The sequence below is a fragment of the Pieris brassicae genome, chromosome 7 (assembly GCF_905147105.1).
Source record: "Pieris brassicae chromosome 7, ilPieBrab1.1, whole genome shotgun sequence".
Taxonomy (NCBI): domain Eukaryota; kingdom Metazoa; phylum Arthropoda; class Insecta; order Lepidoptera; family Pieridae; genus Pieris; species Pieris brassicae.
The window spans coordinates 1,160,533-1,232,621 of NC_059671.1; the positions used below are offsets into that span (position 1 = coordinate 1,160,533).

The window sequence follows — 72,089 nt, forward strand, 5'->3', positions numbered from 1 at the left end:
ATGATTAAAGCTTATTATTATCATATGCCTTGTCTGAATGTGATTGGTAGTCTTTTTAAATTACTTAATAATAAAATGTCTTTGGATATTCCTAAGCACACAAATCTTTACACTTCAAGTCGCGGCCCAGTATCGTTTCTTTCATAAATGCAATGAGTATTCGTTCTGTAAAGGAATTACTTTCGAAATACGGATCTGTATCTTGTTTAAATATTTTATACAAGTATTTACAATACATAGTATTGTCTTTTATTAACATAACTTTTACACATTTAAAGAAAACACTTTTTTCCGAAATTTAAAATTATGTTAAATAATAAAATAATTATAAGTTTATAATACATAGCTTCAATGTGGTATAAAAGTGTTTTCTTTAAAATTACAATACATTTTAATTTGAAACATATTATGTCCATTAAAGGTATAAAATTAATGAAACCCTGCATCAAACGCCACGCTTAATGTGACCACAGCTTGAAATGTGTTAGCGACTCAAGATGGCCCGTGAATTATTGAACGAACTGGACTACAAATAGAGTTTGAGCACAGTTCAATGCGGACTGCATTGAATTTGTACCGAGTCTAAATTTGTACCAAGCTTGATTGATTGTTGCATAGACTGGAAATTATTTAAGAGGCTGCTCCGTTGGAGTTTCCTATACTATCAAAGTTATATAGATGTTTCGTATTTCAATCGACCTTGGGCTATTAAATAGCTTAATTTGTTAACGTGGTAATTAGTTTCAGACACCTTAAGCGGACCGTATAAGGCGTGCGTTAATTAATGATATATGAAATGAAATTGTGGCTAATAAACCGATCACACTACGTCTAGTAGTTTAAGACCCAATAACTATACATAAAATCGTTCGAACATAAGTAGGTCGTCAAAAACAGGTACAAAATCGGAATTAATATAATTATAATGTGTTAGAAGAAAATTTTTTATCCTTATCATTATGAAATAAACAATTATAAGAGAAAAACTATTTATTATTGCGTATAAGTTGGTAAAACCCTAACTGTGGTTAGCGTGAAATACGGACTAACAAAATACATTAAAAGTTTGTATCAGCATTAATTCGGAGCCATTAGCCGACCTTGCTATTAATTCCTATTCAAATAATACGAACGGCTCGACAACTATTCGGTTAATTATAAATTTTATTGATATTGATGGTAAACCATCGCTTATATCCACTCTAACCTCAAATGGTCACATGTATACCTAATAAACCTATTTATAAATACCAAAATGTGGTACGGTGTAGTTCATAAATGCTTGATAATGGTACATTTTGATTTTATACTATTTATTATTTCGTCTGGAATATATGATATACATTTGAATCCGGTTCTGAATTAAGACTTTTGATATATACCTGATACTATATGTTAGTTCAGAAACGAATACATATTAAATTACTTCAAGTATAGTATATGTCATTGTACTGAAATAAAGGTGATGGCCACATGAGTTTCGTATTATGATTGTTGGAATTCTAATGTATCCAACTGCATTCAATAGATAAGATTAAATTATATTGTTGATCTATTTTTATAAAGATAACCAACAATAATAATTATAAGTAACTTCTTTAACTGATGCGAGCGCCGATGAAGTGAGCGTGACCACATCGCACGCCGTGCTGAACTCCAGTTATCCCTCACATAACTTCAGATTTACTATATTAATAATCCCGTTAAATGATTCCATTGAATTATTCTTAATAAAGCGCGACCTTCAACAATGACTATACAATATTATTGCATAAGTACGCAAGTAGGTCTTTCGGGTTTACAGGTCAGGTCACTGTGCTCTAACCACTAAACCCCTATACGCCTAACACAACAACATACCATTTTCTGATTTTGAACTAATAATCATACAAATAAGTTTGCTATAAATGTTAAAAATGTCCTCGTTAATCTGAAAAATCATAAAAAGAAAATTGAATCTTCACTATTTTAGATCATCAGTCCCTGCGTTGTGATCCTAAGCCGTTATAATGTGCCTCCGATGTTTCAGGAATTAGTTGGAAAATATGGGCATATGTGATAAATCTTATATCTAGAAATTGTTAGATATTTCTATTCGTATACTTTTTTACTCTTTATTAAAAAAAATTTTTTAAAGAGGTTACAACTCGTTATTTTTATGTGGCGATAATTTTTTTCGTGATATTTTAAGCTAAACGAAATTTATTTGAAAAATCTCCGAAACACCTCTTTGGAAAGCGTGTCAAACAGATTAGAGAAAACACTCACACAGTGTTGAAACACCTTTTACTTTATTTGTGTACGAGTATTCTCTTATCACTCACATTTTTGGATTTATACAACCAAGTTTCTACTAGTACAAATTTAACTTAATTTAGACTAAAACTATTAAGTCTATTACAAGCGTGAACATAGCCTGATTTATGTCTGACAATAAAATCTACCTCTGTTTGTTATTTGTTAAAAAAGCATACTTCTATTTATCATTAATTTTCTATTTCTGTGATGTATTACTGTAAATAACAGTGTTAACTAATTAATGATGTATAAATGTTTCTGTGAATGATGACATCAAAAAAATCTCGGGTCCTCAATGGATGCAAATAGCTCGAGTAATTTTTTTTTATGTAATAGCAGGCAAACGGGCAAGAGGCTCACCTGATGTGAAGCGATAACGCCGCCCATGGACTCACATTGCCAGAAGGCTCGCAAGTGCGTTGCCGGCCTTTCAAGAATTGGTACGCTCTTTTCTTGAAGGACCCTAAGTCGAATTGGTTCGGAAATACTTCAGTGGGCAGCTGGTTCCACATAGTGGTGGTGCGCGGCAAAAACTGCCTTAGAAAACGCTCAGTTGTGGAACGACGGACGTCGAGGTGATACGGATGGTATTTTGTATTTTGCCTCGACGTCCGATAATGAAACTCAGCTGCGGGTATTAGACCGAACAACTCTTCTGAACACTCCCCATGGTAAATGCGGTAGAAGATGTTAGGGACCCAACATCTCTACGCAACGCCAAGGGATCAAGCCGCACGGAAAGTGATTGGTCGTTGACGATTCGAACCGCTCTTCGTTGAATAGAGAAAGATAGCAAGCCTTGGAGGAGGCCTTTACCGGAGAGGGATACATAATAACTGTTACAAATAATTAATAACACATAGGATAACCGGATATTAGTGGATCGGGAAATAATTTAAGGCTTAAAATAAATAAATAAATAAAATGTTTCTGTGCAAAATATTGTATATAATAACAGAAATAAATATTCTACAACCATAAAAAATACACACCTAAACTTGTAAAATAAGTTTATTGTGTATTTTTTATACACAGTTTAAATTAAAAAATACACACTGTATTTTTTTTATCTATTCAAAAAACACTTATACATTGTTGAATAAATCAAACGAAATCGTTATATTCAATATTCGCATGAGCAATCAGAGCTTCAAAACACTACGCCGTGTTGTTAAAATGTAAAAATTTATTTTTACAAATGTTTCGGGCGGTGACGGCTGTCCATTCTATCATTGATTTGATTACTTTGCTACGAAAATTCCTCAATATGCGGTTTTCAAAATTGAACTGCGCCTATCACAGAGAGTAGCAGGTGTAGTCCAGTTTTCCAATTCGCACGAGTGTATTGAGGATTGGATTGGGATAGGAAAAAATAGCAGTCATTGTGACTGAGCTACTATGGCAGCCAATACGAAGAATTTGACGTTTTCAATGGATAACAAAAATTGAATGAAGATGTGATTTGTGATAGTTTCTATGCAGATTCCTTTATTTTTGATAGCGGATTATATATAGACGAGTAAGAAATTTAAACTAAGACATTGTGTAATGTGGTTGTATTTTACAAAAAGTAATATTTAAGTTACACATTTTTTATACATTGAGACAATTCAATACTTGATACATTTAGTATTACATATAGGCACTAAAAAACAACATAATATAAAGAAGATTAAAATTATTACGAAAATACTAACTATTTATTACAGTATAGGACATGAAGCAGACCTTTTGTCAAGTTCAATAATTATTTCCATACATTTATCATGCTTTTTTTTAAATGTTACTTTTCGTTGAGGGTACGTTAAATAACGGTGGTCGATATCCGTCGTGAACGTTACTATCAGGTCTTATTTTTTTTAGTTAATTTTGACGCTACAGTATGTAGGAAATTATCACCAGCTTGCATATATATGGTCGTCATTTTAAAAATTATCCAACTTGACAACATGACCTCAGCATTGCGTGGAAATCGCGACGTCAGTGCGCAATGCAATCGCTTTTAGTGAAGCTACTGTTTCTAACTCATTACAGTCGTGTTTTGTTTCGCTTTGCAATCTTTTGTTCCATTTGTGTTCTAGTTAAGCAACAATACTTTGTATGTCAACTTTTGATTTCGGCTTGTCCCATATTGGGTGCAACGTTTTTGTGTGAACATGAATGATCTTTCTGACCTAGATACTATGAATAGGAGGCTTTTATTTCGATTTTCTAAAAAAAATCATATGAATATTATTTGTATTACACATTGCGCCACTGGTTTGTAAACAAAAAAGCAAAAGTACTCAATTATTATTATTTTTATCTTGACATGAATTTTACGTAACGATAAACTAATATTAACAAATAACAATTTTTAAAGAAACGTCTGGAACGTAATGTTTAACGAGCTTTATATAATAATGCCTTATTATAATTTATATTTGTATACTTCCGCTTTGTTTACAGATTATTTTATGTTTATCAAAAGCACAAGAACGCGCGTACACAATTAAACAGTGAAGTTATTAGAAACTCCTTAAAAACTTAATAATTAAACACGCCTTGTTTAAACTTTCCAAGCTGAATCAACAAATGTTTAAAGATTCCGTTTATTTACTAGGCGCCCATTAACTGGGGACACAAATTAATACTTAGCTAAATATGTCTGAGCTTTTGTTAAGTCCTGGGCTCTACACAAATGGATAAGTTAATGAAACCTTCGTGATCAAATCGCTATGTCTCTGCCAACTCGAACTTGGCATGTTAAATCATGCATAGCAAAGCATTTCAGCAGCTTCCACTTAATAGTTTAATATTTTCATTGTCCGTATTGCTTACTATAATTTCACCTCCTGTCACCTGAATCTAGGTAAGTCAGATATTGTAAAAGTGGAATCTTAGAAGCTAAGACAAAAGCTCGCTTACACTTGTTGCACTCAATACATAAGAATCTGAAATCATTCTTTGATAAAAGTTGCATCTTTGATTTTGTTCTTAGATAGTACCAGTGACCCCACATCTGGGCTCGTTCTTAATGTATATGCAACCCAACGAGGAAATGCTGCCAACATTAAAAGCATACTGCCAAAAACACAAACTTTCTTTTAATCTTTGTTTTCTATAATATAAGCAGTGTTGCCCTAGTGGCTTTAGCGTGCGACTCTCATTTCTGAGGTCGTAGGTTCGCTCGAACGGTGAAGGAAAACATAGTGAGGAAACCGGCTTGCCTTAGACCCAAAAAGTCATGGGCGTGCGTCAATCACAGAAGGTTGATCACCTACATGCCTAATAACTTATCAAATGATTATGAAAGTGATACAAAAATCTGAGGCCCAGACCTAAAAAGCTTGTGGTGCCATTAACGTATTTTTTATTTTATTTTATAATATTATTATAATTACTGTGTAACATTTCTTGTATTTTGTAGTGGTTTTGAAGCTATTTGTGGCTTGTAGAGGAAGGATGCGGCGTTTATCGCCTAGCTCCTATTAGTTAGAATTAATTCCGCCTCCGAGCCCGCTTTTTATTGACGTATCAGTTAGAAGTGGAAAACAAATTATTGTTTTATATATAAGTAATAACGAAAGTTTTGTGAGATTTTTTATTCCAATACTTCGTCTTTTATAACATAATGGGAACAAAAAAAAACACATATATTTAGAATAAATTTATTTTCGACTAGAAGAAAATGTCTTTGGAAATTATCTTTGAATATAAATATAGATATAAGCCTCATGGCACTATTGTTTTGTCCTTATCATTCTCGCGTTACTTTGAATATAAAAGACAAGACACTCTAGAACCATTATAGGCGTATTGTGTAAATAACATGGATAATGTTACAAAGATAGATTTTACGGTTTTTAAATAAACGTTTATATTTTATTCATTGGAAAATATAATATTGGTAGTAACAGAGTTATGTTAACTTAAATTTAAGAATACTATTTTACCGTAAAGTATTCTTTACATACTTTGTATAGATGATTTGACTTAAGTCAAAAGACAAAAATGTAGATATACCTGCGTGTTTACAATTCATTTTAACATTCACAAAGCATATTTTCGTAAACACTTATTTACAAATAAACCTAGACTACTCTGACACAGTTACAATAGATTCTAATAGATTGAGAGTGCGTGAAATCTTGTAATTCATGGACTAAAAGATATAAGAGTGAGTAGTTTTGGCCTAGTGGCTTCAACGTGCGACTCTCGTCTCGGAGGTCGTAGGTTCGATCCCTGGCTGTGCACCAATGGAATTTATTTCGATGTGCGCATTTAACATTCGCTCGAATGGTGAAGGAAAATGTCGTGAAACTGGCTTGCCTTAGACCCAAAAAGTCGACGGCGTGCGTCAGGCACAGAAGGCTGATCACCCACTTTCCTATTAGTTTAACAAAAGATCATGAAACAGATACAGAAATCTGAGGCCCAGACCTAAAACAGGTTGAAGCGCCATTGATTTACTTTTAAAACGATAACAGATGTAGATATTTGCTCAGAAATCATAAAGTCTATAAATAAGAACTTTTGTGCAAATATCTGGACAAAACGTCTCTAGAAATGTTCGTTTTTAGTCATTAATAAAATAATGATACTCATAGTGTGTGTTTCTGGAACAGTTTAGCCACTAAACCGTTATGTGCCAGAAATATCACTATCGCCAACTAATCCTTATACAGTGAGTCCATATAATTTATACATAAGAATTTCGCCTTAATAAAAGTTTAACATTTTTTCGTAAGTTTCGCGTTAAAACGTTTTATCAGAAAGCCGTAAAATCCCTACCATTTCCTCTCACAATTTAAAATTTACATAATTAAACGAACTTGGAAGAAAACTGCCGCGAACAAAGTTTATAAGAATTTAAATTAACTTTATAATATTGTAATGAAAGCATAATAGCTATGCGAGTTGAAACACGTTTTTCACTTAACGGGATTCCATTGTAAAGGATTGTTAGAAAATTAAAATTTACTTGGAAAATTTTCATTGATAACGTAACGAAAAGAAATAGGCCAGTCTATCTCAAGCCAAAATATCATGGGCTTGTATCGAACTTCGAACTTCGTTAAATTATTCGTGTAATCACACGTAATGTGAAAATTTCTCTAAACGTATACTGTAAAACTGTAAATTTTTGTTACAGTTCCCATTCGCAAATGAACACATAATCATATTTTAATATAAAAGTATTAAAAATATTAAATTCGTTCTGAGCGGATCTTATCACATGTCATTTACTTTTAACGTCAACTTTCTAAATTATTTACATTAGTATATACAGAAATAATTTAAAAAATACGTCAAGAGTACCATAAACTAAAGTACATAAATAGCATTACAATAATTAAGGTCAATCTGCACTGCGTTGAGTGTCCTGTAAATAAAAAAAATGTAATTATAATTTCCTATTTATTAAAGTAAAAAACAACGACTTTTAAATGTTGTTGGCAGTCCATAAGCTGACAATATTTCTAAGTAACTAAAGATTATAGACATTAAAATCAACGCGATTGATCACACAGATGTTGACAGTTAAGCAAAATGCTGCATGTTCTTGCAACAATGCAGCTGAAGAGGCGGTTTTATAGGAATAAACATAACTTCAAAGAAATAATGTTGAACCAAACTTAAGAGACACCTTTCTAAAATTTGCTGTAAGTATAATACAAAAAGTAGTTTACAGAAATACAGTAGGAGAAAACTAGGGATTTATTTTTATCGACCAGTTATAATTGAACGGAATGTACGATTTGACTTCTTTGTAATTTGGTTCACCGGTTTTTAAATACAGAAAAGATTTCATTGTTTTTACTATAATACAAATGTTAACAAAACTGCCTGACAGGAAAATAATATTCTTCATATCTTACCGTGATCTTTTGCAAACTGGGAGTTGGCTAAACCAGGAGGGTCTAGAGTAGTGGGTGGTGGATCTGAAAATAATAAAAATAGAAATAAGTTATAATAAAAAAGTAGAATAATTTAATTAAAATTTTATATAATTAAAAAAAATAGAATAATTTAATTAAAATTTTATCAGCAACAAATGGTATATAACATTCTAAAAAAACTTGATCTCCTGCGAAACCAAGAAGTCTTTATTGGTTACTGCCGGCTCACCGGTATTTTTTCCGATATTAATAATAATTTATTGCAAGAATATGGTAAAAAAAGGTGGTACAATAGTTCGCATACTATGCCACACAATGGCGCGAAAATATGTATTTGAAGAAGTTTTACATTTTATTATTAGTCATATGAATTGGTCAATTCTTATATTATTTGTATCGTACATATCATATCAAATGTTATTAAATTTATATCAACTACAGTGTCCCACGCTAATTATCATTTTTTTAATAATACTTTTTTTTTCAAAAGTTATACACTAAGTCGATTTTTAAAGACTAGTCGGAAGATCTTTTAATTCTTCCTTTTGGTAAATGTACTTACCAAAAGGTATTGAGGTATTGACACAAATATATTTGAAACTATCAAATAAAAACTGACAAATACACGTGACTATATATCGATGTACACATATATCAATGAGTATGTCATAAATACGATAATTATTATGAAAGACTTACCTCTATAAAATATATCCCGTTTTCTACTGAAATAGTTAGCGAGTGGTACTTGCATGTCGCAAAGTATCTCCACTGTGGGCGGCAAATAATCGATTTTGACTACTGCACTTGTTAAAGCTGTATACCTTCCATCTATCATATTTAAAGATGATTTCGCATTCAACGGTCTGGAAAAGAATATATTTTATTATTTGACTGAAATAACGACACTATACTCCTGGTGCCAATTTGAACCAGGTACAAAGGTTTTTATTGTTTTTGACATAAAACGATATTTGGCATAATAAAAAAATAATATATATATATATATATATCTTTTATATATATATATAAAAGAATATATATGGTTTCTTTTATATATATATATATATATATATATATATATATATATATAAAAGAAACCATAATAAATGCAACTATAAGATGTTGGAAAAAAACAACGTTAGTTAACTAGAAAGAACTGTGGACTATTGATGACAAGTCTTTTGAGATTCTACATTATCCAACAAAACGTATTTCCAATATAAATCCACGGACAATATTCAATGTTACCAGGCGCACATGTATCCAAAGATATTAAGCCAATCGCTCCAAGCTTACAGTGCAAGGCTTAGGAGAATACCTGGTGCCTGCTGGGCAAACTGATTCCGTGTCGAGTGCGCCGTACAAGATGTCGGAGTTAGACAACTTTCATGGAGCATCCGAATTATTTAGTCTTAAACTCTAGGGTATTGGCAATGTACGGGTTAGAAACATGTACGAGAACGTTGCGATTCGTATTGTTGGACTATTTCTATAGTTACTTCTTCAATCATTAAAAAATTTAAATCTTAAATACATTTATTCTAATATTAATATAACGCTTTCATTGCTCTCGTAGTCTTTCGTCACCAAGCACAAGTGTTTTGGTGAGAACACTGGGACTACTGTGCACGGGAACTTAAGATTTTTTATTATGTTTAGAGAAGGCGTTTATCAACGAATGATTTTCCCGTATATATCCGGATTAAGGAACGTACAAGTGTTCGTATTTGGAGCGATTTGGACTACTCGGCAAGTTCCCGAGATGTCGGCTGCACTACGGATTGTTAGAATCAATGAATATCTTCCGTGATTAGGAGCGGATATACTCAACTTTGAATAGTGGATTCGAGCATTCTTAACATCAGTCAAGTCCGAATAGTTTGAATGCTGTTATGGAAAATTGACTAACTATGGCATGGAATAATATGGCGTAAATCTAGATAATAGTAATTTTAAGTCTGTAAGGCAACTTTTTAAATATTTTGAAGGTCCGTCCGGTATGTTATATGTTTTTATTATTCAATACAGTTGACGTTTTGCTATTATTCTATCGTTATTAGAGGTGCTTTTGAAATAAAAATTGTTTTTAATGTACTATGTTATATATGTTATCCTATTAGTATACTTTATCTTCATATAACATGAATTTTAATGGGTTTAGTACGATTCAGTTTCTGTCCCCTTTTAATTAGAATGTTTGTCGCATTTTAATTGAATATTAATAAAATTATGCGTCAGTTGAAAGTTGAAGCGTGATATGTTTTAACATAATTAATTTTAGTGAAAATAATATCAATTCATTAATAAACGTTGATTACTTGATGTTAAATTATTAAACAAAATTAATATAACGCATCAATATGTCAATGTGAAACTTGAACTTATTTTAACAATTTTCATAGAATAATTGGCGAATATTATTTGATACGAAATTTGAAAAACCTGCAATTATGAAGATACAAAATGTTATTACAATGTAATTAATGGTTTTTTAACAAATAACAATTTTCCATTGTTTAAAATAAACTCTTAGATGTTTTAAAGATGCTTGTGATAACATTAAATAAGTTTTATTTACCTTGAATCTTAAAATATATATTTACGCACTCTATTGATTAAGAAAAATAAATGTTGTATAAAAAAATTAACATTAATTGATGGTCCTTCGTAATTCATGGGTCATTACTTCATAAAACAATTGAACTATAAAGTATTTTCTCAATTAGAGAATTAACTTCTTAAGAAGGGGAAATAGGCCCAGCGCCTAGAGGTTTTACAGCAAGTGTGATTAAAGATTACCTGTTTCCAGCTAAAATGACGAGTTCTGGCTGTGGGAAGACACCTTCAACGGAGCATATTATGTTCAGATAACCATCGCTGAGTCTATCCATGATCATGTCGAATCGTTTTTCAGGCACTGAGGAAATACATTTGATTTGTTCAATTTTCTGTTTAAGTTTACGGTTATATGTTTGGGGGGGATAGGTCGATCCTGACCCTACCCCGCATACACAATCACTTGTCTACCACATGCCGACAGCGAATTGTAGAAACTGAGCGTAGTTGATAACACAGAAGGCAAAAATAATTTATCTAACACATCCCTTGTTACATTACAGCGTCGCTGATTTTTATACAAAATGGAAACATTAACATATCGTTTGTTAAAAAGCTATTATATTATTGTAAGTTGTTTTATTTGTATTAATACATTTATAAAACGTATGCAGATTCTTTTAGTCTATTTTAAGCTGTTGCCAGAAATCAATCTGTTATATTTCTCTAACGGAATTCAATTGACTTTAATCTAATTAGAATCAATTAGATAATTACTATTACTACGCATCTAGTAACATGACTTTTGAGAAATTGCGGTGACGATGGTTTAAATTTTGTAGCCAAAGGGTTACGCCGCCAAAGCGACAAGGTTTGTAAAGGCTTGTAATGTGGACGTCCTCGAAACGATGTTTTCGAAACAACATCGAATGGACTGGGATCACGCAAACTGTAATGAATACCGGCAAGTAGCCTATGATGTTAGTAGGCTAGATAATTTGACTATTAAATTGTTGCGATGTTTAAAATTCTGTATACCTTGAAACTCATAGAAATCCCAGGACCAATTACATCAAAATTAAATACCGTCGAAGTGAAACCTCTTTATCGGCGTTGGAAAAAAATTAAAGGCCACATTTTTCGGTTACGCGTCACATTTTTCCGTTACGCGCCATCTTTTTCTTGTCCCTACCACGATTGATTCGAAGAGGTTCGAAGCCATTAATAGTAAATATATATAATAACGATAGCAATGATAGTAATAATTATATTACAATTCATGAAATTCTGTAATAATCTTAGTAGTTATAGGGTAAAATGAAATAATTGTATTATTTGCATTCATGTATGATAATAAAAGCCTTTTGTTCAACTTTATCGAATTTAACCTATTTCTGTAAAGTTGCATATAGTAGATGTACACGCACACATTTTTATTTTTATTTATAAAAAAAAATCTGTTTTTGCAATATGTTTCAGAGATACACCTTTCGTGGTTAGCCTGGAAATATAAATTATGCGACTCAAAAATATATTTTTAAGTAAAACGAGTAGTTTTCAATCTCATTGTATTCATTAAGGACGAATTACAATCACTAAAATGATTAATTATTGATATTAAACTAATGAATAATCACAAATAATATCTTTAGCTAACGGTAGTACTAAAAAGATTTTATCGTAAAAAGTTTCTTAACATAATAAACGCAATTTATTGCAATTTACCACTCCACCTTTCTCCACCATCTAGTTGACAGAAACTGACATTATGATTAAAGGCTGAATTGTTGCCATATCAATGCTAACCTTTGCCACGAATTCCAAAAAAACAATCCAAAGGTAGTTTTCAGTAGTATTGAATATCTGTTACCAAAGTTTACTTGTGGGCTCACTTGAAACCATTGTGGTTATAACGTTTGGTCATACTTATTAAATTAATGTATATTTTAAAATACCTAGGATTATCCAGACATTACATATCAACGTTCTACGTCTTGTAGCTTCAAATATTGATGGATTTTATGGCATAAACAAAACGGTCATTTGTATTCCATTAGCCGTTTCCTCATACAGCAGTTTCGCCTGATGGGTAGATTTAGCTGTTTTTATTGCTCGGTGTACCTGTCATTGCATCGTCAATTTCAGCGACAGGATACAAATTGGAAAATAGAGTATTGAGAAATTTATTTTCTTGTCTTTGGAAATTGGTTTTTTAGTATACATAATTATAGCTTCCTTCATGTGGAAAACAAATCGTAGGTAAAGAATGATATCTATATAGCATAGGCAATTCGCGTGAATCGTTTGTTAATATATTTAAGAACATCAACACTATACATAGTATGTCAAATTATTGGTCTTGTTTCCTGATTATTGATTTATTGATTTACTGTAAAAATGTAATGTATCCACCACATGGAGTTTCTGAAATCTCCCCCTAACATAAGTACTTTATTTATTAGTACTGTATGTGGATAAAAAATAAGTTAATAAAAAATACATGCTACTACGGGCGCCCGTAATGTCCGTCTCTGCTGTTAATTTAGATAAAAAAACCTTGGAAAAGCACATGAACTAATTTTCTAGTATCTTACCAAATATAGTCATAGGCCGGGTGCTTTCATCTTCAGCTAAGAAGGTGGAAACGACACATGTATAGTTCCCAGTCAACTCAGTACTCGGCTGAACTATCCTTAGAGCTCGGTGTTGCGTATATGGATTGTGCGAAATCTTGTAGTTTAAGTCCAACTGGAATGTTATAATAAGCTTTATAATTAATCGGAAATTAACAATCCCTTACTTGGGATAGCCCACTGAGTGAAAAAGAGAGGACGCTCAGGGGGAGGAATAAAAGGCAGCGGGGTAGGATTAATTTAGAATCAACCGTGGATAAAATTCCACCAAAACTAATGCTGGTAACAACGGATTGCTGAGGAGCTTGTATTGCAACATAGGTTATTGCCTAATAACAATTGTATTATATCATAAGTCCAGCAACGTATTTATCATGCGTGTCGGTATCAATTTAATCATATGGACCTGCCACGATTCTATACAAAAAATATTTATTTATATATTTATAGCCACACACAAATTATAATAAGCAATGTGAGAAATAATCTATTGTAAGCTCTATGTACCTTATTCTTCAATATACCAAGAGCTTGAGGCTTCTGTGGTGGTATCCACTGGTAGACGGGCTGCGAGCGGTCAGAAAAAAACCATTTTACGACCAGCCCTGTGACGTTTTTTGTGATGTAATCGCAGTCCAGCGTTATCACATCTCGAGTTCCATATTGCAGAACTTCAGGAACTCGCATGTTGATTATACGGACTGATGATACACCTGAAATTAAATTAACAGCAATTCAATTACACATTGTCTATGGTGCTAAAATAAGTGGAGTTTTCTAAGAGATTTTTCACAGTTTTCTCATAAATTTACATAATATCGCGGGATAAATAATGTAACAATGTTTAGTAGTATAGAATTACAGCGATTTTTAAGACATTATCAATAAACTGAATTTTTATCACTTTTATCATTATGAAATATGACAAATAATCATAGGTATAGATATAACCTTGTGTGAATTTAAATAAAAGGACAATGGTCTTAAAACATTGACAAGTTCGATTCAAATCAAGGGCGAAAGACGGACAAGAAGAGGTGTCAATAAAATCTCTATCACTCTATTGACGCCAAGTTTCACAAAATAAATGTGGAAAAGAGCTGCACCAAGCTCCAAATCACATTTTGTAGTAATTAATTATAATAATACACAAATATGTCTGATATCTTTTTAAGTTTCTAAATGGAATGTCGTTTTTGTCCTTTGATTATTCAAGCATCGAGTCATTAGTCTGAAACTACGGGCCTAAGTTATCGTTGTTTGAGAGTTGATAGTAGTACGAAGTTAGCAGTTAAGAATAACTGCATAAATTATTGTTATATTAAATCAAAAATTTTAAATTTTGTTAAACTTGTCTTCAATTATGTACGATTTTTTTTTCATTACAGAAGAGATAAAGGTTACACAGAGAAGAGAAAATACACACAAAAATGGTGTTAATACCAAAAAAAATTAAGAAGCGTTAATTTCTAGTTCCACAATAAGTAACATTGAATTTAAGAAAATATTCTGTATATAATATTGTGTATGTGTATCTATGTTGTATAATCTGTATCAAATCAAACTTGGTTTAAATTAAATATAATAAATAAAACTATGAACGTATCAAATCGTTATTATTTCGCATTAATCGCTATTTTGAATTTATTTATTCAGCCAAACAAACCGCTCTTCGTAGTGATAAAAGCTAATAATAAACCGTGGTCTCGAAAATAAAAAGCGGAGAAAGGAAATTGGAATATTGTACAAAGTCAACAGTACGCCTTTGGGACAGCAAGTAATTGAAAAGTTTAATAAAATAAATGTCAACGGGCTTAAAAGTTGATAATTAATGTTAAAGTCTTATAAGTTTAATTGCGAGCCATGTCAGACGTACAATTCTCAGCTCGCGGCTCTGCTAATTTAATCATTAACATCGGTATTGCGATATAAACCCGAGTTGATATCATGATGATAAGTAAGTTTGATGGACTTCTTTTAATTTCGGTTAGGGTCAAACTAGGATTTACGTAGTACGAAAAATTATTAGTGATCTAGATTTTAGATATATTTGTTTTTATTCAAATTTTAAATAATTATTTTAGGAAATACTCGCGGCATATACGACTAAATTCCTCAAGAATAATGCAACTTATTGAAGGAATTGGTGTAGTGCAATTCAAAATTCAAAATCATTTATTCATATAGGTAACACAATGTACACTTATGCACGTCAAAAACTGAAATGCTTCCAATTTTACATTTACTGCCAGTTCTCAAATCAAGGGCGTAGAACGGAAGAGAAGAACTGGCAATAAACTCACCGCCACTCTTTTTAATCGCCAAGTTTTTGTTTTACACAACGTTTGTAAGGAGCTGCAACCATTACACCATGTTCCACATGACATTTTAAGTTCTATGTACACATAGCACTATACGAATGTTTACATTAAGAAATATCTTATACGTTATAAAGAACTACATTGTCTAAAATATAGAAAGGGAATAAAGAAAGCCTAAAGATTCACTACAAAAAAGGGAGCATAAGGTCGTAGCGTACATAAAATATCACCGAAACATTACCATTCCCAAATCTCCACAAATTGATACAGAATGGAAACAACGTTCATTTGCACCTTTTTACATGCTTGTAAATCACCGACCTTCGTATTCTTAAGAATAATACTAGTGATCATTGCATTTCATTCGTGCAATCTATAATTTAACATGTTCCCTACATTCTCATCTCATCTCTGAGATAAATTCAAGAAAAAATAATATGCTTACCTTTCCCTCGCAACACAACAAAATATTATGTGTGTATACAAAAATAGTGATAATACTCGAAACAAACACAGGCTGGAAATTCGGCGTACTATCTAAAGTTAGTAAATATTTTTTGGAAAAAGGGATACTTTTCTTTAACAAAATCCTAGGGGCTTTTTTATCTCTGCCTTTTAATAAATTTAGGAAATGCCTTAAAGAGAAGCTGTGTATAAAGGCTTAGTTTAAAGTTAACGATTATCTAGTTGAAAAAAGGGCCTAGGACTAGTGCTAGACAGGCTACTTGTATTTTAAAAGACTACCGAGAGTTTTTAACGCCAGCTTTTTCTCTAGGCCTACACCCTCTGTCTTCTTTGCCGATGGGTAGGAATGTCTGCAATACAAATTTAGTGACGTGTAATAAGTGATACCTGTATCTTATATTCCATAATAAACATATTTTATTTTATTTTTATATATCATGCACATAATACAAAAAAAATCCTAGATGAGAAACCGTAGTAGTGTAAAGTTTTATAGTATATTTTGTAACACTCATAAAGCGGTTTGGGGACAATTATAGCTAACGTAAACAACAATCAATGTTAGTAGATACTTATTTAAACAATATTTTAACGAATAATAATAATAAAGCCTCTTTACAATATTGTATTTACTGGTGACGTTCATAGTGTAGTGTGTGTCTATAGTGTAGTTGGTTACCTATATGAATAAAGTTATTTTGAGTATGAATTAGTTTCACATATTCCACGTAATGACCATTTTTGTGAGAGAGTGTTGCCTATCATTGGACTATAGAAGTCCTGTGGTAACAGGTCACCAGCCTTTTGCGGATAAAAAATATACAGAGTTGACTATATTAGAACTAAACTAAAAGTAAGTTACTATGTAGTTTAGTTGGCGCCCGATAGATAGTACCGGTGACCTCAGGGAATGCACACTGCAAACATAGATCTGTTTTAACATACAAAAATAAGTAACGCAATACAGCAAAGAAATACTGCCAGCGTTAAAGGTAAACAGCCACAGGGACCAAACCTTTTAAATTTGTTTTACTTTTTTAAATTAATTTTTAATTGTTGTTATTATTATTATATTAAGAAAATTGTAAATACTGTAAATTAGATTGTTATGGTTACTAATAAAAATATTGCTTCAATTAAGTAACTAAAAAAAAACAACTAAAGCGTGAGATATTGTAGGTGTGTGAATGGGTAAGTGTGTGTAAGGGTGTGTGATAGAAATGTCATTTAATTTAAAGAATTTTAGAAACAGCTGTTTATTTTTATTTTGACTGTATATATACTTAAGGAATAATTAAGAATAAATAAAGATATGTTTTAACTATTATAAAATCATACGATCTTGTTATTGATTGGTAGATAGTATACAAAAAATACTAGTATAGTTCTATTATATAAGTATTAAATTTACGAAATTCAAAGGTAGATTTACACTACATTAGGTAACCGTTCGACCGAAAACGTCATTATAGCGAAATGAAATTGTTTCGCCGTCCTTTAAAATCTAAGAATCTTTTAAAGAATTGAAAGGGTTGGTTAAATGATTTTTGAAATTAATAATTTTGCAATTCTTCTTTTGTTTTATACGAGAATGTTACGGATAAAGTGCCGAATACACATTAAAAGGTGTTTGTGTTATAATAAAAAAAAATCTTTTTAGGTCTGGGCTTCAGATTTCTGTATCTGTTTCATGATCATGGTTATCAGCCTTCTGTGCCTGACGCACGCTGTCGACTTTTTGGGTCTTAGGCAAGCCGGTTTCCTCAGGAAGTTTTCCTTCATCATTCGAGCTAATGTTACTTAGAAAGAAAATATGGCACAGGGTATCGAACCTACAACCTCAGGGATGAGAGTCTCATGCTGAAGCTACTAGGCCAACATGGCTCCGTTTGTGTAATAATAGTCTAAATATATGTCCGAATCGAATACACATGTTGAGGAAACCCAGTCTAAAACACAGGCAAAAACTAATTTAAACATTGATTAACGTAAGTAATATAAGACCAAAATGATAAATGGTTTTATATTTATAATGGCCTATCCTAGGCCCGCACGGCAATAGATTACATTTTTAAACAAAGTATATTTTTAAATCAAGTAGCAGTGCTGAATTTTTGAAATCTATCCAATTTGTTTAAACATATTGTACCACAAAGAACGGTGGGCGTTGATACACAATCTTATACTTGAATAATAAGTCCTGAGTACATACCTCGTTACAATATCTTCTTACCAGGAAGAAAGGCACACAATATTATCAGCCGTAAGGATTTGGAGAAATTCTATTACTTTGGGAACAAAGAGAGGTCAGACTGATGCTAATAGTTCTCTCTCTCACGATAGTTCTCAAAAACGCACTAAACTCTTACTATAAAATTCTAAATAAACAAAAAGTATATATCAAAATAAAAATGCGTCTAACGTAGCCCGAGTAAATCTTAACAATGACTCAACTAACAAATGAGACGATCGGCCGAGAAAAAATATTTGTGATCACCCTCATCAAAAATTATTAAATTGAATTTATGTATTTCGAACACATATAAAAATAAAATTCCTATTTATTTACAATATAAACATACAGGCAATGGCAATAACAGTATCTAGGTCTTGTTTAAAATTAAATCAAAGAGTAAAACAGTTGGATTACTGGTTTCGTTTAGACGTTCTCATGGTTTATCTGTAAGTCTAGAACTTAGTATTTTGGCTTCATACTTGCAGTCTCATCAGTATTCACATAGTCATGGTGGCTAACTTAGATAATATTCGTTCTAGATTGCGCGTTTGTGAACTTTCCTTTGCCTATCCTTACACAGTTAGTTCCGCCTCTGATTACGATAATATTCGGAAATAAACTTTTATTTTATGTGATTGTTATGCAGTATTTTTTTAAAATAATAATGTAACTGCTTGAACATTTACAGGATCAAAAACTTACGAAGAAATAGGATATATAACTACGAAATCTTTTATATTAGTATAAAAACGTTCCATGAATATATATACAGGTAAAATAAATCAATGGCTTTAACAATAAGTGTCATATTTATCCGAAAAACATGTTTTCTTGTACCAAACTTCTGAGAGAATATATGTAATTTTATTTTGCATTTACAACAATTGCGTGTTTTTTTTATACAAGTTATACTTTTTTGGCGCGATAGGGAAAAATGATGAGAGTAAATGTACGATGCGCGCTCACACCGTCACAAAAAACCGACACCCTGAAGTTAGCTCTAATCAACATTTTAGTTTTTTCTACAAACTTAGAATAAAATTTTTGAAAAAGAATTTTATCTTGTTACGGTAAAGAAGTATAACTTCTAACGCGTGTTCATAACTTAACTTAGTACTGGCATGTTCATTTACTTATCTTAATTATAAACGTCCGCCTTTTTAGTTGCAGATATGCCTAACATGTTTTTCAGTACTATTACGCAGAGGCCACACTCAACTACATTATTAAGTTAATTGTATTATTATTAAAAAAATATAATTAATTCAGGTTTCTCCTCAAATTATAAACATTGTGCTTTATATAACACGGGGCAAACGGGCAGTTGGTTTACCCAATGTTGATTTGATGTATAAATGGAGTTATTTTTTAAAATATATTTATGTATTGTGGGTTAGATTATTGCTTTGCTTATTTATTTATTTTTTACTCAAAAGACAAAAAAAAATGGTTTTCAATTGTATTAACCTTCAAAGGCATTAAACTGTTCTTTGTACACCTGTGTTTTATGGCACACAAAACTCCACGCTTCGTTGCACACCCTCGTTCACGCTGCGCAAACGCAATATTTTCCTTCAAACTCGTTGCAATATGAGGAGGAAATAGATAAGTAGTATTTATTATTTAACCACCGTCAATTGTTGATTTTTTTTTATTAAGTATTATGCAGACAGCTGCTGTATTTATTAGATCTTAAAGTGTTTACGATAATTTGACTATCCAAGACATATATCTGAAGTTACAAGCTAAGATTGTAAATTGTATTAGTTTGTGAGCAACCGTACCCCGTAAACCCTGAAAGATGATGTTCCAAAACCGTTGCGTTCAAACAGAAAAAAAGTGATTATTTGGTTTATCCTTTTTATTTTCGGAATTGGTCCAGCCGTCTTGGAGGTTTGCGTTTTTTTATGCTTTCTAGATAATTCCCCGACTATGTAGCCGTCGGAGTTGTTAAATATCTTAAGTATTAGTAATGGCATTGGTAACCCAAATCCAAAGAAATATCTTTTAACAACTTCTTGTATGACCTTTACAGCAAATTCCTAATGTCGAACATTAATTTTTATTTATATAAGTGTACATTCAAATATTAAATATTTTTTAACAATATATCCTAGAAGAAGGACGTGCTTTATAATTATTTATATAAAGGCACTAGTTTAGTATAATTGTTTTTATTTTTTTAAGCGAAAGCGCGGCCATAAAACTTCCTTTAAGGAATCAGACCATATGTTTTAACTCGAGGTTTATCTGATGAAGGCGTTCCGAATAAGCGACCGTAACGTATGAGAGATGGGATATAACATGTAACATACGAGTGAAAGAAACAACTATACGGCATGTGTTTCGAGATTGCACAGCGGAACGGCGGCGCGTGCGCATCGTTCCACTTTGCTGAGTTGATAATAAGAAGACGTAATAAGAGGGTGCCATATTGTGCTAAGGCTGTTAACCCACTAGGTGAAGCGTGAAAATTTTTTTTCATAGGCAAATTCGCTGATATTATTTTTTTATAGAAGCAAGCGGGCAGTAGCTCGCCTGTTAGCCATTGCGAATTACACTCTTTAGATACTTGACACTAGTCATTGTGTGATATCATTTTCACATATGCTTCAAAATAGAAATGAAAAAATTAAATGTATAGTTGGGTTGAAACATTGTATATTTACCTACGAAGGTTGTTACATTAATAATAATGCATTAACAGTAAAACACTTGTCTATAATGAATTATAAATAAAACTTAAATTCCGTTATAACCACTGAACTTCGCAGGTGATACAAAAAGCTCATATATTAAGGAATTCCACAAAAAACCGCGCGTGCTCACAAGAGCTTGCTTCCTGTTCGTTATGGCGCCTTTGTACTCTGGCCATCGGCGCGTGAACAGCACTAAGACAGTGATTAAACGTTTTATATCTCAGACAGACAAAAGCCTGTGATGACGTGAGTGCAGTCTAGGCTCGGAGTCGTAGGTATTTGTTATGCCAAACCACACAATATATTTTTATTTCTATTTTAACAAAGACCCTGCTTCTTTGTCATATTAAGTAGATTAGGTTAATTAAATCACCCAATATATACCATTTGTAAACTACGAAGACGACAACTTTTTGCCTCCGTGACTTTATGATTCAAACCCATGATGGAGATCGGAGGATCAGGTTCACTCTCGGCGAATCAAGACAAAACACTAAGTCAATTTCAATTTTATTGTAAAATACACGGTTGACTAGATACAAATATCCCTTTTATTTATTTATAAACACTTCGTTACGTTACAATATAAAAATTGAACATAATTAAATGAAAAGGAAGGCAACTGGCGGCATTATCGCTTTCGAGCGATCTCTTCCAGGCAACCTGTGAGTAAAGAAAAAAAACACAAACAACAACAAAACACGCCTGTTCCACATTTGTGCTCATCATTCAATGGTTCTGTTAACAGATTGTGATGAAAAATTACTGAAATGTCCACTGCATTTTCAGCCACTCCATGAAGACCTTTTGCTGAGTCGTTTTAGAAACCTTGCTGTGTTCATTATTATTATTTCCTACATAATTATGTACACAGGTATATTTTCAAATGCTTGGCGGACCCATTCTTAAGTTCTCATGTTATTTTCACACATGTATGTCCATTTTAAAACATATTTTCATACGTATCTGATTGTCCTCCTTAAAACATGTGTGATGTTCAGCATATGGTCAAATTTCTTTAAGAGAACTTAAGTGAGTTTAGACATTTTAGTTTATACAGAGATACGTACTAAACAGACTTGACACACCCCTGTTCATGTAAGCTACATTTTCAAATTATAATGGGTCTATTATAAAAAAGTTTTTCACAAGTCTGGCTTATAAAATTCAGTAGTAAAATATCTCTGTAACTTATTAAAATTGTGAGTCACTTTCACGATCACACAACTTGCGAACTTTGGTTATTCTTTGAAAGTTGAAAAGAATACTTAAGTTGAAGGGACAAAGTATTAAGAAATGCATGGATCTGTTTAAAGCGATTAAATAAGGATATAAATTGTTTAAGGAATAATCCAAGACTAGGCGTATAGCAGCTCCTTATAATTTTATTTACTTTAGCAAAATTACGACTTTATCTTTAAAGTTATCATTATATATAGAGAATTTAGACTATGATGTCGAGTTTTGTCTTTGAAGAATTGGAACACGTTATATTCTTTTATATTGTGTTAAAAATAAATGAAATTATATAAATATGTTTAGTTAAATGTTAATTTCGTTTTGCACTTATCGCACTACTTATTTGTAAAACATTTTTTCTAAATCTATTATTTCTATGTGTAACTAGGTGAATACGTAAATAGTTCTCATTTGCCACTAAGGACTTACGTGGATCTTGAGCAGACAATTTTGGAAGATCAGTCTTGATAATTGTATATGTTTATTTCCAACACACAAATAAATATTATTTACAATTCTTTACCTACAAAATAATAGTAATATAATATAAACAAAAATAGAGAATTAAATATATTTTTCTTAATGTTATGTGCACAATAGGGTTAAAACATTACTGCATGTTTGTGGTATTGTATGTCCAATTTCAGATACTCAAAAGATTAATGATATGTGCGTTAACCCGCGAAAATAAAGTCGAAGTTCATAAAGTCATACATAAAGTGTGTTGATACAAAATGTACGAAATCACTATATAATTCGTGAATACGACAATTTAACAAAGACTAGAGCAATAGTTGGAATGTAAATTTTGTAATAAGTATAGCAATTGTTGAATGCAACGAAGCGTCATTTCTCATTAAAGGTAATGAGAAATGACGCCTTGAAGGCAAGACGATACCGAAATTTTGTGTTTTTCGTAGCGAATTGTAAGTGTCGCTCTATATTTTAGTCTGTTTTTTTATCAAAAAATATTTTTACGTTTCATTTTGTAACAACCAAATTTACAAAGGTCGTTGTGATATCGCGGCACATAGATGCTGAGGTGACTTTTTGCATCGAAGAAGTAGCATAGCCTACCGTCCGTGAAGGTACAAAGTAGGTACATTGTAAATTCATTAAGAATAACATCCTATGTAGTTTTTATATAACTAGACGTTTTGATTGAATTTTTTCGTACGTTCGTTTAAGTTTCTTCTTTCTTGTTCATTTTTAATGAAAAGTAAGGTAATAAATAACTAATTGACTTCTAAATTAGTATATACAGAACATTTTAAATATATTAAAAACTCTATTAAAAAAAGATAGATTCACACACACACAGACATACCAGAAGATTCAAAAGCTAACCGAATTGAACCCCAAACATGTGTACTGTGTCTTAAAGCTTCGTTTTACCATTTTTCCATAAAAATCGTTAACTTAGTATCAAGATATTAGGAATTTAGGTGGTAATCTCGAAGCGATTCCTTGCGGTGACAAAGATTTATCATTTATGTAGAATTACTCTGGGACGAGTTCCTGAGACGCTTCTGGAATCTCGAATTCAATTATTTCCTTTGAAACCAAAAGATTTTAGTCGAACAAATTTCTGTATAAATCAACGATGAATTACGTTTTAGGTTGTTGAGCAAAACATTGTTTTCTATTTGCTAAATTCAGGTCATGTTTAATTTTTTTAAATTATCACTTATTAGTACTTCAAAGTACAAATGTAAAAGGCAACGGCCAGCCTTTGCGCCAATATGTATTGTTGAGAGAAAACAATTATTGCGAATTGAAAATTATGATTGCTGCTACTGAAAAGTAGAAACATTTTATATAATAATAAAGCCCGTTTATCCAATGAATGATTCACAATATACAATTTACATTTATTATATTTTTTTTATTACACGTAATTTCATCAGATCGGATTCAGTTCTCGGTCTTCTCTAGCTACTTTAGATACTAAAACCCGTTGAAATGAAACATAAAGCCAAACTATATTGAGTCTTATCTATATAATTGACGTTTTACTTAAGCAGTGTTGTCCTAGTGGCCTCAGCGTGCGACTCTTATCACTGAGGTTCGATCCCCGGCTGTGCACTAATGGACTGTCTTTCTATGTGCGCATTTAACATTCGCTCAAACGGTGAAGGAAAACATCGTGAGGAAACCGGCTTGTCTTAGACCCGAAAAGTCGACGGCGTGCGTCAGGCACAGAAGGCTGATCACCTACTTGCCTATTCGATTAACAAATGATCATGAAACAGATACAGAAACTGAGGCCCAGACCTAAAAAGGTTGTAGCGCCATTGAATTATTTATTTTTTACTTATACACATTTTATAAAGAACTTGCAAAAATCTGAAAGTATTTTTTTTTTAGAAAATAGCTATTCTAAAAGTTAAATAATACTAAATCAACGTTACGTAGTCCCTCACTGACCACGATTCAAAAGCATTTGAAAACATGTAGTGGAATAATGTAATAAATTCGCATTTATTTCCGTTAATGAAGTGTAATTTGAATAAGTATTTTAACCCTTGACGAGTAAATAGCAAATCGAATGTTTACGAATAATGTAAACTGCTATCGATTGTTAGGGGTCAATGCCCTCGACAGTAAATCGAATTAGTGCATCGTCACAAATACACCATTTAACTATCGCTGTCATTAACTACAAGTAACCATTTATACGTCAACGTGTCAATGGAAGTCGGTAATTTACGGCTGACGACTTTTTCTTTTATAAAATTTCTGCGGTAATTTCATAGAATATTTTATTGGACATTGGCATAATCGAAGAATATTTTTTATTCTTTAGACTTCATTAATAAACTAAGTCGGATTTGACGTAAACAAAATAGCATTTACCTCAAATTGTTTGGCTTCTTTTGTATCTATGGATATAGATACATCTAATATAATGCATTTTCTACAGTATATGTTACAAGCTATCTTTTCAATATTCATGATTAAATTTACAAAAAACCTTCAGTTTTTTTAAGTTACGGCGTTTATTCTATATGAAAACACAATCATAATACTTCATACATTAATATGTTAAATCATTATATATTGTGTAGTGTACCGAATTGCTGATGTAGTACTAAATGCAACATTTCCTTCCCTATTTACATATTTTTCTATCGTTATAAAGCGTCTTTTAATACTATTTTTATCATTACAATGTACGTGTGTAATAAAACGATCTTAAGGTGTATACTGAACTATCCATTAAATTAATAAATGAGTTTTGTTCGTGTAATTAAAACAAAAAAATATTGATTCACTATTCTTAATTATAACTAACGTTAAACATATTAATATGTTCGATATAATATATATTATATTGAACATTGTGTCCAGGGACTTTTTCTATCTCTCAAATTCTAGATCTCTCACGAGGTACTCGATATTAATGTATTTACACCCCATGGGTTACTGGTTAACACGCATGATTTTGTAGATCAATAATAATATTATCACCATAAACTTATAAACTAGTATTTACGAAATGTAAATTTAGAATTTTAAAATCTTTGTGTTACGTTCATAAATATACAGGAGGTTAGTATGCACAACGCACACTATAAGCTATCGGACCTTGAAAAAAAAATCTTTTTTAACATCGAAGTCTTTTCAAACCATATTTTGTGGTAAGCCGCTTACATATAGATCATAGAAAAACTCTGCATATGAAATTGCGTTTATAATTGGAACATATGCAAGAAATACTTACATTGCAATAATATTGCGAACTGAATAATCCACCACATATTTCACTTCACAAGCACAAAATCCTTAAAATAAGTACACAAGCTGTTGTATTATAACGATAAATTATATTAACGAAAAAAAAAGTTGTAAGTGATCACAACGTGTGTGGGGTTCGAACCCGGGCCGGTAACTAACCACCGAAGCAACTGACGTCCGGTGGTAAGCGAAGCATATCGGAAGTGTGTTAAGTAATTTTAAATTATTCACTTGTTCATTAATGGAGATTGTGTTTATGTTTATTATCTATGGAATAAATTGTTTATTATTTTATAGTAAATGTGTAGTAGATAATGCAGTAGGTGTGAGGGAAAGAGAGTTCGATTGATTACCCAATCAATGTTTTGCCAGAAATCGAACCTAAAAACGAAAATTATTTGAACGTTTTATATTACAGATCCGTAAAAGTTGAATATACAGAAATGTGTATTGAGCGTTCACAATTTATATTATTCATTATTTTTGTTTCAATTCAGCCACTCCTGGACATCAAGACGAAAGTCCGCTCCCCTAAATTTCCACCAAGACGGGTTTCCCGCGCTCTGCATCTAAAGCCTTCCACCCACACTAGGTCATCTGTCCACCTAGTGGATGGCAACTAAATAGTCAAGAACAAAATGCAATTAGAAGTAAAAAATATCGAAACCATTGTCTTCATTTTCATAGAAGATAATAAAGATGCAAGAATAGGTCGGATTTTTTAAATTATTGAATAACTGGAATATGCTTTATTACGACACAAACGATGCAAACACAGAAATGTATAGGCAGTTACGATAGCATACCTCAATAACAAAATATACGATATGCTTATAAACGTTAAACCATTTAGTGTCACTAACAGTAATTGTCTACTCCGTGTTATGCAAATGAGTATAATTGTTACATCTGATCATATCTACGACAATTACTGATGCCATTACCATATTGATACAATACAGCTACATTTTAGATAAGGGATAGACACGTCAAATGATTAATTTTGCGACTTTGAATGAAAGCTAACAACACTCATTTTCAGTCGGTTCATACTATCTTGAGTGACAGTTATACACCAAACAATAATGATAATTAAATAATAATAAATTATTAAAAAAGAGAAATTACAGACACAAACAAACATATGAGACAATGGAACTAAAATCCCAATGTGTTTAGTAAATGTGCAACGTTAGTTCCATGTAAAAATTGTAACCACGGCATTTGTAATTCACGTTTTAAAATACGGTTACAGGTCTTAGCCGACCCTCCTTATAAAAACTCTTAGTTTGAGAAAGACATATTTTTATACTGACACCAACACTCGGTCGTACGCCCTAGTTATATTTGTGTCAACCCTAGGATCTTGCGTTTCGACATCTGGACAACAAAGGATTTTCTACACGTAAACATACGCGTACGAGAGCAAACATCGTGTCATGTCAGGTAAGCGGTTGCTAAAGCCAAAACCGACATGTCGTCGGCACAGAGAGGTCCTTTAAATCATCAAATCGCATTTTGCCTTCATGAGTAACGTGTTGAAGCGCCATGGGACTTTTTGTGTGTTGTAATTTATCCAAAATCAAATAACATTTAAACCAATTCAAAAACACATTCTTACCCGCAGCCCCCATATCATTGTAATAAGCTATCAGATCAAGAATAGAGTTCATATTGCATCAGTATTATTGTCACCGTTCGTATAACGCTTAATTAATATTTATCGTCTGCTTTCGTCCGGTGTAAGCTAAGGTCTGTAGACCAATCATTTGTAAGCTTTAAGCTTTTGGAAGCTTTGATTCATTAATTTTATAAATATGAAACCTTTGTTACTAATACGACTAAATATTGTATTTACAAATCGTCATAATAATAATTTATTTATACAATAATTATTTTTGTTATTATTTATTTTAACAGTTTTAAAATTAATGGTATACGGACAAGAAAGGAACGTGTAGCCTATTATGATTTTGAACGAAATATTAGTATTAGAAAAGAACTTCTTTACTTCTTGAGTGTAATGAGTAAAATAAAATATTATGTGTACGCGCGTGTATTAGTGTACACACGTAGGAAGTGAAACTTCTTTATGGACTTATTTTTCGAAAATGATCTTCTATATGCAACTTTTCAGACATTGGTTAAATAAAATAAAATAAGATAAAGTTTAACAGAAGGCTTTTATTATCATTGACAATGAATACAAATAATACAATTATTTCATTTTACCTTATTACTACTAAGATTATTACAGAATTTCATTAATTGTAATAGATTTATTACTTTCATTGTTATCGTTATTATATATTTTTGTTATTAATGGCTTCGGATCTCTTTGAATCAATCGTGGTACAAGAAAAAGATAGCGCGTAACGGAATAATATGACGCTTAATCGAAAAATGTAACGGTTCAATTATGTTATATAAATAAAATATATATAAAATAAAAATTTATTAAAGTTGCCTTAGAATGATTTTTCGGCTTAATAATTGTATAAAATAATAATTATGCCGGCCACGCACACGCCCATAGTTGAGGGTCACGCGCCATATATCTACAGTTAAACGAATGAAGCTTTTATAAATCAGTGAAGTGGATGACTAGCTTTAAGCAATAAAACGGATTTGTTCCAACCGATAAAGAATCTAATTGAATCTTGAACGTTGACCTTACTTTCGCTTACCCTGTGTAAATCTTTATTTACGATAATTCCTGAGTTTCGCAAAAGGAAGACATTGGTTGACAAATAAGAATTTAAAGTGTATTAGTTTTAGCTTAAAAGAACGCTATATGGAACACCGAGAAAGCTCGCAAGTGCGTTGCCGGGCTTTTAAGAATTGGTACGCTCTTTTCTTGAAGGACCCAAAGTCAAATTGCTTCGGAAATATTGCAACTGGTTCCACATAGGCGTGGCAAAAACTGCTTTAAAAAACATTCAGTCGTGGACGTCGAGATGATACAGGTGGAATTTCGTACTGTTTGGTTCGGAACTGGATTAGTAATTGTTTTAGTAGGTACACGATGACTTAAAAGCTTCAAATAATAATAATAATATTGGTAACAGAGTTAAAACATTATGTTATTTATTAAGAACATTTTAACTTAGTTCTGTACTTAATAAAAGAAATCTTCTCATAACAAGTTGTACATTAATACGTAATACTTATGTGTGTTGTCGTAAAAATATCAAAATAAATTAGGATTCACTTAGTACAGCGAATTATATGATAAAATATTTATTTTCCTTAGCTAGATGTCAGAGCTATCCTTGCCGACACAACACTTGTGGCCATATCAACAATCATATTGTCAAACTCACCCGCAACTCTAACCATAAAGTTGTTCTTTCTGTTATTGACTGTATACAACAAGTTTTTATGTATTGTAAACACTGAGTAATACCTGCTAAAATTAATTAAATATCAGACAATCTACATCTCGTCATATGTGAGACAGTATATCTTTTTACAGGATAGTGTGATAATAGTACAGAACTGATTAAGAATAAGCCCGATTGGTACCATGAAAATTATTTTTAGATATTTGGTTAATCTATAGTCACTAGAATTTTTATTTTCTGGTGCTTTAAATTATTTTAATTTAAACATTGCACTGTAGGATCATCCAACAGTTCCTCACGTAATTTTTGATACGATGATTTTTGTTAAAAATATACAAGAATAGTGAGAATTTGTCTATGAAAATGGTTTTTAAAATATAATATGTTGTAAAATTATATCTTTAAAATTTGAGTCCTTAGTTAACACTCATCGTTCTATTACGTTCCTGCTTGGTATCACGATATTATTGGTGTGCCTATTTTAATAATTGAACTATATAAAAAATAATCATCCTTCAACGGAAAATAAAAATTATAGGTAACCTGGATAAGCTGGATGTCGTCAGCAATGTACAGGCCACGGGACAGATTGCCAACCCGCTGGTGTGACCAAGTCACGATTCTCACTAGTCTCCCTATAACAGCTGTGTAAGACAAGCTATAGACCGAACAAAGGGGAGAGTTATCACTAGCAGGGCAGCAGGCACTGAGAAGAATCAATCGCGAATGTCGTATTTACAACCTGCCATCAAACCTGTGAACTGTCAAACCGTCGTTTCTATAAGAATCGTACAGACAGCGTACAAGATTGAGATTGTATTACGAACCTAGTAATTTGCTTGTGACTTGTCGTTGCTAACGTTAATAAACATAAACAATACATTCCATAAAATAAAAGCTTTCTTGTCGTAAAACAAAACTTAGACGAGCTTGCTGCCAATTACTGCCTAGAATTAATCAGGATTAGAAAAAAACCTCCTTACAGTATCCAAGCAAATGATATATTTCCAAATTTGAAATTAAGGAAGTAACGCTATGATTTAAATGAGCAATGGAATGTATAAGGCACGGTACACATGTCGCGGACGTCCGTTGACGTTTCCGGCGACACGGATGACCAACGACCCCATGGGTATGACATTATAAGCTGCTGTTTTGAATATAAAGGATTGTTAAGTTTTTTGTTAAAATTACGATTTGAAACATATTTAGTTATAATTTTTCCGTGTTTGCCTCGATATTCAGGATACATAAAATTATAAGCACATATAGATACTGTGATATATATAGTATATTCTAAATGAAATTGATTTTCACACAAATACTACTGTGAGTTTGTTTTGAACATATTTTTCTGATCAGTTTTTACGTAAACAGTAAGTCCGCCTTTTTAAATCCTTAGTAAATTATATAAAAAATCAGTTATATTTTGTTAATTTTTATTGGTATTAATTACACTTTATCCATTGTAAACGTACAAATAATGCAAAACATCTAAATAAAATATGTATTAAAAATTCAGTACTATAGTTCAGTTGGAGCAAATTACTAATAATTAAAAACAGTGGTTAGTTCAAAAAACTTAGGAATAGGCACAGAATAAACTGACGACCGTAAAACGTGAAGGTTTCACGTACTGCCATAATGTTTAATGGTAACATACAATGCAGGCCTTATCGATACAAATGTAGGCCACGTACGGTTTTTACTCTCGAAACTGAGCTTTCACAGCAAATGAGATGGCTTTATTCTATTATTCAGACTAATATTTAAAATGTTCAAAATCTAAATGCCTATACGCGGAATTAGTAAACCTTTAAAAAATTAGGATAGCCTACAACGTAATGTACAAAAACATTGGTTGATTTGCCTTTTGTTTAAGTACATATAACAACATAGTGCTTTATTCCAATGTGTGAGATAGCTTGGCGACCTAAAACCACCGGTTTCATCTACCCGCGAGCTTTCAATTGATCCGAGCTTTTTGCTTTTACACCGCGCTCCTAGTTTCTGAATATTAGTGGTGTGTTTGTAGGGTGACTATATTGTTAAAGAATAAAATATTTTTTTAGTATTTTTAGTAAAAATTAAAATTTAGAGTTATGTAAATCATTATAAGTTTTAATAATAATACATAGCTTTAATCCGTTCAAAAAGTGTTTTTCTTAATGTGTAAAAACTATTTTAACAAAAGACAATACTATCTGCCATACAATAAAATTTGTATTTAGATGTCTTAAAATAATAAAAATTAACGTCAACCCAACTCGTACGCATCCGTATCGGGTTGACACAAACTTTTTACAGCGAGTGTATTCTGTATGAGTCTTTCTATTTCATACAAATTAGGCAGGAATTTTCAGTTAGCTGTTTTGATAGTTTCATGTTGGATTTTTCAATGATCAACTTATAGTTAATAAAATTTTATTTGTTTTATTGTTACGTTTCTCTTTGTGTAATTTTGTACAATTATTTTTGGTCTATGTCATTCAACTTTTTTATATTTTTATTCTATTCTATTTTGACATCAATAAAAAATAATTTTATTTAATGTAACTGTTATAATGAATTATTTGTCTTTTACTGAATTACTCTTTATATACATACTATTTTTCTACCTCATAAAATTCTCGTCATCCATCCACAGGATCGTCTTAGGGTAGGAAATTGAAGTTGAAATAATATTTAAATGGAAGCAGTGATAAATAAAAATAACTATATGCTTACATTTTGTTAAAACCTCTTTAACAAAATGTCTTTTATAGTGGTAATAAAAAAACTTAACAGTCACGCGTACTCTCACGAATAGTGCTCACACGTTTAGCTCTAAGCATCGTTACATTATAATTAAAGTCTTAAAGCAAATGCAATGACAAAACAAGTAATAATTAAATAGCTCTAGTTTTGAAGGACTAAAACGCGCCATTATTACTAAAACTATCAAATAAACCAGTAAATAAATTAGAGAATATATCAATCAAAACACACGAAGCGCTAATAATGCACCATACAAACGATTAAACATTTGTTCACTCGAAATCGGGCTCGGAAAATACTAATTACGCCACTTCTAAACAACTACACAATGTTTGCAAACAAATATTAAGTGAAGTACCTATTGTGTGATCATACAACCTGTTGCTAACGATAAATAATATACGTAATCATACATTTTTATCTATATTACGAGAAACTTTGGTATATCATAGACGGCTTTGGGATGAAATATGTTTTTTAGTCAGTCTAAAATACAAGAAAGTATGGTATGTATTCTTTTAAAAGTATTGTACTATATTTTATAAGGTTGGTGTAAAGTCAGTGCCCTGTATTGAAACCCTTAAGAAAAAAGGCACTCACATCCCCATGTATATATTTATTATTGTAGTGTATGTATTGGTCGTGTCCTGTGGTGTAGTGGTTGGATATATGAACACTGTATCTCCTTGGGTATGGTTGAGGTGTAAATGGAAGTCTGTTTGGTATATTATACTATTATAATATTATTTATTGTATATATTGGATTACTAATTTATCATTATACAACTTACTTATTAAATTAATCTTTTATATAAAATAATGTAATATTTATTATTCAGTGCAGGTTTATAATACAAAGATTGAAGATGTCCTATAGTTTCATATCAATACTATTTAGATATCATTACCACACTACATACATTATATATGGCATAAATTGCGTATATATCTCAAAAAACGTAATATAAGATTAATTATCTTAATTACAAAGGATCAAACATTTGGACAAACATACATTTACGGTTTAGGCACCGAGCATACCATCACTTTGTAGTCCAAGTAAATCACAGTTCTCAAATAAAGTTAATACAGAAAAGACATACTCTAAATATGTCAATGATAGACATTTCAGTTCTGAGATGATATCATATAAATCACAACATTTATCCCTAACGATATTAAAATAAAAATATTTATTAAAACACTTTGTAAAATGAAAATTTAATTCAATCGGAAGGTACACTCGCGTAATGTTTTTCAATTTACGTAATGGGAAATTCGACTTTTATCTTTTCGATAAAGATACTGCCAATTACAGTTGTAAAAGCTTACTACATATTGATTTAACCTTATATTTGAACGAGTGACCTCGATACATTGAGACTCTGCTTTTCCACCGTTCAAACAACTTAAAAGGCGACGACGTACCATATATTACCGGAGAGTATACTTTATTAAAAGCCATATTGATTGCTTTAACACTATTATATTATATTTATTAATAACGTTACCCCTTTACACTAATTAAAATAATAATAAGATATAACTAATTACATTATTGTGTACTTAAGGTATATCTTAAGGTTAAGAGAAGATCGGTTTAATAGAATGAACGATAGAATTTCAGAAATTATCATTAAATACAGACAATTTCTGTATCAGACTTATATTCGGTCTAAGAAAGTACGATCATATATCTGCGTTCCGTAAGCGGCTAGGCTGGTTGCCAATTCGTCAGTGACGTGATGCTCATGTTCTTCATCTCCTATATTCCATCCTGTTCAACCCTAAAACTCCTTCCTATCTCAAAAATGATTTCAATTTTTGGGAGCCCATAACTATAGCTTACGCTCTTCCGAAAACTATACCCTTGAAATCCCATCTCATAACTCCTCCTTTCTTGGCGATTCCTTTAAGGTCTCTGCAGTTAGGCTATGGAATTCACTTCCCGTCCCTATTCGCTTAGCTCCTTCTTTATCTTCCTTTAAATTTCTTCTGTACAAACATTACCTGTCCATATCGTATCCCTAACTTTCTTACTAACTACTAACTGACGTGAGACTTATCTTAAATTATAAGTGATTTATGTGTCTTTTTACTTTCTATCTTTAATGTATCTTTAATATTTTATCCCTGTTTAGTTTTTCCTATGTATTACATGTATTTTTGCACTACTTGCCTATCTTATTTAATACATTTCTTTTTTTTCCTATACTCACAGTGGTTGCCTGGAAGAGATCGCTCGTAAGCGATAAGGCCGCCATTTGCCCTCCTTTTGATTTAATTATGTTAATTTTTATTTTTATTTTGTAGTGTAACGAAGTGTAAATAAATAAATAAAAATAAATAAAATTTGTTTTTACAAACTTAAAATTTGAAACATTTATGTCATGTTAACTCAAATCGATCACCATAGTCGTAAGTGCTCAAAACAATATGTGAGTGTATCTTTAATGTTATTTAGGGAAAAACTTAACTTTGTTTATACATTGAGAGCAAATTTCAAAATATTCAAATGTTCACGTAGTTGGAAACACGACACGCACATAAAGGAATTTGCATTTCCCTAGAAACTAATCACCGAAGCAGCACCTACGGAACTCTCTATTGAACCCTCGCCATAATATTGGAGTTCCGAACAAATTTACAGCTGTCCACACCAGTTCTGATTGCAGTCTGATTTGCAACTTACAATAGGCTAGTATGACACGTACAAGAGATATTTATAACTTACGAGAAATTTATTATTATATTGAGCTAATTCAGAAAAAAGAGTAGCGTTGGCCTAGCGCCTTCAGCGTGCGACTCTCATCACTGAGGTTCGATCCCCGGCTGCACCAATGGACTGTCTTTCTATGTGCGCATTTAACATTTGCTCGAACGGTGAAGGAAAACATCGTGAGGAAACCGGCTTGCCTTAGACCCAAAAAGTCGACGGCATACGTCAGGCACAGAACGCTGATCCACCTACTTGCCTATTGTATTAACAAAATATCATGAAACAGACACAGACATTTGAGGCCCATACCTAAAAAGGTTTATTTAATTCATCTCGTTAAATAAAAATATATGACGAGTTACGTAATGATATCATAGAAAGTCTATAATAAATAAAAGTTATTAACTATGCATAGAACGAGAAACTTTAATAAGCAAGTTTTTTTAACGTCTAGCCGAGTTTCTTCTGAGAAAAGAATTCACTAACAAACCGATATTAAAAAACTGCTTTTGAAAACGATCTTGAAATTTACTTGAAAATAATACAGCCAATTCACGACATTCAGGTTCAACTATATAAAATATATCATACGATTCGTTAGCAAGTGTCGTACAGTGTAAAAGCATTGGATTCGTGTCCCTGCATAAACATCTTTACGGCACTTGCAAGTTGTATCCCTCTCTTTGTCTTCCAAGTTTACAAGATACTTCTGAATCTGGGCTGAGTTTCAAACAAAATATACGTTAATGGCTCCCAACAACTTTCGATAAAGTATGGAGAGATGAATACTTTTGTTTCCTTAGACTTTTGAGTTGAGGAGCTTTTATTACAAAAGCTTAAACAGCATTTTTTTAGTATATTTATGTGTGTACATTATTTAGTTAATATAGTCTTCCGTGTAAACAAAATACCGCCGTAGCAGATAATTTTAAGTTTTATTTTGTATGCACAATATTCTTAACATACATTTAATTTAGTGAATTAAATGTATTTCTGATTAATGCATTCAATTGAATTGATTTTTTATTATTTAAAAAGTGTTTAATGCTATCACTAAATAATACTCATATAGACATAAAAAAAAATATCGCAATACAGCGAGGAAATGCTGCCTGCATTAAAACACTACCACAGGGACCACTTTTTAAAATTGTTTTAAGTTTCTATTTATTAATTTTCAATTAATGTTATTATTGTTACTATGTAGGTTAATAATATTGTAGATAGAGTATCTTTATAGGTAAGAATCAATATTCATTAAGTAATATATAAGGAAGTGATTACACGTCTCAGCTCATTTGGCTGAAAGATATCGAGTAATTTATCTTTTTACCTCACAAACGTATTAGGAGAAACTTGGTGAGTTTATCCTAATGAATGACTTTCATTCCGGTCAAATTAAAAATGATTGAAGGTTCACAAAGGGCTTTATATAACCCATAATATTAAAATACCGTATACAAATGTAAATTAAATATCTTGTTAATTTTCTATAATGACTATCAAACCTTGAAAATAAATTAATGCATTTTTCAATGTATCAAGGCTCACTTAAGTTCGTTACGATCACGTATGTTAGGAAATGTTAAAATTAAGAGTGTGTGCTGCAATACAAATATTTCGAAACCTAATAAAACGGAGCAAATGAATTTCCAATAAAGCTATAACGCAAAATGGTTACGGTCAGTACTTTTTGTAAAAGCTTTGATAGTTACCTTTACCCTGCAATAGGTAGATGATATTGTAATTGAATATTGGCCAGCACGCGAAGCTTGCAATGATTTTTTATGGTTTCAAATTTAATCAGGGCTCTGGCTGCGGGTTGCCATAATGAGCGGATATTAGCTTTTTTAAGCCATTGCCAGTGAGCCTTTTGTCCTAACCCCTGTACGGATTGAGAAACGTTTAAAACTAGTTTAACAAACTTAAACTGTTACTCGCTTGATTCAGGTACTTCGTATAGGTTATTCTCGCTTTGAACATGACAGATATTAAAAACTATTAATTTAAAGTGACTTCAATAACAATTATTTTAAAATCAGCTGTTATGTTGTCGATATATTTAAATGATACTAGTACGAAATTGGGTCGAGGCAGTTATATAAATAATAACATTTGGTAATGTGGATTTCTTTTATAAGTACGTAATACAATAACTTATTTGTTGACAGCCTTTATTGGATAAGTTTCTCTTTTAATCACTTATGAATAAATTAGATTCGAGTTATAAATCACGACAAACTTTTTGGGGTTTTCAAATAACTTATCACTAAACACAAATATAGCTAGAAAGATGTCTGATTTCTTCTAAAAAGTAGTGGTACGATTTGAATCGTTTTGAATGCTCCATTTAAGAGTATGAAGAGAGGGCCACGGGGGATGCGAATCACAGCTAATAGGACATAAATAGATGAGGCTTTCGCCTAAAAAAGTCCTGATAATAGGAAGATAGTCTGCTATATAAAATGAAATTGCCGATCGGTAAAATCGCGATTATCTCACACATATAGTATAACTATCTTGAAGTATAATTAATTTGGGTTTTTACGTAATTTGAATCATTATTGTCGAATAGATATGTACAAAATTCATGCAAATCGGCGCGCGGAAGCTAATCTACTACCGCTAGTTCAAAAATATAAATTATTGTAAATAACCCCATAATTTAAAAAAATATATATTGGATTTGGTAAATCACAGTGTATTATCAAAGCGCCATCGATGGTTTAATGTTATATGAAGGCTTGACCCTTCAGGTTTTCGCAGACCTATTATTACCACTTGTTGTAAGTTCCAGGCATGTGAACCGTCGTCTGCAGTCGTTATCAAATGAATTATGAACCAATTTCGAAGTAAAACTATTGAATGTATGAAAAGTTTAACTCAGCTTGTCAAACTACACACGCAAACGAATGAATCGCATAATGGGGCATTTAGTGGCCATTGGTAATTTCTTTATGCACAAGTAGGTGATTCTTCTGTAACACTTTGTTTTCTTATGATGCTTACAAAAATATAAACCCATAGAAAATAGTAGTGTTACGAAACTACGACATTTGGGGTAAAGTTGTGTTTTTTTCTATTAACAAGGCTATTATGTCTATGATAGAGCCTATCAAGTTAATATATCTATAAAGATAATAACAATAATATGTTTCATATCATCTTGTAGGCTAGTGCCTTAATATTATAGATGTCCCGTGGTAACACGTCACCAGCCTTATTTCGAAAGAAAATCTTCTGTATTATAGAAATGACTATATACTGCGACTAAAGTAATTATATTTGTAAGGTAGAGTAAGCTTGAAGTAGTCCTAAAAGTTTTCTAGACTACGATTTCAGTCGATCATATTAAGTTGTTAAAAAGTTTACATGGCGCTCTTAAATATTTTAATATGTCATTTACCTGATATTTATTTTATTATGTTATAGTGTTTTTTTGATATATTGCTTTTGCCGTGTGGGTGCCGTGAGTTTTCTGTGGGCGTAAGTAGAGGAATGTTTTATTTGAAAGGATGTTAACTTCTCTAAAGGATTATATAAATGAAGAAATGATTTAATATATATGTAAGAAAATTCATATTAAGCCTAGTGGCTTGAGCGTACGGCTTATCTCTTAGGTCATAGGTTGGAACCCCGACTGTGGACCAATAGACTTTCTGGCGCATTTAATACTAGCTTGAAAGGGGAAGATAATCGGCATGCCTTAGACTTAAAAATGAACACGGCGTGTCTGGCAAGGAAGGTTGATGACAAATATTGTAATAAAAAATATAAAATCACAATTAAATTAAAAATAACCTACTTAAAAAACAAACAATCATGACACAGAAATCTGAGGTCCAGACCTATAATGTAAAGGTTGTATATTTAGTAAGTTACTATTTAAAGTATTCATAATTTTTGTGATATTCACAGAAACTTGTACAGTAAATTTTTGTAAATAAATATGCGGTTGGCTTATAATACTAACAAGAATTTCAAATATAATAAAAAAAATTAGCAAGGTGTTTTCTCTGAATGGTTATATGGACATTTAAACCCTGTTGTCTGGAATACATCTACATTAAACTCTCAAAGCCTAAAAACCTATGTTGCGGAACTGATATAAAGATTTCCGATATCCCTCATATTCACAGCGATTAGTTGAAGCCCTACATCGCGTAATATCCTCGAAAACATATTGAGCACCGGATTTTTTCATATATCGGATGCGTGATATTGACAGCCGATATTGATATCACTATGGCCTCTTATAACAGTTATTTTTAGTATGTACAGTAAATTGAAGCGATTGCGTTTGATGCTTGAAACTATAGATTTTTTTTATTTAATTAGCAGAATTTCAAATTTAAATTTCAAATTTCGTAGGTAAAGAAAAATACTTTTTAATGAGACATGTAACAGGCTTATCTATAAAGGAGATAAATCACATCTCTTCAAAAAAATAGAAAAAAAAAATAGACCATGTTGGACAATGACCGCTACCACCTCCTTAAATTAATTATAATAAGTAAAATCCAGGGTAAACTTCGTGTAGTGGACGTGGCGCTAGAAGGAAGAAATTATGGCTTTGGAGTGTTAGGGAGTGTATGGGTATAGCAACTGCAGAAGAGTTGGTGTATCTAGCACAGGATAAGACACGCTTCAAGAGACTGAAGGCCAAACTCCATTAATGGAGAAGCACAAAAGAAGTAGAAAAAAAACTTACTTCTAATATAATTGATGTGTGTTTGTGATGTCATATTTTCTTGTGTTATTTAGGCATATACATTCTTTTAGAACGTATAAATAAAGGGAAAATGATTTGAAATAGAAGCAATACCAGACCTAACTCGTTAATCAGAAGTCATTGTATGATAATTATATTTTTGATTGATTTTAAATTTACATTGTTAGAGATAAAACAATGGTTCACTGTTCAATAAGATGAATATACGTTATCAAATGCGAACCTAAAGTTCACAGACATTATCTCATATCATAGAAACTATGAGCTGAGCTGTCAGCCATGAAATGTGAGATTAGTTAACGACTGATTTAAGGACATAAGGCTGTTACTTTTTTATTTTCCCATTTAATATGTGTCTTATTGGAATCTTTTTCGTATGGCACCAACAAAATTAAAAAAAAATCTTGATTCACATAAATGAAGTCAGGTGTTTTACTTAATAGGGTTCACTTTGTTTAAAGCTGGGTGTCAACTAGTTTTAATCGTGTCATATAAGCTTGTAACTAATATAAAATTAAGGATAGTGGAGTTGTGACGGTAAGAAAAAACTTACTTGGCGTATTGGAGGGTTCTTACATCTAAGGAACATTTTTGTTAAAGAATATAAATGTAGACCTATTGGACATTATCGGAAACAAGAATGTTATATTACAATTTATAAAATAAATCAATGTTATATTACAGTAAAGCAATCAAGCCTTTTTAGGTCTGAGCGTCAGAATTCTGTATCTGTTTCATGATCTGTTAATCTAATAGGCAAGTAGGTAATTAGCCTTCTATGCCTGACGCACGCCGTCGACTTTTTGGGTCTAAGTCAAGCCAGTTTCACGACGTTTTCCTGCACCATTCGAGTGGATGTTAAATGCTCACATTGAAATAAATTCCATTGGTGCACAGCCAGGGATCGAACCTACGACCTCAGGGATGAGAGTCGTACGCGTACGAGTGTTGGAAAAACTAAAGGGCTTAATTGCTTTAAGCCTGCAATAATTGCTTTCATTTGGTTTACGCTTCTAATTATTTACTAAAACACATATGAAACTTACATAATATTAAGTTACATAACTCTTGTCTTCATTTATTACTGAAGAACGATATTTGCATATATTTTTATTCACTTGTAGAAACTTAAAGTACCCTGTAATCTTTTTATAGCTATTTCAGTTCAAGTTATCGTTAATATTTTCACACTTGTACTATTAAAAAAATAATTGAATCTTTGTGAAGTCCCGACACTCGCAAGTACTGTTATGAACGAGTTTAAAGCAATTGACCGCACTGGAGTTACGCCAAAAGAACTGCTAACTTGAAGTGGTTGCAAGAGGTTTTTAAGCGTTTAAACGTTTCGTACGTTTGAATTGACGAAAATAGTTTGCACCTGCACAAAGTCCAGGTTAAGTGATGAATAATGAAATGTTTCTTTGCCTTTGGAGGTGAAAATTTTTGTGTTGTAAATCTCTTTTTTGGGAAGGTTATTGATCCATAATGATTTAAATAAAAAGCGACGTTACTAAGAAATAGAAGTATTCTTGATGATAATCTAAACATGTTTGTATGTTATCTAAATTTACGCATTTATACACCTAATCCTTTAATCTAATTTTTATTCATTTTTCTCTTTTTCCTTTATACGCAACAATATTTAGAAAATTGGCGGTAACTATAAAATAAATATAACTTTGACGATCCCCAAACCGAGCCCTAACCACAACTTTCCACAACTGAGCGTTTTTGAAGGCATTTTTTGCCACGCACCACCAATATGTGGAACCAGCTATCCACTGAATTTTTTCCGAATCAATTCGACTTAGGGTCGTTAAGTTTTAAGAATTGGTACCCCAATTCTTAAAATGCCGGCATCGCACTCGCGAGCCCTATGGGATTGAGAGCGTCCATGTGCGGCGTTATCAGGCATAACGTGAACCTACCTGCCCTGCCCGTTTGCCCCGTTCTATAGAAAAATCCCTTTGAATGAAGAAAGATCAACGATGTGAAGTTGATTAATGTTTTAAGACCTCTGCATGTATGATTATACTTTTGCGTTACATTTGCTACCTTTGATACGAGCCGAAAATTTGAATTCAGAATACGAAGCAAACATCCTAGTTGTTGACACTGTTTCGAGGCAAGGTTGACGTGTCGATAAGTTGTATGGACAGTTGACGTTGGCGTTTGAGTGGCAGGTTTTGCTTGTCAAAGGTCTAACTTCGAGGACCGAGGATTTTCGAGTACTCTATTCAAAACGTGTTTATCTAGGTTACCATAGTCAAGTATTTGAAATATCTGACTATGGCTATGAATTAAAGTCGCATTCATATTCGCTATTAACATTACTTTTGACATAACTGGCATGTCATGGAAATAAAATTCGACAACAAAATGGACGGTTGATATTAATTATTTATTTACGCAAATCTAGTAACATTTTACCTAAACGTAAAGATTTGACTTATAATTATGTTATTATTTGGTGTCTATTCGTAAATTGTTAACTGAAATATCATTAAACTAGAAACTATATACAAGAAAAAGTTTTAGAATATGTGAAATATGACTTTAGCATGAATCAATTTTATTGCTTTTACTACCTGAATATCGTTTAAGTTGAAAACGTAAACTAGCAATGCATATGATACTTAATTAACTGTAAAAATCCGAAAAGCAAAAAGAAATTGGCCATGGAATCTTAAAAATATGAGTAATTGCATGTCACTCGAGTGTAAGTGCTTACTTTGCAGTTTTAATTGAGTACTTAAAATTGAAAATCTCTCCATTCCGTGCACACATTAAGGTCTTTAATGGCAACGGGGCCACGCGAACTCATACGTTTTGTATGCGGAATAAGTTGAGACACTATGGCGATTTACTTTGATTAAAATAACAGAAAGAAGCAAAAATTCAACCATTTTACAATTATCAATCTCTTTTCGTAATAAAACTCGCCATAATTACCACTCGGACGAACAAGGATTGTCTAACTATGACCAATATATGTATTATATACTATAACTATTCATCTCCTTTTATATAAATAAACTAATTAACACTTAATCTATTGTCTTACAAAATGACTGGTTACCCATTCGTTACCGACCTGATGCTCACGTTCTCCATCTCTTATATTCCATGCCAAAACTTCTTATAATCTCAAAAAAGTTTTAAAATGTTGGGAGCCCATATCTATTGCTTACGCTCTTCCAAAAACTATTCCGTCCTGCCCTTCAGGCGATTGACCGCCCCGCGACGGCCCAAGCCGAGGTTCGAGTCTCACAGGAGACGCCCTTGCGCTAGCCGCGGGATAAAACGCCATTCTGGCCGAGCTACGCTCGCCAAAACAGCCCGAGCTGAGCTGTAAAGGCCCTTAAGGCCAACAGCGAGATTCCATTCAAAAAAAAAAAAAAAAAACCAAAAACTATATTCTTGAAATCCCATCTTATAACTCTTCCATTCTTGACTAATCCTTTAAGATCTTTGCAGTGAGGCTTTCACTTCCCGTCCGCATTCCCTTAGCTCCTTTTTTATTTTCTAATAAATTTCATACTAAGAGATGTGAGATTGATCTAAATTGAACGTGATTTATGTGTACCTTTTTAGTTTATTTTTTGTTCCTGGTTTAGTTTCGTCTAAATAAGTATATGTATTATGAATTTTCCTCTTCTTGCTTATCTTATCTATTTTTTCACAATGGTTGCCTGGAAGAGATCGCTCGAAAGCGATAAATCCGTCAGTTGCCCTTCCTTTCATTTAATTATGTCAATTGTTCTATATTTCTGCAACGATATGGTCAGTAAACTGATGAATCAAAAGAAAGCAATTAAGACATATAGTAAACAGTGATGAGGACATTATTAAAAGAAAAACACATGAAAAAGATATTATTGTTGTTATAATTAACGATTGAATCTGATTGAATGGTTGATTGTGAGAAATTAATTTACTTTAGGAATGTTTCTTTGTAGATATGTATAGTTAAGAATAATTTTAATGTGTGTCAGCATTAGCTTATAACTTAGGTCGGTATGATTTATATGCTATGTAATATCGCATTAAAATTGTCCCCAACAGAGACTGTTCACGCCCATAGAAACTGCCATATATCCTTAATATCTGGATATTATTTAATGCCGGATCTAAAATATTATATTTTGTTCAGGTGCAATATTTTTATGGTTTAGACTTTAGGCTATAGTTTTTTTTTAACTAACTGTAAAGGTTCTTTCGTTAACCTTAGACTTAACAAAATATATACAACGGGTACATGTTTATTTATATTCGACTTTCAACAACTGGAATATCTTCATATTTCTCTTTGTAATTCTAGAAAAATAAATTCAAATCAGGATTATCGTCTTTTGTTTTTATTCTCAAGTGACGTCACAAGGAATTCACAACCTTCCTGCCTTCAACTATACGTTCCGGATGTGTCGTAGATGTGTGCTGGTTTGCTCACGATGTTTACACATACGTATTTAGTATTCATTGTGCATATACCGGGTTCGAACGCACGATATCAAGGAAGTCGCATCTAAAAGTGCGCATCTTAGTCTGTAACTTCCAAAACTGTCAACGATGCCAATCCCGATGTTTTTGTATCTTCGATGTAGTTCCCTCAATATCCCTCAAGATAAATCGGAACCAAAACTCATTATTGAGATCTGGATCGCTGTTGGTATCACTATTGGAAGCTACAGTGTAAAAAAGTTATCACATTCTTATTGTATGTAACCAAACTGCTCCGAAAGTGACTTTTTTGTGTATTATACTCGTATAGAGTTTTTTTTAATGATTTGACATTAAAATACATATAAACCTTATTATTACATATTATTATTAAGCCTTTATTGCTGACACCCAGTATAATATATATAAACTATATATTATATATGTAACTATATATATATATATATATATATATATATATATATATATATATATAATATAATATAGTTACATAACCTAACTTAATCTGATACATCAGATGTGCCGGTTTTGCTGATCAGCGTGTCCTGTGACACATAGGCCTCTTCCAGTTTCTTCAATTATTTTCTAATGATAGCCCTTCTTATCCAAGTTGTGCCTCCTATTCGCTTTGTATCGTCTGCCTATGTCTTCCTCTTTCCATCTCGTGGTTGTCATTCTGTAATTTTTTTTTGTCAATTTCAACCTTCTGTCTCTCGTCATGTGCCCGTTCCACCGCCATTTCAATTGCCTTATTTTCTTTATAATGTCCTCAACTTTGGTCGTTCTTCTCTCTTCTGCTCTTTTGCGATATCAGTATTACACCCACTAGGTTTCTTTCCATTCCTCTTTAGCATGTTCTCAACTTTAAAAGATGTTTCTGACTTGGGCATTACCCAAGTCTGGCAGCCATATGTGACACATGATGAGATACACAATTTGAACACCTTTTTCTTAACTACCATTAGGAAGTCTTAACTTCTAAGTTCTTCCTTAGGGGCTAAAATATCTTCCAGGCGAAAAAACGTTTGTAAGATCAATGCGATTATATCACGAGTTTGATAAAGTATTAACCACCGCTGTTTGCGAAAACTATTGTAAAAAGTCATGAAATGTTTTTTGCAGACAAATGGTCAGCATGTACAATTACTGTTATAGATTTTATATATACGGTTGGGACTACAAAAAAAATAATGTCGTGTTAGTTACACTATTTATGACACAAGAACGGCAGAACCTGTTTTCGTGGGACGTGAAATAAATCGTCGTGTAACAAAACGCAACAAACACAAAAATGAAAAATGTATCAGTCAAAACATCAGAGTAGCCGTTATTTTGTTAAAAATGGTATAAAAAAACGTAACTGACGCGGAAAAACAAAACGTAACTGACAGCAAAACGTAATGTTATCCATGGTTATGTATGATTGAAAATTTGACAATTAGAAGTTTTGAAGTTGTGGATCATTTTTGATGACGTGTTTGTATTTAAGCCATGACAACGGCTGTCGGGCCTGCTAGTTAAATATAAAAATATTTTAAATAACGATTAACTCCTGATTAAAGGAAGGAACAATTCTAGTCATAAGGATTTTTTATAACTAATACAGTTTTGAATTGCGGAAGTCAGCGCTAAGTCTCTTTTAGGAAAACCTAGAAGAATTATATATGTATAACGAATACATAATAAGTTTATGAAAGTTCAATTCGTTACATTTACCGCCTTTTAAGCTTACACTCGTAAATCTCAGTCCTACCTCGAATAAAACGGCATCTAATATGAAGGATCCTATTCTAATACTTTCATCATATTCATTTTAAATTATAAATGAAAGGTCGGCTTTTAACACACACACACAATCGTTATATATAAATAATATATTTAATGTCAATTACAAAGTGTATCCGAATATACAAAATATATGGGAATCTTTTGATACCAGTTTTTAAGTCAAAGCTATTTAAATAAAATCAGATAAAATAAAACGTATTTGAATAATTATAATATAAGTAGCATGTGTTTTGTGTTGTAATTTAAGATAAAATATTTTATGAGAGTTATTTATTTTATTTTAATCACACATCTCAACATTAAAAGATTATCAAGTAGATGTGGTAGTGTTTTCCACTCCACGTTCCAATGGACGGGGACGTAGTTTTTAAAGAACAGAGAGCAAACGGGTAGAAGGCTAACCTGATGTTAAGTGATACCGCCCCGCCACCCAGGGACACTCTTAATGTCAGAGGACTCGCGTGCGTTTAAATGATTTTAAAGGCCGGATCATAATACAGGCTCTAATAGTTGGTCAGCCGCCGTGATACTCGAATATAGATAGAGATATATATCACATTGCAGAGAATAGGACCCAGCTTAAAGTTTTCTTTATGCTCCCAGTGAGACGCTCCGGGAAATCATATTTCTCGACCCTTAATAGTCTGCGAGTTTGTTTGTGGTATTTTCATGGAATTAGAGCTTTTTGTATGATAATTCTTATGATATACAGTTTGTAGGATTTTCTGCATTTGAACAAAGTAAATTTAAATATATTTTATAATCCTATGGGTTAGGTAATTTTCGTCTTTTGCTATTATTTTGATGACTGTAGAAATTTCTTTATAAAACACGCTTATATAATCCTACGCTCTTACCCCTATTTGTTAGATCTTGTACTTGTTAACCGCTGATAGTGTTGATTGACTAATAAAACACAAATTAGGATTTTATGATGAAGTTAAAGATAAATATTCAATAGAACCTTCTGTCTTTCTAGTCAATGAACATTTGGTTGTATAACGAAAAAAAAAAACACTCACCGACCCATTTTTTGATGCAAAAAATCACGATGGATGATGTTTATGAAACTGGCTCAAGCCAGGTTCGAGACTCGTTAAAGAAATTACATAGTAAGTACAATATACTCCAAATATCGATATGACGCTTTGACAAACAACCTAAAAATTAATCGACCATAAAAATTAAATAATATAATAAACATAATACAATCAAGGTGTTTTGTTAATACTGTCCAAATTTAATAAAAAAATTGCATAAATAGTTATATTTGTTTCAAACTATACTGTACCAAATAAATGTTACTTATAAATTCAGGTGAAACAATTGATAAAATCAAACCAGTCGTTTAATAATATAAATAAATGAAAATAAAAACTTTATTCATGGCAGAAATAAGGTTGTGACAAAATTCATCAATCGCTAGTCCCCACACTAGGGGCCCCTGTGTTGTGGGTAACTAGATAACAAGATTATATTTTAATACGAAGAATATAAAGTTCAAAATGGTACTGGAATTAAAATTGAACTAAGTTAGTTTTAGTCTTATTAGAAACAGTCCTGAAATGTTGTGGAAGTCCAGCTAATGGAAATGGCTACCAAAAATATGATGAACCCTTAGCAAATACTCCCTATTACCCCTCGGTAATTTATACACAGTGTTTACATGAAAGAATGCGTTTCGAATCCGCAAATGTAGCATTAAATTCAAATAATTGCAAAGGATTTTTCGGTAAAGCGGTTGAAATGCAAATTTATTCTCGCAAATGGTTGCTTGTTCGGTGTATCGGTTAATTTAAAGTGGGGTGTAATCGTGGTGTAATGCGTAGTTTTATTGAGGTAATGAGGGGTAAATTTCATGTAATTTTAAGTTTTTAAAATTGTATTTAATTAGGAATTGACAAAAATTGTACCTTACTTAAACACGCGACAGGAGCAGCATTACCATTTTCAAGTTATATTCTATAGTAATTATTTAAAAGAATAGTTAAGATGTTTTTTGTATTTATTTAATCAGTATAAGGTGTAGTAATTTTTGTGGATAAGACTCACAGATCAGGTTCTTCACTTATGATGTATTTTCATAAACGAAGGTAAAAACAATTGAACTCAGAATTATTAAAAAACATTTACTAGTAGTAGACAAATTATTTTGAATGTTTACTGCACTTGTACATTATTCAATTTTTAGCCAAAGCGTATTAAATTGAACATTTTATTTCAGTTCAAATACATAAAGCCAAGCAAAAACCATTATCCTGTATTAAATTTTAATCTTATTTTAAAAGGATCTAAAGTAAAATAGAAAAGTAATTATATAAAATAGTGTAGTCATTGTCCAAATAGGAATGTGATATTAAAAAAAAATATCTCCTTTAAGCATTCCAATGCATTTGTCTCAAAGTAGGTACGTTTTTATGCTGGATTTTATGCTTAATAAAATAGTGACAGTGACAGTTTGAACGGATTTTTTTAATATAATTGCAACTAATAAATAAATTTAACTACATAAAACCAACATAAAATTGGTTATGATTGTAATGAAGACTGGTTGATAAAGTAATGATTACAAAATAGATATGCCAATTATTATCGTTTTACTAACAGAAAACTTCAGTCGAAAAACACTGTTAAGAATAGATCAACTCCGCACACCTTGAACTTCTACCTTCATCCGCAGACATCTTAATCATCTGGAATAACAAATAAAGCAATTGAAGAGCTCTAATAGTATATTGGAACATCATTTCTACCTACATTTTACTAGGAGCGGATACTAAAAATACAAGCTGTTATGATATGCGATAGTACAGTAATAAATATGTAATGTATCAAAGCGACAATTGTCCGGTCTATTAAAATAAAAATTAAATGGCTGAATTTTGTATTTGATGTAGGAAAGTATCCGTTAACAAAGTTTTAATTTAACTATATTATTCACGTAAAAGTAAATATGCACGCTTACATTTAACCTTCGGTTAAAACATTTATGTTGAATTTCGTATATTAAACAAGAGTTATTAATAAAATATTGTATAATAAATTAGCGTAGTGTATAAAATAATGAACCATCAGGGCTATTATAGTTGTTTGTACAATGGAAAGTAGCAACAAATATCGTAAATATAATAAGTAAAACTTCCGAGGGACTGTTTGGGGTATCGTGATCATTAGAGCGGCTTTAGTAGCCATTACCACTTAAATTATAGAGAGGTTACTTATATGTTGTGTAAGAACATGACGCGAGTATAATAATAATGACACAATAAAATTATGAAAATGTATATAAAACTTATTTCCCAAACGAGGCCTCAAAAACAAGTTTATGAGAGAATATGTGGTAATTTTTAATGTTACAAATTAGGAATACAGAAGACGTCTTAGGGTCATTCAAGAAAAGGGCGTACTAATTCTTATAAAGCCGACAACTCACTCGCGAGCCCTCTGTCAATGGGCGACGGAATCATTTAACATCAGGTGAGCCTCCTGCCCGTTTCCCCCAGTTCTATATAAATGAAAAGTAAGTATTATATTTACAGCAAAAGTACGCCTCTACAGCGTACACGCGGTGCGTGCCAGACTATTGCAACACTAAAAAATTGTGTTTAAAGTCTAATCGGCACTGAGACACCCTTATAAGAACTGTGATAAAGAGTTAACTAAAAGTTACTTGGCTGTGTATTGATAATACCTTCGAAACTAAAGAAAACATTACATTTTTATACTTAGAGTCTTCCACCAGGCCCGGGTGACAACTATTCCGGAAATATCGCGCTACCCTCGTGACCTCTCGTGGTATTTGACAATCTTGCGGCACAACTTTCCAGCTTCGATTTATGCTCAAGCAACATATCGGATACCCCATCCCGGGATACCCTCATGCCAATCTTCAGCTGCAGATCACACCTGGCCTTTCAAAGTCAACAAGTAAATGAACCACCGTTTGATTGGTTCTGTCGTCACGGTCGCATGTATATGTAAATAGTGTCCATTCAGGATCTGCACCTTGTGAGATGCGAAATGCCGCGTATTGTTTTGTTTGTATTTTGCGTTGGCATCTTTAAAAAAACATTTGTGACTGAGGCTTTTCGCCCCTCATATAGCGCTCGTTCCAGGTCTAGTCTTGAGTCTTATCAGCCGTCGGAAGTAGAAAAGAGGATATTTATTTATATTTATTAAATTTTAATGGAATTTATGGTTGAAATGGCATGATGTTAACACACTGTAACGTCTTTATAGTTTTTAATCACGATCACTGATAATAATTAATATTATAAAATAAGAATTATATTTTTTTTAATAAATGACTTGACGCGTACCAATTTAGAATTATACTATCCAGATGCCATAACCTTGCCTCTTACGTTACACTTCCGAAACTACTGTAAAACAACCCATAAGTATTTAATCTTAAACAAAATAATAACACGTAATAATTTTGTTTATTGGCTGTATAAAAAATAATAGTAACTGAAAATACTCTTCATAATAATGACAACAAAGGATTCATTGTTTCGCGGCACTATCTCCGGACTTAAGGTGAATGGAGCTCGACCGATCTTGTTACAATTCAGGTTCCTGCTTTCTAGTCCTTTGGTGACTACTGAATAGAAAACGTGAAGAGCAGGGAAAATCGGCAATAAACTTTTAGCACAGAGTATTGAGGGCTAAATTTGTTTTTTTTTTATTTTTATTGGACGTTCTCACAATCTCTCATCTGTCGGACACCTGCATCACCGGGAGGATTGCAAATACATGGCATTTAATAATAGTTCTTGTAGTAAAAACTGATAGGTAATTTGACTTAATAATGTTTTTATGTATGTGGATTACACCCAATAGGACATCTGACTGATGATGATCTGTGTTGGCTTTTGCTTATTTGTTTTATTGTATACTTATTTTATTTTAATTAATTAATTATTTTTCGATTGGTGCACAGTTAAAAAACGCCCGATCTTAGAGTTAGGATACGCACGCTTAACTACTAGGCTAAAGTCTTCGCCTTTTAAGTCAGATTAGTAATTTAAGCCTTTTAAGTTAAGCTAGAGTTTAGTTTAAAATTATACCTCAGTATATTTTGTATTTCTTATATAAGGAAAAATATAGCGCACTATTTTATTATTATATTTTAAAAAAATCATAATAGTAATAATCGTTTATTTGCCAAGATAGTGGTACAGTGGTTAGATCGATCAACTACAAATACCCGCACAATCATCCATACATAAATAGGCGTGCAAATGTCATATCAATTTTTACAATGTCTTATAATAAGAACATACAATAATGCCAAGTTAAGTTATTTACAATCGGTGTCAAATCTATGGTCCAAATACTCACCGACGCTATAAAGACACTTTGCCTTTAAAAATTTAATTACCATCCCCTTGAAAAAATTACATACATTAAACTTATATATTACATGTTTGTAGAGTGTAATTCATTTTCAAAGTACTGATTTAAAACTTCATGACATCCGTCGAGATTCAGTCAGAGCACGTTGAGAGGGAAAAGCAAAGTTACCGACATTACGCGCCTTATGTAAATCGCACAACTTGTGAAGGGTTGAGTTGAAAGCCTTCACCAAATATTTTAAAAATTCATTCTAGGAGAGATAAACCATATTCTTCATTGCTTTAGAGTTTGAAAAACATCACTGTATTTGATGTTTTGGTAAAATTAAACATAATTAAAATTTTGTTACACTCATACCCTGGCTCTGCAATCCAAACTATATCTCCAAACACAAGTCATCAAGTCATCTGTAGAGTGGTACAGTTGACTTGCAGGTGCACAGGACGTCCATAGATCCAGCGGTAGTTGGGTTTGCAGCAAGAAGGAAATAACGAATAACTCCACTATAATATAATTACAACTTACGTATAAACTACTGATTTGTATAAATGGATGATTTAAGTATGGACTTGCTACTGATATCTGATTAAGTCTGGAATGGCAAGTTGGTAAAAAGGTTCGAATTGTCTTGAAAGTATTGCTATCTATTTCAAGTGCAGTTTATTTCCAACTTCGCTCAAATTGACACGAAAGATAAATTTTACTTTTCGACACCTGAACGTCTTGAAGTTATCTTAGAGTCCATTACCAGTATCAGAGTTTTCTACTTATTTATGCGACTGCGAAGTTATTTTAACTTATTTAATGTTATATTTTTAACAGATAATGTTAAAACGATTGATATTAGTTTTAGTCATAAACTATGTTTGATCTAGATAAGAAATACTTTCTTGATGGTCTTAAAATCGAGATGTAATATTTTATAGTTTTTTTTATTGTTCGTTGTATATTTTCTGTTTTTTGTGCTTGATTTCGCTGGGCGTGTTGGATTTTTTGTATTTTTTTTATTGTAGGGCAGGGCTGCTTTTCATATTTTTGGGTTACGTACATTGGTTTTCTGTATGATGTGTTTGTCCTAACATTGTGGTCCAAATAGAAAATCATTACAATGATGCTGTGATGTTTCACGACACACATGTTCAATATTTGAATGTAATTTGAACATAAAAATTACTACAATTTGATGGACATGTTGGTACTTAATATAATGGAAACCGTTTATGTTTCCAGAACTATTCTCTCATGGTAAGTTTTAAGGGTAGACCTCCGTCTATGAACTGAATAAGATACGCTGCTCGATTTGGGCGAATATTTTTCCGAGTTGACTGTGAAGGTTTTATGTTGTATTTATGAAGAATTGCTGCCAGTCCTACCATTGTATTTAATGTTCCAAAACGAGCCCCTGAAATTATGTCAAAATTACATTAGAAGACATATATATTTTTTATAATACAGTAATGCTTTTCGGTGGTGAATACCGTTATATATAACACACTCTGATAGGTACTTATTAATGAAAGTTTTAATTTATAATGAAAAACTAAACGAAACAAATCAGTTACTTTTTTATATACAACAGGGGCAATCGGTAGGAGGGTCACTTGATGTTATAATTCAGCCGCCCATGGACACTTTTAAAATTGGTACGATCTCTTCTCGAAGGACCCTTCGTCGAATTGGTACTTCAGTGGGCAGCTGGTTCCACATAGTGGTGTTGCGCAGCAAAAATTTACTTCTAGAAGTTACGGGTGGAATATCCTATTCTGCCTCGACGTCATGCACCCCCGATTGTAGGCTTTGGCTATGTCCAAACTAACAGCAAGCGCCTCCCCCTTGCTTTCAATTGCCTCTGTCCATCTATGTGTAAGGTATACAAGAAGGCCGACAGCTGAGCGACCACGACGAAAGCCATACTAATAGTCGCTAATCAGCTGGTTTTAATAATGGTTTCCAATATTTTGGGAGGTTATAGCTATTGCGTGATAGTTGGACGGATCAGAGCGATAGATTGAAGATATATTCATACATTCATACAAGTATATATTGAAGCGGTCTTCCAAAACTTCGGGACAGTGCCGAGCGAGTACAGGGGTTAAGTACAGGTCCAAGAAGAATAAAGTTTTGGGGACAGCACATTGCCGGAATATGATTTGCGGCATCAAGGTATCACACTGCAAAATAGTCAGCGGTGATTTCCCCTAGTCATCCAAAGTCGAGTTGGATGCAAAGAGACAGCCCAAAAGGTCGCTAACCTATACCGCGAGACAACTTTGGCGAAAGAGATGCTTTCGCCAAAGCCTGTCGAAGTCTGTCTCGAGACCCCGAATTGAGGCGGGCCACTCTCACCGAATCTAGCAATATCCCCAGATATTGTCCTAGCAATCTCCTGTTGTAATTGAATTTAATACTGTTAGAATTGAATTAAATTAAATCATACCTATACATTTTCTTGGTCCCTCTCCAAACGGAATATACGCGTATTTGTGTCTTGGTTGCGAAGATTCATTAGAAAAACGCTTCGGATCAAACTCCTCTGGGTTATCAAAGTACATTTCATCCATGTGAAGTGCATGTATTGGAATGGTTATTCTTGTTCCTGTTTTTATCGTTCCATTTACTCCTGGTAGGCTACAATCTTTGGGCGAAGCCCTTGTCGTCAAACCAGCTGGTGGAAATAATCTTAGTGATTCTTTTACAACCATTTCCAGGAAAAGCATTTCCGATACTGATTCATAGCAAAGTCTACCATCGTGCTTAGCCAGTGTTGTATCAATTTCTTTTTGAACTTCCTGTTGTATATCATGATGGTGTGCGAGTTGATGCATGGCATAACTCATAGTTGTTGAAGAAGTTTCAAAACCAGCTATAAAATATATAAATAGTTGGGCAGCTATTCGGTTATTATCAAATTCAATTTCTGCCTGTTTATATTTGCCAGTATCATCAGTTTCTAAAGAATCGCCAGTTAATTTGCCCGCCTTACCCAATTCGAGTAAAATATTGATAAAATCGTTTCGCTGAGTGTCATCATTTTGTCGGTGACTTCGAACGCTATCTAGAATTTCCATGATTATTTCACGAACTTGCGGTTTTAGTAATGAAACCTTATTAATAAGTGATTGAGGAAAAAGGTCATAAACTCCAAAAAGAATCATTTGCAATTTAGATTTTATAAACATATAGTCACGTAGTTTAATAAAAAGAGACTGCTCATTATTAATTGCATTCATGTCAATGCCAAATCCACAAGCACCAATCAAATCTATTGTGAAGCGTGCAGTAAAAATATGTGCATCAAATTCTTTTTCTTCTACTGCTAAGTTGTGAGCTATTTTCACAAATTTTTCTGCATAGTCTACTACAATAGGAAACATACTTTTTATTCTACTGCTTGAAAATGCCGACGAAAGGTTAGTTCTTAGTAACTTCCATGCATCACCTTCTTCTGAGAGCATATTTAACATTAGAGGCTCAATTTTTGCATCACGTTTAACTCCTCGATTAGGAAACACTAAGAAGTTTTCGTTTAAAATATATTTCACTAAATCGGGATCACGAACGATGATTTCTGGATTCGTCCCTCTGTAATATCCCACATATTTTTCGTCAGAATATTTTTTATACAAATAGCACGCAGTCTCAATGTTAGTTCTTCTAGCAAAAAAGACTTTTGTGTGATTCCCAAAAATTGGTACAGGCGATTCATGTTTGATGTTTCTTTGAGAGAAATATTGAAATTTTCTCATGTAATAGAAATACAATATAACAACAATTAGAAGGATGTATAACATTTTACTATTATTGATTACGACTGTTATCAAAGTCAATTTACGTAGAATATTAAATATTTTTAATGAATCACGATATCATAAAATTGCATATGCTGAAGTATTCGTGATCACTATTAAATATATCAAATGACTTAGAAACATTTTTCTAATTTTAGCGTTATCATAAATAAAGAGACAGTTTTTGAGCAGTTTAATTTTATTATTTGTTTATTAACGTACGAAAAGTAACACATTTCTTAATGTGTATATAAATTGATGTCATTGTAGCTCTTTAAAGATAATTTATGTTGTAATCTTAACTGAACCTCATTGTTATGTAAATACATTTTAAATACTTCCTTCAAAATTTGCTGTTTTCTGTTACAGCGAGATAAGAACTATGTAACGTTGATAATAATTATTAGGCCAGAACATAATGTTAAACATATAATATTTAGCAGAAATGGCGTTGAGTTTGCAAATCTAATTAGTTTTTAATTGCGTTCTAACGTCCCGGTTAAGGCGGTTCTAATTAAGGCGACGTCAAATAAACTCCTGTGACAACGTGATACTAAAGCCTCGGGCATTGCTAAAGGGAATAGTTGTGAAATTAATGAACGTGAACAATGCTTAGACGGAGACACAATAGCGTTTTAATAGTCACGTGATAACATGTGTCGGGGTAATTATTTAGTAAACGTTGTTAAGGAGACGTTTTGAACCTATTGAAACAAAGGGTTTTAGTATCTAAGCGAAACATCGGTCCGAACCTTTTTAATAAATGCTATTTTCTTGCAATCAACTAGTTTAAAGACACTAGTTTAATTGTTGCACTTTGAGCTACATTATATTTACTTATCTAGTATATAGTATACTTAATAGTATATATGATATACCTCTCATTTTAATCCTTTACTGTTCTATGTTTCCATTAATATAAAAAAAATTATTATAAATACCATTAATTTTATTTGAGTGGTAGCTCTGAGTGGCTTTATGAATAACTCTGTATTACATTTAACTTTGAAGGCCTATGGTTTTCCTGCTAAGTTAAGTATATCATTGAAAATACATAAAGTGTTCAAATAATTCTAATGAATTATATTACCTTATACTATGATAGTTACAATATTATAGCATGATACTGTCTCATCTTGGTGTGTATCAGTGGGAGTGCCATGCTGTTGCTTTCGGGCTTCAGCCAATCGGGCAGGCACGACCGGGGCAGTACCACTGTCTCACAGAAAACCGGCGTGAAGTGATGCAATAGGTTCATCTTATTGTACTCGCGTTTCGTGCGGTGAGTGAGACTCCCGGAGCCCATCAATTCCCTCCCCCCAGAATATGAAGATGCAGTTTAAACAGAGATTACCCCAGGGGGGTACCACACGTTTCCGCTGTGGAGAATCCCCCTCTGAGCGTCCATCATCGGAACAATCACTATTCGGTGGTGGATGCACAGGCTGCCCTTCGTATTCTGGGGTGGGCAAAAACTGCGCAAAAAACTATAGGTTTCGATCTCGGGGCAAACGGAAGAATTTACCGAAGGCATCCTCTTCCACGCTCTCAGTGGACTTTACCAATGTTAGGGGGCTCAATTCTAATCTTAACGCGGTTCACTTTCACCTCGAAACTGCGAAGCCGGCCTTATTCTTCCTTACTGAGACTCAGATATCCTCCCCGGCTGATACTTCCTACCTCTCCTACCCGGGGTACAAATTGGAACATTCATTTGTGCCGCGGGCGGGAGTTTGCGTGTACGTCAGAGAGGATATCTGTTCTCGTCGCCTCGGGTCGCTTGAAGGAAGGGACCTATCTAGCCTCTGGCTGCGCGTAGACTGCGATGACCATCCGCGATTCTACGCATGCCTGTATAGGTCCCATAGCGGAAATACCGAAACTGAGCGGCTCATTGAGCACATCCAAATGGCTACAGATTCCCTGCTCGAAGGGGTTCCTACCGCTGAAATCGTGATACTTGGCCATTTTAACGCTCACCATGCCGATTGGCTCAGTTCGGAAACCACCGATCACGCGGGAAGATCCTTTCACGACTTTGCTTTAGCTTACGACCTGTCACAAATGGTCCCTGCGATTACGCGAATACCAGATGTGGATGGTCATAAACCCTCTTTGTTGGACCTTCTGTTGACCTCACATCCTATTAAGTCTCTGTTGACCCGCCATTGGGTTCATCGGATCATTGTGTGGTCCGGAGTACTGTGCCTACTAGGCGCCCTCCTCGGCCCCGTTTTTCGGGTTGTCGTCGTATTTGGCACTATCGGTCAGCAGATTGGGATGGGATGCGGTCTTTCCTTGCGTCCTACCCTTGGGGGCCTATGTGCTTTTCGTCGGAAGCTCCAGATTCCGTCGCTGCCTCTGTCGCCGAAGTAGTTCTACAGGGCATGGAACTTTTTATTCCATTCTCTGCGGTACCGATCGGTGGCAAGTCACAGCCCTGGTTTAAGCGTTCTTGCAAGGCGGCATCGCGTCGAAAGCGAGAATGCTTTAATGCATGGGCGGAAGCGGCGATATCTCGTGATGCCCATACCAGCGAACATAAAAAAGCATATAACTCAGCCTCCAGGTCCTTCAAACGGGAAATCGCTAAGGCAAAGTCAGAGCACATCGCCAGATTTGGCGAGAGATTGGCCCAACTCCCTTCGGGGACCCGAGCCTTCTGGTCTCTCGCCAAAGCTGTACAAGGGATAATTTGTCAGCCATCGATACCACCGCTGCACAGAGAAGATGACTCGCTCGCCCACACTGCGAAGGAAAAGGCCGACCTCTTGGGCTGTCTCTTCGCGTCCAACTCGACTTTGGATGACCGGGGGAGATCACCACCGGCGATTTCGCGGTATGATAACTCAATGCCGGAAATCACATTCCGGCAACGTGCTGTTCGCAGAGCACTATCTCCCTTGGACATTCATAAGTCGAGCGGGCCGGATGGTATCCCTCCAATTGTGCTGCGTACTTGTGCTCCTGAGTTGACTCCGGTCCTGACGCGCCTTTTCCGGTACCTGTACTCGCTCGGCACTGTCCCGAAGTGCTGGAAGACCGCTTCGATACATCCGATCCCTAAAAAAGGCGATCGCTCTGATCCGTCCAACTATCGTCCAATAGCTATAACCTCCTTGTTATCCAAAATAATGGAATCCATTATTAATGGCCAGCTCTTGAGGTATCTAGAGGGCCGCCAGCTGATTAGCGATTATCAGTACGGCTTTCGTCGTGGTCGTTCGGCTGGTGACCTTCTAGTATACCTTACACATAGATGGGCAGAAGCAATTGAGTCCAAGGGGGAGGCCCTAGCGGTTAGTTTGGACATAGCGAAAGCCTTCGATCGGGTGTGGCACAAAGCACTGCTCTCGAAGCTTCCAGCCTACGGGCTTCCCGAGAAATTATGCGACTGGATCTCCAGCTTTCTGGCCGATCGGAGCATCAAGGTCGTCGTCGACGGAGCATGTTCCGACCTTAAACCCGTGAATGCTGGGGTCCCACAAGGCTGTGTTCAATCCCCGACCCTGTTTCTTCTGCATATCAATGACATGTTGCAACTTAGCAACATTCATTGCTATGCGGACGACAGCACTGGGGATACTCTTTACACTGGCCGGGCAGGTATTTCTCGGGCAGTTGTCGATGAGTACCGGAACAAACTTGTGTCTGAAGTCGAAACTCTACTACGTGGAGTCTCGGACTGGGGTAGACTAAACCTAGTCCAATTTAACCCCAAGAAGACACAAGTTTGCGCGTTTTCCGCGAAAAAAATACCCTTTGTCGCTACTCCTCTTTTCGAAAACACTCTTCTTGAAGCCACAACCAGCATCGGAATACTTGGCATTGACATATCGAACGACGTTCAGTTTCGCGGTCATTTGGAGGGAAAGGCTAAATTAGCCTCCAAAAAGCTTGGTGTGCTCAGCAAGGCGAGACGGTACTTCACTCCGGGCCACCGCTTGCAACTCTATAAAGCGCAAATACGGCCCCACATGGAATACTGTTCTCACCTCTGGGCGGGGGCTCCCCAGTACCAGCTCCTTCCACTTGACCGTATCCAACGAAGAGCGGTTCGAATCGTCGATGACCAATCCCTCTCCGAGCGGCTCGATCCTTTGGCGTTGCGTAGAGATGTGGGGTCACTCTGCATCTTCTACCGCATTTACCATGGAGAGTGTTCAGAGGAGTTGTTCGGATTAATACCTGCAGCTGAGTTTCATCATCGGACGTTGAGGCAGAATACAAAATTCCACCCGTATCACCTCGACGTCCGACGTTCCACGACTGAGCGTTTTTCAAGGCAATTTTTGCCGCGCACCACCGCTATGTGGAACCAGCTGCCCACTGAAGTATTTCCGAACCAATTAGATTTAGGGTCCTTCAAGAAAAGAGCGTACCAATTCTTGAAAGGCCGGCAACGCACTTGCGAGCCTTCTGGCAATGTGAGTGTCCATGGGCGGCGGTATCACTTAACATCAGGTGAGCCTCCTGCACGTTTGCCCCCTATTTTATAAAAAAAAAATCAACGGATCAACGGTTTGTGTGTCTAACAACATTGATATAAGTACTGTGATTAAAAATCTTACAACTACACATATTGTAAAAAAGAAAACACTTAGGCAATATACAAAGCCAAAACAGATAGTTAAACAAAACATATAAAACAGAAAACATAGGTTAATTCATAACCCCGAAATTAAACATCAAACTAAAAATGCTAGCATTATGTTCTTTTATATAAAACGGTTACCTAAAAAAATTCAAAATGTAGAACCCATGCGTTAGTCACGGATTCATCTAGTATTTTGACTTACATTAATGGAATTCGCTCACACGTAAAGGTTACTCAAGGTCAGGCAGAAACAAAAGCGACAAACAGCACGAGGCTATGTCTATACACACAAGAATGGAAACAAGCGAGCAAACAGGAAAATTGGCCTCGTAATCCTTTCAGTGATTTTGAAATTTAAATGAAGGACCGTGACTTTAATATTTCACGTAGCAAACACGTGAGTGAATTAATTATGTAAATTAGTTTGTCGCATATTGAAAATTAGCGCGTATTAGTCTAATGTGGACTAAAGTTAGCAATAATGGAGGACATATTTCAGTTTCAAATTTATTGTAATATAAAAACAATTATATTTATCGTGTGAATCACAATAGACAATCGCGTTTTTAAATGTCGCGTTGAAGAAGATTAATAAGTGTATAATTTTTTTTAATAACATTTTATTTAAATTTACGCAAGGTATACAAGATGTAAGTAATTAACTCAGTTGTTTGATTTATTTCAAAAACGTTACATAAAATAATATATATATACTACGCTTTCAGCACAACATTAAATGATGATGAGCTTAATTATTATATGAAATGTTAAGAATATTTAAAATTATGTAACCCGATATGACATGGTACTACAAAATACTTCTAGTTAAATGAAGTTTATCACAAATAAAATATTTTTACGTAATTAAAGAAATGGACATTTTTTATTTTAAAATGTTGACTATGCTACCTTCAGTGTGTCGGATTTTGTGACGTTGCGCGGGTTCGGGTATTTGTGACGGTGTGCGGGTGTCGGTTTTTTGTGACGGCTGTGTGCGCGCATCGTAAAAATTTACTTTCATCATTTTTCCCTAACGCGCCAAAAATAGTATAACTTCAAAACTGAATTATTTTTTTCTTAAATTAAGCTGTACTGGGAGCCCTCCTTCGATACTTTGTACGACGTAAGAGGCTGGATTCACTTTTATATTTATAGTTGAGGAGGGTGAAGATTTAATGGTGAATTTCTCGAGAACCACTGCTAAACCTGCCATCACGATCAGAGTTCCAAATCGAGCTCCTAAGAAAAAATTATTCAAAGTTAAAAATAGTTAAAAATATGATATGTACGTATTAAAATATGAATTTTCAGAGCGAGTAAAGCTTTGAAAAGAGATGGTTCCATTACTTGTTGGTTTATTGTCTTCTTATTTATGGGACTAGTGGCGCTAATATCGCCAAACAGTAGCAGAGCATATGTGATTGTATGATATATATTCTAGTTAATATTACATAACTATAAGAAAATTTATAAGTCGATTATACCTATACATTTTCTAGGCCCCTCTCCAAATGGTAAAAAAACGTATTTGTGGCGATTCTGCGACGCTTCGTGAGAAAATCGTTTTGGATTGAATTTTAGTGGGTTTTCAAAGAATTGTGGGTCAGTTTGGATTCCATATACTGGTATACCAACTGTTGTACCAGCCTCAATCAGAATATTAAGTTCTGGTATGACGAAATCTTTTGTACAAATCCTTCCAAGCGCAGCACCGGGTGGAAACAGTCTCAATGCTTCCTTTGTTACCTGTTCCAATAAATTCATCTCAGATAGTGATTGGTAACAAAGTTTATTATCATTTTTGGCGAGAATTTCATCAATTTCTTGTTGTACCTCGATTTGGATCTCAGGGTGGTACGCTAGTTGATGCATAGCATAGCCCATGACTGTCGATGACGTTTCAAAACCGGCCACGAAAAATATGTACAATTGAGCCAGCATTCGATCCTCATCAAATTCAATTTCAACTTTTTTCTTCTTACCGTTTTCATCTACTTCCATAGAGTCTCCAGATAATTTTCCTATTTGTCTTAATTTCAGCATCATATCCAAAAAATCATCAGTTCTTGTATCATCTGTTTTTTGACTGCAAACACTGTCAAATATTTTTTTTATTATCTGTTGAACATTTGATCTTTTGAATCGCATTCTTTTCGGAAAGATATTAGGGAAAAGATCGTAAAAACCGGATATAAGGCTCCTCATTTTAGATTTTATGAATAGGATATCCCGAAGGTGCAAGAAAAGTGAATGTTCATTGTTCATTGATTTCATGTCAATGCCAAAGCCACAAGCACCGATTACATCTATTGTAAATCGAGCGGACAAATTGCAAGCATCAAATTCTTTTTCCTCTAAAGCAAGATTATGCGCAACGTTGACTAATTTGTGTGTACAGTCCACTATCAAGGCTACCATTTTTTTTAATTTGCTACTAGAAAATGCTGGCGTAAGGTAATTTCTAGTAATTTTCCATGTATCGCCGACCTCAGTAAAGATGTTTCGCATTAACGGGTCAATTTTTGTGTTACTCTGTAGACTCCGATCAGTAAATTCAAGAAAATTTAAGCTTAATACGTGTTTTATGATTTCCAAATCTCGAATAACGACTATCGGTTTAGTTCCTTTGTAGTATCCAACAACCTTTTCATTTGGATATTTTTTGTAAAGAGCATTTAACATTTCATCTTCAGTCTTCTTCGAAAATACAACCTGAAGATGGTTGCCGAATATTGGTAAAGGTCTATCATATTTAATATGCTTTTTTGAAAAATAATTAAATTGCCTTAGGCTATAAAAATAACACAAAACTACTGATATTGTAAATAATATTATAAACATATTTAAAAACTTAACAATTAAATTTAATACGATCCGTTAACAACACCACACTAGCACTCACGAATAAAGACAAGTTATAGTAGCATTTGCAAATGCTTATCATCATAATAATACTTTTAAAGTAAATAAAAAGAACTGGTTTCATGTTAAGAAATATCTATATGTATTGAGTTGAAAGATTGTATAATGTACACAATTTTTCATGTAACTAATTTTGTATCACATTTCCGAAGTATAATGCGAGTCTACCATTGCAGTAGCAAATAATTTTTTTTCTATTAAAGGAGGCAAACGGGCAGAAGTACCTGATGTTAAATGATACCGCCGCCTATGGACACTTTTACTGCCGGAAGGCAACTAGCAAGTCGTTAGTCTTACTAATCTTCCTAAATCGCGTAGGCTACGCAAACTATTCAGAATAGAGCAAAGTGATTTTATACATTATTATGGAAACATAAATATCTACAAAAACTGCGGTACCATGTTTAACAAACATTTTTTTTTGCATTTAAAAGCCGTTGAATCCAAAAAGGTTTTAAGCTTTAGATAGCATCGTTATTTATAAATTAATGTTGTTTCCAAAATTTGTAGACAGCTAAAACACAGTTAATAATTATTTAATGTAACAGCATTATTAAGTTTTGCTAGCAACTTCCACTTCAATGATCGAAAATGTTGATAATCTACAAACTGGTCTATCTCATAAAGTTATTCTCGAGTGGTTAGTAAATTCGTTGGGACTTCAATTCTAGTCCAAATGGCGCTTCAGGCGAGTTATACATCCGTTTTCTATGCGGTTTGTGTATTTATGTTTATTTTAATAGGAGTTTGTAACTTTGTAAGCCTGAAGATAACATAATAGGTCCTTGTTATGGTGCTTTTGCTTTGGTTTACTGGATTCAGCTTGAAATATAAAAAGATACGATGCTATGTAGTGAACATCACACGCAAACTTTGAAAGTAAGCGGTATTTTACGTAATCCTGTATTTTAAAAACAAAGTTAACAGTTTTATCATTTATTAACACTAAATTTATGAATATAAATATGCAGCTCCCAAATAAAACAGACGACATTATCCCTTAATATCGAGCTCTTCGAGGCAAATTTATAAAATAAGATATTGATTAATTATCTAGCGGATCAGATACACCATTTTTAGAAAATAAGTCCACGATGGCTCGTTACGTCCAAAATTTCCATTTTAATGATCAGGAACAACTTTTGCATAAAATTGTTGGATTCAATCGCTTTTTATAATTAGAATTTCTGCGTCTCTAGCGGTGTTTCGGATTATAAGATATAAAGAATCTAATCTAGAAACCTTATCATCATACATCCTCCTACATTGACAGTGTCGTGAAGACATAAACAATATGATTGCACGTCCAAGCAGGCCACAGAGACCCTCTGCAATGCCTGCAGACCCTCATCACAGGGGCAGGGAGATTTTACAATAATTATGTATTTCAAAAGCATGTTTTTCAACATGAAATCCAAACAAAACTGTTGTAATTAGATGTCCGTCAAAAAGTTTTAATGGCCATTTCATTTTAGAGAAAAAACAATTTAAAACAACTCTCGTTTGCCCTCGTCAGTTTATAGAAGTTTACTAGACAGGTCTCAGGGATTCATATATTCGTATTCGTAAATAATAGCGAGTATTTTAAAAAGCTTAACTAACTTTCTAAGTTAATATTTTTATTTGGACTTGAAATTATTAAGATATATTAAGTATTTATGAATATTATTGTCAAGATTCTAAAACTTCTAAAATAAGTAAAAAACTTATGTGTTTAAATATACGTAACACAAAGTTTTGCGTTTGTAATCGGCTTGTGTTTTTTTACATTAAAGAATAATAGCAAAACATCAATGATCTTAAATTTTTAATTAAACATACAAAAGAATTGTGCCAGTAAGTGATGGAAGTAATTTATTAATTAATTATTAAGGTGACTTTTTGGATATCGAATTTTGGGTTGGGCGTGCAAAGAAACCGTAAACAAATGAAAACCCTTAGAGAGCATATATTTACCAAATTAGCATACAATTACCTCAGTACATTAAAACTTTATTCATGATTTTGAATATTGTAAAGAATTTAGTTTACGGAACATTAAAAACACTTTTATCGAATTTAAAAACCGTTTTCAGATTAACATCTGAATTAGTTGCAAAATAACACAGACAAACAATACAGTTGCATTTCGCATCGAAAAGGGAGATTTATTATTCTATTTTAAGTTGAACCCCTATCATAAACGAAGTGCAACAGCAAAATTAAAACAGTTTAATTATTGAACTGCCTCTGTAACTCGAACAGCTCACTAAATAGCGAAAAATTTACATCTCTTTGATCAATAAAGCGATTCAAAATAGACACTTGCAAAGCAATCAGTTCACGCGAAATTCACCTTTCATGACAGAGGACTGCTAGTAAAGCGCCATTCAACCAGTCCAATTTCGCGTGAACTCAACTGGAAGGCTAAATAGAGCAAATTACAAGGTGCACACTGCAGCAAGATTAGCAGTAATTAAGAAACTGTTAAATAAGCAATCTGGAAGGACTGTCTCTTTGGATTTAATTTTGCGCTCCAAGGTGTATGGAGAGGCGAGAATGGAATGAGGCTTTATTATGCATTTGAGTAATTGGGATGTTGAACGAGAGTTTATAAGAGTTTTATTCAGAAACGATGTTTGAGTATCAATTATTAAATATTATTTACCACGTTTTCAATTTTATATTTAAATAACTTTATTTTCTCATTACAAAAATTGTATTTTATTTACATGAGAAACATTATGTATATATGAGCGAGATACACGTCCCAATTTCAGTCTAGTAGATTCAATCTGACATGTATTTTAATGACCTTTTGAATTTGTTAAACTCGCTAATATTGCGAATTTTAGATGGTAATTGATTAAATACTTGCACACCCTCATACCTAATTGACCTCTTCAAATAATTTGCGCGCGGTTTCGGCAAGATAAGCTAACTCGCTCGACGAGTATTGCGTGTAGTTGTGTGTTTGATTTTTTTAAATGATAAGCTACTATGGAGAGAGTTATTTTTTTATTAGGATACAGGTTAAACAGGAAACAGGTTTTACATAAACATATTGTTGTTTAATCGTCATAATTTTGGTTTCTAGGTAAATTTTATTAGTCTGTGTTAAAAAATGGTATGTAAATAGTGCTTTTATTAATTTATTTTGTAGTGTTTGTATGTTAGATTTTTTTTGCATGTACCCCATATTTCAATTAAATATATGAAATGTGGCTTGACTAAACAATAATAAATTAGATGACATACGGATTGCGGAATACATTTTGATATTGACCAAAATCTTCCTATAACTGATTTGAGTTTGGTATATGTGATTTATTCCACTTTAAATATATATCTATTCTAAGACCCAGATATTTCTCCCATTTTTTGTTAGTGATTTCAACGTCTTGAACTTTTAGCGGTCAAAATATAGTAATTATTTAATTTTTGGCCCTGAATATTACATAAGATGTTTTTGAGATATTAATGGTTAGTAGATTCTGTTGAAACCAACAAGATAGAGCATTTAGATCTGATTGAGCTTGAATTTAATATCAATTTATTTAATATTAATGTAAGAACATCAATTGACTGGACAGCATACGTTGTTTTATAGGTATATGAATTTTCAATACGTTGACAATAACAAGTAAATAAGATTTATATTACATGTTCTGCGTACCGAAGTTTAGCAGAACAACTACTTTTGGAGCTCGATTTAAATATCTATCACCTTTTTTTCTACATAAATATCCGTATCACCTTGACGTAATCCACAACAAAACATTTATTAGACGTTCTTTTTGTGAAAATGTCTGACATCTTATACAATCAAAATGTATTAATTCATATTTTTATAAACTAATGTACACAATGCATAAAAATCTAAATTAACAGTGGTTTATTAATCTAAATTATTAATCTAAATTAACAGTTTTTGCTAGTGGGAGTGCCATGCTGTTGCTTTCGGGCTTCAGCCAATCGGGCAGGCACGACCGGGGCAGTACCACTGTCTCACAGAAAACCGGCGTGAAGTGATGCAATAGGTTCATCTTATTGTACTCGCGTTTCGTGCGGTGAGTGAGACTCTCGGAGCCCATCAATTCCCCCCTCCCCCAGAATATGAAGATGCAGTTTAAACAGAGATTACCCCAGGGGGGTACCACACGTTTCCGCTGTGGAGAATCCCCCTCTGAGCGTCCATCATCGGAACAATCAGTATTCGGTGGTGGATGCACAGGCTGCCCTTCGTATTCTGGGGTGGGCAAAAACTGCTCAAAAAACTATAAGTTTCGATCTCGGGGCAAACGGAAGAATTTACCGAAGGCATCCCCTTCCACGCTCTCAGTGGACTTTACCAATGTTAGGGGGCTCAACTCTAATCTTAACGCGGTTCACTTTCACCTCGAAACTGCGAAGCCGGCCTTATTCTTCCTTACTGAGACTCAGATATCCTTCCCGGCTGATACTTCCTACCTCTCCTACCCGGGGTACAAATTGGAACATTCATTTGTGCCGCGGGCGGGAGTTTGCGTGTACGTCAGAGAGGATATCTGTTCTCGTCGCCTCGGGTCGCTTGAAGGAAGGGACCTATCTAGCCTCTGGCTGCGCGTAGACTGCGATGACCATCCGCGATTCTACGCATGCCTGTATAGGTCCCATAGCGGAAATACCGAAACTGAGCGACTCATTGAGCACATCCAAATGGCTACAGATTCCCTGCTCGAAGGGGTTCCTACCGCTGAAATCGTGATACTTGGCGATTTTAACGCTCACCATGCCGATTGGCTCGGTTCGGAAACCACCGATCACGCGGGAAGATCCTTTCACGACTTTGCTTTAGCTTACGACCTGTCACAAATGGTCCCTGCGATTACGCGAATACCAGATGTGGATGGTCATAAACCCTCTTTGTTGGACCTTCTGCTGACCTCACATCCGGAGACCTATCAAGTCTCTGTTGACCCGCCATTGGGTTCATCGGATCATTGTGTGGTCCGGAGTACTGTGCCTACTACGCGCCCTCCTCGGCCCCGTTTTTCGGGTTGTCGTCGTATTTGGCACTATCGGTCAGCAGATTGGGATGGGATGCGGTCTTTCTTTGCGTCCTACCCTTGGGGGCCTATGTGCTTTTCGTCGGAAGCTCCAGATTCCGTCGCTGCCTCTGTCGCCGAAGTGGTTCTGCAGGGCATGGAACTTTTTATTCCATTCTCTGCGGTGCCGATCGGTGGCAGGTCACAGCCCTGGTTTAAGCGTTCTTGCAAGGCGGCATCGCGTCGAAAGCGAGAATGCTTTAATGCATGGGCGGAGGCGGCGATATCTCGTGATGCCAATACCAGCGAACATAAAAAAGCATATAACTCAGCCTCCAGGTCCTTCAAACGGGAAATCGCTAAGGCAAAGTCAGAGCACATCGCCAGATTTGGCGAGAGATTGGCCCAACTCCCTTCTGGGACCCGAGCCTTCTGGTCTCTCGCCAAAGCTGTACAAGGGAATTTTTGTCAGCCATCGATACCACCGCTGCACAGAGAGGATGACTCGCTCGCCCACACTGCGAAGGAGAAGGCCGACCTCTTGGGCTGTCTCTTTGCGTCCAACTCGACTTTGGATGACCGGGGGAGATCACCACCGGCGATTTCGCGGTGTGATAACTCAATGCCGGAAATCACATTCCAGCAACGTGCTGTTCGCAGAGCACTATCTTCCTTGGACATTCATAAGTCGAGCGGGCCGGATGGTATCCCTCCAATTGTGCTGCGTACATGTGCTCCTGAGTTGGCTCCGGTCCTGACGCGCCTTTTCCGGTACCTGTACTCGCTCGGCACTGTCCCGAAGTGCTGGAAGACCGCTTCGATGCATCCGATCCCTAAAAAAGGCGATCGCACTGATCCATCCAACTATCGCCCAATCGCAATAACCTCCTTGTTCTCCAAAATAATGGAATCCATTATTAATGGCCAGCTCTTGAGTTATCTAGAGGGCCACCAGCTGATTAGCGATTATCAGTACGGCTTTCGTCGTGGTCGTTCAGCTGGTGACCTTCTAGTATACCTTTATACTGTAGGCAATTGAGTCCAAGGGGGAGGCACTAGCGGTTAGTTTGGACATAGCGAAAGCCTTCGATCGGGTGTGGCACAAAGCACTGCTCTCGAAGCTACCAGCCTACGGGCTTCCTGAGAAATTATGCGACTGGATCTCCAGCTTTCTAGCCGATCGGAGCATCAAGGTCGTCGTCGACGGAGCATGTTCCGACCTTAAACCCGTGAATGCTGGGGTCCCACAAGGCTGTGTTCTGTTCCCGACCCTGTTTCTTCTGCATATCAATGACATGTTGCAACTTAGCAACATTCATTGCTATGCGGACGACAGCACTGGGGATACTCTTTACACTGGCCGGGCAGGTATTTCTCGGGCAGTTGTCGATGAGTACCGGAACAAACTTGTGTCTGAAGTCGAAACTCTTTTACGTGGAGTCTCGGACTGGGGTAGACTAAACATAGTCCAATTTAACCCCAAGAAGACACAAGTTTGCGCGTTTTCCGCGAAAAAAATACCCTTTGTCGCTACTCCTCTTTTCGAAAACACTCTTCTTGAAGCCACAGCCAGCATCGGAATACTTGGCGTTGACATATCGAACGACGTTCAGTTTCGCGGTCATTTGGAGGGAAAGGCTAAATTAGCCTCCAAAAAGCTTGGTGAGCTCAGCAAGGCGAGACGGTACTTCACTCCGGGCCACCGCTTGCAACTCTATAAAGCGCAAATACGGCCCCACATGGAATACTGTTCTCACCTCTGGGCGGGGGCTCCCCAGTACCAGCTCCTTCCACTTGACCGTATCCAACGAAGAGCGGTTCGAATCGTCGATGACCAATCCCTCTCCGAGCGGCTCGATCCTTTGGCGTTGCGTAGAGATGTGGGGTCACTCTGCATCTTCTACCGCATTTACCATGGAGAGTGTTCAGAGGAGTTGTTCGGATTAATACCTGCAGCTGAGTTTCAGCATCGGACGTCGAGGCAAAATACAAAATTCCACCCGTATCACCTCGACGTCCGACGTTCCACGACTGAGCGTTTCTCAAGGCAATTTTTGCCGCGCACCACCGCTATGTGGAACCAGCTGCCCACTGAAGTATTTCCGAACCAATTCGACTTAGGGTCCTTCAAGAAAAGAGCGTACAAATTCTTAAAAGGCCGGCAACGCACTCGCAAGCCCTCTGGCATTGAGAGTGTCCATGGGCGGCGGTATCACTTAACATCAGGTAAGCCTCCTGCCCGTTTGCCCCCTATTTTATAAAAAAAAAAAAACATTTAGTACCGGTTCCCAAATGAAGGGCGAGAAAAACTGGCAAGAAACTCCGTATTCATTTCTCGCTTCCTTTCAAAGTGACAAAGACTTCTTCGAACCCTTGATTATCGTGGTGAGCATGCCCGATAGCTTTGAGATAATCCCTGCACCTTGAACCTTTGATCCTACCCGTAGGGCTCTGTCTGTTACCTTAGGTCTCTTGGTGCAGACATCCCGTACTTATTTATATATTCACTATTAATGTCTTAGGGTACCACTCATATATTTAGTTATCTAGTGCAGCTTGCTCATACATACATTACAAATACTAAACTCCTGACATTTAATACATATAACTCTATCCACACATTTTTTACAGTCCAATAGCTAGCAAGCTGTACTCTCCCTATTCTTTTAATCGGCAAATTTTTGGTGCGTTCCGCCTTCCGGCGTTGCTGGTTTCCATGGGTGGCTGTCAGTACTTTATCGGCCCCTTCTTTTTTCCTTGTTCCATGAAAAAATATTGGCTTGGTAATATTGTTAAACCAATGTTATTATTGTATGGTTCACTATTAACTTCTTTAACCAATTAAGGTTCATTCGATGTGCTTTCAACAGTTAGCAACAAGGGTTGTGTTGAAATTAATGCTTTGTGAATATATCAATTTATAATTTAAAATCAAATAGAATGTTAAATTTCACATCACGTATACCTTTTATTATTCTTTTGTTTTTGCTTGGATAATTTTATGCCATTTATTAAGAGATTAATAAAAAGTTAAACTAAAAATCGGCATTTATGATTACAGATGGGTCAAAAATACCCTTTTCAGGTATAGTGGTATGAAAAAAAAGAAAGCCCAGCCCACCAGAGACCTGGGAGGATCTTTTAGGCATAATTAAATTGTTACATTTTAAAAATCGATTCTAAAATCCAGAGTCAATGCCAAATGTCAAAAATTGCGTACGTCAAGAAAGTATTGGGTTAAGTTTTGCCTTAAATTCATCTTAATATAGTTTGTGGCATTAATGGCTATTAGTAGCACGGCTTCAGGTTTGAGAGGTTCGAGCTACTAGACTAACACTGCTCTCCCTACTAATAATATAAAAAAAAGACAAAAATTACTGGGGCTACAATTTTTTCTGGGCCTCAGATTTCTCTATCTCTTTTCATGATCATTTGTCAATGTTATAGGCTAGTAGATGATCAGCCTCTTGTGTCTGACAGACGTCGTTGACTTTTTGGGTCTAAGGCAAGCCAGTTTCCTCAGGATGTTTTCTTTCACCGTTTGGGCGAATGTAAAATGCGCATATACAAGGAAAGTTCGTTGGTGCTGTTGGTTGGAGCCGGAGATCGAACCTACGACCTCAGGGATCGTCGCTCTAATAACATAAAGTACTCTTTAAATTAATCATATAGTAAACTAACGCTCTTTACACTGCAAACATATTATACACTAAGTAATATACAGGCTACCAGCACAGTAATAAACAACAGTCAATGCAAACTCAAATAATAATAAGCCTTATTTGTTTGGCGTTAAGGTTGATTTTTCAAATGAAACCCTGTGCCATAACTCTCTAAGTGGTAAGGAATTTTAACAATCACATAATGTCACTTCATTTGCTAAGTACGGAATTGTGGAATAAAATTGTTATAAAATCATGATTATTTGTATGCTGGTTCATTATGTTTACATTTCACTGAGGTTTTGTTACATTTTAATTAAGTGACTTTGTATTTTACACCTTCCCTGTTGTTTCATACGTAAAAAGAATTGTGTTTAATTTAGTTAAAGGCCGAGGTTTTAATTTTAGAAAAAAATAATTTCAATCACTAAGGAATAATAATAATATTATAAGTAAGGATTTCGTTGGTGTCTTCTTATGTATACGTACGGGTAAGAAGGAACAATGAACAGTATAAAGAAGTTGAGAATGTAAGCTTAGCTACTTATAGCTTGTGTCTCAACTCTGAGGTCTGATATTAAAACCCCAGCTTATAGAGCGATGATAACTGCTACCGTACAAGTAGGTCAAGGACACAGTGGATCACTCCGCATTGGTGCTGTCGACATTTTAGCAAAGAGAGGTTCCCGAAGGTTCCATCAAGCCCGTACCGGCTCCATTCTCGCAAGTGCGAACCTGGATTCGACAAAGATCCACAGAACTCCAATATCACAAGTGGATGATCGCAAAACGCGGACTACAGACAGTCCAGAATTACCCTGCCAGTGAACCCGCTAGGGATGAAGCGACTTCTAAGCCTCAACAGAATTAATCGCAAAATAATTA

At 34.1% G+C, this 72,089-nt stretch overlaps 3 protein-coding genes across 4 annotated transcripts; all 3 read right to left on the reverse strand.

Moving 5' to 3' along the window:
- Window positions 1-7,507: 7,507 nt before the first annotated feature.
- On the reverse strand, window positions 7,508-26,203 carry LOC123711909. 2 transcript variants are annotated; one of them, XM_045664763.1, is made up of 7 exons: window positions 26,057-26,203; window positions 13,880-14,085; window positions 13,334-13,487; window positions 10,983-11,100; window positions 8,880-9,046; window positions 8,160-8,222; window positions 7,508-7,663 (listed from the first exon to the last, which is right to left on the reverse strand). In XM_045664763.1, exons 1-7 carry the CDS (start codon window positions 26,091-26,093, stop codon window positions 7,590-7,592), a joined length of 819 nt encoding a protein of 272 aa, XP_045520719.1. In that variant the 5' UTR covers window positions 26,094-26,203; the 3' UTR covers window positions 7,508-7,589. The 2 variants fall into 2 exon arrangements, with proteins under 2 accessions (XP_045520719.1, XP_045520720.1); XM_045664764.1 differs by lacking the exon at window positions 26,057-26,203 and adding an exon at window positions 18,371-18,402.
- A 24,895-nt stretch (window positions 26,204-51,098) lies between these two features.
- On the reverse strand, window positions 51,099-55,035 carry LOC123711787 (cytochrome P450 6B5-like). The gene is made up of 2 exons (XM_045664579.1): window positions 53,667-55,035; window positions 51,099-52,631 (listed from the first exon to the last, which is right to left on the reverse strand). The coding sequence occupies exons 1-2, from the start codon at window positions 55,018-55,020 to the stop codon at window positions 52,462-52,464; spliced, it is 1,524 nt and encodes a 507-aa protein (XP_045520535.1). The 5' UTR covers window positions 55,021-55,035; the 3' UTR covers window positions 51,099-52,461.
- A 5,616-nt stretch (window positions 55,036-60,651) lies between these two features.
- Window positions 60,652-62,455, reverse strand: LOC123711868 (probable cytochrome P450 6a18). Its single transcript, XM_045664712.1, has 2 exons — window positions 61,099-62,455; window positions 60,652-60,853 (listed from the first exon to the last, which is right to left on the reverse strand). Exons 1-2 carry the CDS (start codon window positions 62,453-62,455, stop codon window positions 60,681-60,683), a joined length of 1,530 nt encoding a protein of 509 aa, XP_045520668.1. The 3' UTR covers window positions 60,652-60,680.
- Window positions 62,456-72,089: the final 9,634 nt, after the last annotated feature.

What these genes read in the sequence shown, in the direction of transcription:
- LOC123711909 (XM_045664763.1), bottom strand. Translation starts at nt 26,093, where the DNA reads ATGTGGTGGATTATTCAGTTCGCAATATTATTGCAAT. An exon ending in CCGGCCTATGACTATATTTG is followed by an intron (nt 11,101 to 13,333) that starts GTAAGATACTAG and finishes GTATTTCCTCAG; the next exon opens with TGCCTGAAAAACGATTCGAC. An exon ending in CCAGTTTGCAAAAGATCACG is followed by an intron (nt 7,664 to 8,159) that starts GTAAGATATGAA and finishes TTTTATTTACAG; the next exon opens with GACACTCAACGCAGTGCAGA.
- LOC123711787 (XM_045664579.1), bottom strand. Translation starts at nt 55,020, where the DNA reads ATGTTATACATCCTTCTAATTGTTGTTATATTGTATTTCTATTACATG. An exon ending in GGGACCAAGAAAATGTATAG is followed by an intron (nt 52,632 to 53,666) that starts GTATGATTTAAT and finishes ACATAATTTCAG; the next exon opens with GGGCTCGTTTTGGAACATTA.
- LOC123711868 (XM_045664712.1), bottom strand. Translation starts at nt 62,455, where the DNA reads ATGTTTATAATATTATTTACAATATCAGTAGTTTTGTGTTATTTTTAT. An exon ending in GGGGCCTAGAAAATGTATAG is followed by an intron (nt 60,854 to 61,098) that starts GTATAATCGACT and finishes ATTTTTTCTTAG; the next exon opens with GAGCTCGATTTGGAACTCTG.